Below are 54,154 nucleotides of genomic sequence, written 5' to 3'. Positions count from 1 at the left end.
CAAGCTGCTCAGCAGATGTTGGCCTTTGTCTCCTCCTCTTCAGCCAGAGCATCAGCAAGGTCTCATCGCCAGCCCCGGTTCTGCTGGCATCTGTGAGCTTCTCTAGGTGGATGGTGACTTTCCAAACGCATGTGATCTTGCTGCTGGGTGTGAGCAGAAATGCAGACCATAACGGAAGGCTATGTACTGCGATGCCTGGGGAGAATGAGTGTGTAAAACAGAGAGAGCCTATTGGTCATAGGGCAACTGGTGAGAGGCCATGACAGGGCTGAGACTGAAAAGTGAGCAGTTAGAAACCTGTCCGGCTCTATTGTCATAGAAAGCTTGCAGATTAACATGTTAGCTGAGTGGATCCAGACCTCACCCAGGCCTCTAATGACCTATGAAAGAAAGCTGACCCCTGTTTCCAGGCCTGTCGCTTGCATTGCTGCTAAGAGGAACCATGTCTGAGGAGTGGTCCAGGGGCCCACATCCCCAGGGGATACTCAGAAAGATAACAAAGCCATGCCACCAGCCCAGCTGGGGCTTGGCCACCAGGCCTAGCGGTTTAGAAATGGCCAGGGTTGGTTAGGGCAGAGATAAGGGGGACCCCTTGAGGGTGTGTGTGGGTCATCCGTCTGGAGTACAGCTGAGATTTGGGGTGAGTTTTTATTTCTTTATCTTTGTTGTCTTAGGTAATCTATACCACTACTGAATCTCAGCTGTTTCCCTTCCCTGTAGGGTGGAGGAGGGGGGCTTTTGTGGTTTCCCACCCACATTTGGTGTCTATCTCTCTGAATCCCAGCCTCAGCCAAGACGACGGAAACCCACTGAGCCCCAGACACAGCTGAGATTTCATCTCTGTGCCACCCACTCTTCTCCTCCAAGCCGTCACTTGCCCCTTTGTCTAGAGGATGGGGTTGAGAGGCAGAACCAAGGCTCTGGAGGAGCAGGGGCAGTGCTGAGGTTCTCAAAGTAACACCAGGTGTAAAGGGAACACCACCGATCAGGCCTCAAGTGCAACAGCTGGTCCATTCATCGTATCTTTGGAGAAATACGAAGTTGGCCCATCTCAGGAAAAGGCCCACCTGCAAGAGGCAGAAACTTCCCAGAGGCTGGATCGAAACTATGGGACAGGCTGGGATGGGGTGGGTGACAGCCTGGGCAGTGCCCAGAGCATCTGAGAGCCTCATTTGGAGACATGGCTTTCCTGCGAGACCCTGCCACATCACTTCAGTATCTCCCAAATGCTCTCAGATACCCAGATGTGTCCCTTCTGGGCCTACCTGCCAGAGCAAGGCTGTCCTGGGGAAAATGGAGCTCAGCAAAGCCAGGCTGTGACTGTGGCACCTCAGGGCTTGGATAGGGCATCCCAGGGCACTGAGGTGCTGCTGCAGCTCGCACGTATTCTGGTTTGCATTTTGTTTCTCCAGCATGCTATCATGCAGAAACACCAGCTTGTTTTTAAGCAGTTGGTTTATGTCACTGCAAATACCAGCCAGTAATAGCATACCCAGAGGGGGTCAGGCTTCCAAAGCACACTTGAACTCGCTGCAGGGTGGCAAGGAGAAGTGGGGCTGTGGTTATGAGGTGACAGAGCCGCAGGCCTGGCCCCACATGGACCTGTTCTCGATGCAAGGGGAGTTCAGAGCTGATGCAGCAGTACGGTGAGCAGCCCTCCTCTGCGCTGCAGGTGCCTCTGGGACTGGGGGTCACAGCATGCGCCAACGTGTTTGTATCGCTTTCATCCAAGCATCTCAAAGCACTTTGCAAGCATTAATTAAACATCAGAATCCAGGAGGGATGAATAATATTAGTCAGCCTTTCTTCTGAATATAATATTTCTCATAAATATTTAACTTTTTTTTTTTTTTTTTTTTTTTTTTTTTTTTTTTAATCCATGTTAGCCTGGTTCTCACCTCACTGGGACAGTTGCTGTACTGCACCCACGGGGGAACTGGGGCCTATCCAGCATCACACATGGACCCAGTGGTTGAGCAGGATGTAGACACCCAGCACCACACACTGCTCCCCCACAGACAGATCTGTGACTCTCATTTTCCACATTTTCTCCTTTGCAGAGACACCCCCCACCCACCCCATGCTGTCTCCCTTTGTTCTAATCCCAACTCTAGCAGTATTTTTTCCAGGCTGGGGTTGGTGAGTAACAGATCCTCGTTGACCTCAGTGGAGAGAGAAGGCCTCCAGGTTATGCTAGGTGGAGGTCCCTGTCTGTAGGCATGTGAAATCTCTCCAAGAAGGTGCAAAAATAGGAAAAGGGGAAATAGGAAAGACAAGAAACCTCCAGAGGTGGTCATTGATACAAGCCAAATTACCTGCATGTTAGTGAGGGCTGGGAGTGTGCCTAGTAACTCTGTCAGGTAGTATATCAGATACCCAGATATACCAGAAAATTGATGATCTCTCAGTGAGTGGAGAGAGGGAAGGACACAGTGTGAAAATCGTACCTTCAAACACCTGAATGTCACAGTCTTCAAAGACCGGCATCCTTCTCTTTGCAACAGAATAGCTGACACCTGTTGAGTTGAAAAGCTCCTTGTTGAGTTGAAAAGCTCCTTGAGGGGCTTTTCTGCCACCAGACATGGGGAGCTAAAACACCCCAGCCATCTGGCAAGAAGGCCTGGTAGTTTGCCCCAACACAGCTATAGGAATGGAGGAAGGCTCCTGGGCTGTGTTGTGGGGAGATCCCTGTCTGCAGGCACTTGGGGACTCTCCGAGGAAGCTTAAGCTTGGAAGAGAGGATTCTCTAAACAGGTAGTATGGAAGTTAATTTGCTGATTGCAGTGGAAAATCAGGAGATCTCCAGAGGTATTCTTCACAAGCAAGAGGTCGCCAGTATTTTAGTGAGAGAATTATCAAATGTGTGTGTCACCAAAAATGAGGGGGACTAAAGCGAGCCTAGACAAAAACAAGCTGGTGTTAAAGACATGCCAGAAACACCACCAGCAAGAAGGAGGTGAGGGTGGGAGATTTTAAGGACGTGCATGGGGCTGCTCTTGCTTACTGTGTTCATGAATGAATTTGGGAAGAGGAAGAGGAGAGCAGCTGGTGACAGCAGCTGATCGGATGGATGCACAGCTGGAGGCATCTCATCAGTTTGGGGGGATCTGGAACCCTGCACTGAGAGCACCCTGAATTCAACAGCGTAAGCAATACGCTCATGCTTTTGAGGAGTAACTGCGAGAATTTTTGCTTTAACTTTCTTAGCCGAAACCAGATGGATGGAGGGACCTGGGTGAATGAACCGGTCACTGGGCAGCTGGGCCACCGACGGTCACGGCACAAAAGGAGCCGTACAGTGCAAGTCCCGTACAGAGGGGAGGGAAGAGGTGGGAGGCAGGGGAAGAAATCCCCACCGTCTTTGGACACTAGATGTCAGCATAAACTCGGCCGAGGAGAGAAGGTGCGGGCTGGGCACGGAGCAGCGCAGCCCGCCTCGGCGCGGCGCTCCCGTGGGATGCACACCCCAGGGATGCACGAGGGATGGAGGGGTCTCTGTGTTGGTCAGGAAACCTGGGCTGTCTTCTGTGGAAAAAAGGTAGGTGCTATCTTGTGACAAGAGAGGAAGACACGCAGTGTTCATAAAAGAAGAGGAGCATGAAAAAAAAAAAAAAATCAATTATAATGAGAAATAACAAGGGCTTCCAAAAGCAACCCTTGTGCATCCCCTGTCGTTTTTCATAGACACCCCTGTGTCCTATGTTCTCCTACCAAGACCCATGAAAACCCATCCCTTTAGGTGGGAGTGATGACCATTTCAGAGCACATTGTACAGCAGCTTTTGAAAACTGAAGAATGACTTGCACCAAACTTACATGTCATCAAAACAGAAATCTAGGGGTAGAAATTCTGCAACGAAATAGCATTAACAACCATGTGACAACCATCCCAGATGCCTTGGATATCAGTGTGTGGCACAAGAAACAAGCTGAGGTAGTTACAACAGCACTCCTGTAGGTAGATTGGTTTGAAGGAACCTTGGAGGGTAGCATGAATGACCCCAGATGTCTTGGCTTTATTCACCACTTCACTGAAGTGCTGATGAAATTCAAGCAAAGCAGCAATACGTGGTTTTCTTTTGCAGAATTGCTGCTGATATTGCTTCTACCCATTTGCCAGGCAGATATAAAACTCGGTGTACTTTAGTGTCATGGACCATTTGAGATCTGATTCTAATGTTTTATTGTTTTTAAAAGTCTATGCAGAATATAGCAAGATGAAAATGGACTTGTTCATAGAATTGTTGAACGGTTTGGGTTGGAAGGGACCTTAAAGACCATCTAGTTCCAGCCCCCCTGCCATGGGCAGGGACATCTCCCACTATACTAGGTTGCTCAAAGCCCCATCCAGCCTGGCCTTGCCCACCTCCAGGGATGGGGCATCCACAGCTTCTCTGGGCAACCTGTCCTCACCACCCCCATATTAAATTCCTTCCTAATATCTCATTTAAATCTCATCTCTTCTTGTTTAAAACCATTACTCCTTGTCATATAATTACACTCCCTGACAAAGAGTTCCTCTCCTTTCCTGTAGGCCCTCCATAGGTACTGGAAGGCCACTTTAAGGTCTCCCTGGAGCCTTCTCTTCTCCAGGCTGAACAACCCCAACTCCCTCAGCCTGTCTTCCTAGGAGAGGTGCTCCAGCCCTTTGATCATCCTTGTGGCCCTCCTTTGGACTCATTTTAATACATCCATATCCTTCTTGTGTGGGGGCCCCAGAGCTGAACACAGTACTCCTGGTGTGGTCTCACGAGCACAGAACAGGGAGTATCACCTCCCTCACCCTGCTGGCCATGCTCCTTTTCATGCAGCCCAGGATACAGTTGGCTTTCTGGGCTTCAAGAGCACATTGCCAGCTCATGTTAAGCTTCTCATCAACCAACAATCCCAGGTCCTTCTCCTCAGGGCTGCTTTAATCCATTCTCCACTCAGCCTGTGTTTGTGCTTGGGATCACCTCAGCCCAGGTGCAGGACTTTTCACTTGGCCTTGCTGAACTTCATGAAGTTTGTGCAGGACCACCTCTCTCAAGGTGGACTTGTTGTTTCCAGTTATTTTTGCTCTGCTTGTAATTTCTAGTTATTTCTTTGTCAGATTGTACTATTTGCCAGCAATTTTTTAGCCTGCTACTTGAAATATCTCAAAAACAATGGATGTAGAACATCTGGACCTATTTTTTTGTTGTTGTTGTTTGCTTGGTTGTTTTGTTTTTGTTTGGTTTGGTTTGGTTTGTCTGTTTTGTTGTTGTTGTTGTTTCTAACAGTGCTGGTCTTTCTTTTCAGAAAAGCTCAGAGAAGATTATTTTGGGATTAATGACCCATTCTTTTTGGAGGAGTCAGATGCAAATTAATCAGAGCACTGGAACAGGCTGCCCAGAGAGATTGTGGAGTCTCCTTCTCTGGAGATATTCAAGACCTGCCTGGATGCTTTCCTGCTCAACCTACTTACTGTAGTACTTTTAGCAGAGGGCTTGGATTTGATGATCTCCAGAAGCCCCTTCGAATTTCAGATTATGTGATTCTGTTATTTGTAAGCATACTACTTTATTTGCCTTCCTTAGTTTTTCCGCTCTGCCACAAGGAAATCCAGTGGATTTCCTGTGTTTTTCTGAAGATTTCTACCTCTGGTACTGTGAAAATACTTTTCTGTACACCTGTAGCTATATTCTTGTGGAAAGCCATCATTTTTCTTTCCATATTACATTTGCTTTATTTGCTGCTCATGCATTTTGACTCCGCTTGGGGCAGATTTCTAGATGTGTTTGCTTTCCTCTATAGACTTGATCCTTCTGCTTCATTTGTACCAATTTGCCTTGTGCCATCTTGATTCCCTCAGCATTCAGACATATTTTCCTACTTCCTAGTGTTTCACTGATCTTTTTTACTGCAGCATTTGGCAGGGAGAGTTTCCAGTGGCCACAGAGTTATTTCTGCCTTGGTGTCAGCTGGCTTTTGGGTATTTTTCCTTGGTCTGTCAAACACAGCAGCTCAATGGCCACACTTGTCACTTCTGTTGGTACCTGTATTTTGTCAGTAATGCTTAAGGTTGCAACATCTGTGAAGCTTCAGGTGTCATTGTTGGCACCCCAGAGCTGGTGGAATTTATATTTGGCATAAATACAACCATGTCTGAGGCCTTGTAGCTTTTGCAGATGGTGTTACCTTAACCCACACAGACTATACATCTCAGCCACCATAGTCCTGCTCTCTACTATAAAGTCTTTGCAAGATGGGTATTATAATCATTATAGTGATTATAACGATTATTATGACTACTGCATGCTCAGGTCTTGGAGTGTAACCACGTATGACTGTGTATGTACACATAATTACACATAACTGTACGTAATTGTGTATCTGGTCACACTGGCTCCAGGCATCAGTTCTCGGCGAAGATTCATGAGGCAAGAGTAACTGAGTTGTTGTAGATAATCCAGTGCTTGGCTTGAGTTTTGCATCTTTGAAGAGTTCTCACCTGTGGAGCCACAGGGCTAACCAGGGCCATGGACTGACCTTGCAGGGGTGCAGGTAAGAAAGCCCTGCTCTGCTCCTGATGCCAGCTCAGCGGTGGGAAGCAAGGAGTAACCAAACCCAGCTGTCAAAGGCAGCAAGGGGGCCAGCAGTTCCTGACTTAAGGTGTGATTTACTAGTGTTAAGGAGGTAAGCAGGAAAGGGCTAAGTGTATAGATGACGTGAAGCTATTTAAATTCATCAGAAGGCAAGAGAATGACAAAAGCTTTGGAGACACTTCAGAAAACTGTTCTCATCAGTAACATGAAGGCAAATGAAATTCAGCATCACTGCTCCCAAAGTCATGTAGCTGGAGGGAAAATATAAACTATGTTTTGGCTTACTTTTACCTTCCTGTGGAAGGCGAGGCACACAGCAAGAAGGCCTCCTCAGTTGCCTGCTTAAATACCAAAAAGATGGCCTGGTAGTGAAGTCCTCTATTCAAATCAAGAAAATAATCCTTTCCTAAACAGAGAGCTTAATTTCTGTACCAATGCCTCCTTGCTTGAGCAACCACATACGGGTAACCCATATGGGAGAAGATATTTGTGTAACTTTTTGCTAGTGAGCCTTTCCTCTAGGTTAGCATTCATCCAATGGCTGTTCGAGAGCAATATTCCAGTCTTCCGTGGCCGTTCAGACTAGAGGCGAGGAAAATCCTCTAATCAGATGAAACCTAAACATATTGAGGGACATGGGAGATGGGATCTGGTGGACTCATGTTAGTAAGTGCATCCTGAGCCTGAGGAGAATGACAGAGAGCCCTAACATCAATGAGGAAAAAGTGAGTACTGAGAGAAGGAATAAATGAATGAATGAACAGGGAGAGTCAGACAGGAAAACCAGAACAAAACAAAGCACTGAAGCACAGCAAAAAGGAGAGGCTGAGTCTTCGATCCTTTCTTCTCCGGTAGCATATAATTTCCCCTTCCCCACCATTAAAATGTCAGAAATTAACAGTCAACTTCAGTTAAGCCAAACTGAAAGAGAAAGAGAAGGCAGCAAAGTCCTTAGAAGCTGCTTCACACAGACGGAGGTTCGCCCCACACCGTCAGTACGCATCCTCCACAAGCACACACAGGGCCCAGAGAGTTTTTTGACCGACGTTTATTTTATGTTCCCGAATGAGTTTCTAATAAAATAAAATGCTCAAAATGTGCAACGAGTACAGTCCTCTGTGGGGTCCCCTCTACCGCTGAATGAATGCTGGAGCAGGGCAGGCAGGGGAGAGGGAGAAGGAAGTGGGCATGGGGAGAAAACACCAGCTGGCTGCCAGGGATCTGGGCTCCGGCCACCTCCTGTGTGTGAGCGTCCCAGCTGTGAAATGCTGTGGGAGAGGGCATGAAGGAGGAGCAAAGGCTGGGAGAGAGAAGTGAAACTGAAGCAGATGATAGCTACTGGCTCGAATACTTCCCACAGCTCCAAAGCGTCTGTGCTGCCGGCCCCGTTACTGCAGCAGTGACTCTCATCTTGCCTTGGTATGCAGCTTCCAGCCCCTCTGAAGGTGCAAAGCTCCCGTGGCCTCCTGCAATGTTCATGCCATCCCTAGACCCTCCTCAGAGGTCTGCGTGGTGCTCATCTCTCTGCAGCGTGGCACACAGAGTTTCATCTTCCCATGCAGACCAGACCTGGTGTCCCTGCTCCCATCAGCACTCAGTTTGCTGGATTGTCTCTTTCTGGCTCTCCTCCACATCCTTCTTATTTGGCACAGTGACTGCAACTATCCCTTCCAGCGCTGGGTAGGAAGCGGGAAGGCGTGACTGGAAGAGAAGAAAGGGACAATATTAGGTGTTGGAGGGACACAGATTGGCACAAGGCTGGGCTTCCCCCTGCCATGGAAAACACAGTCCTACTGCTGTCACCCACGAGGCTCCCATTCACACCTTGAGTCAGGGAAGAGCCCCATTCCTGCTCTGAAAATATGCAGCTTCTTCTGGGGAAGACTGGCTCAATCCTATCATCTCTGTGGTGTCATAGGCATACGGAATAGCAAAGGCAGGACATCTAAGAATGATCTGGGCAATGGTCTGGCTGTTGTCAGGTTCAACATTAAGCCTGATTTTACAGTACCTTTTCCGAGAGAATAATTAGAGGCATGAAGGTCTGTGCAAAATGAGGTAAGAACCAATTTAAGACAGACCCTCTTTCACATCTTGCTTTAACAAGAGACTTTTTAGACATGGGAAAGCAAGTGGATCTACAAGACCCACTTGTTCCTGGTGGTGATAAAGTATATGGTGCCACACAGACAATTAATACAACTGGAAAATGAGATTAGAAGAATGGCATTGTAGGTGCTATCTCATCTAAGAGGAAGGAACTGGGATTTTGCTGGTAAGTTTCTACCAGGCTTTATAGAAATGGTAAGTATGGGTCTTCAAAGCTTGGTTGTGGCAGCAATCATTAATGGCACAGAGAGTGTGAAAGCACTGATAATGAATTCTGTAGATGATACAAAGATGAGGAGCCTCATTTGGAAGAAGGAAGATGAAAATTTTACTGAAACCCAGATATTCTAGGAGAATGCAACAGTGAGATGAATGATGGTGAATGAAATGAAACAGTACCAACTGCGTGTTGGTAGGCTCAGGAGCTCAGAACAGGAATGCCTGCTGTGTTGGCAAAAGCTGATGAAGGCATATCTGCAAGCCACCGCCGTACAACCAGTGCAAGAAGAGCAAATGTAGCCTTAGAGGATGCCAGCAAAGACAGGGAGAAAAAGAGAGAAGAGCTTTTTGGTTTTTTTTCCTCAACCTTATCTGCATTCTCACAAAGGATGAGCCAAGTAGGGAGTATGTGCAGAGAAGTGCCTGAGGGCTATCAGTGGATGGAGGACCTGTGCTGCAACAGAGAAGGCTTGCTTACTTGTCAAAGAAAGGCCATCAGGGCATGTACCAATGCTCTGAGGCAGTGAATACCCTGGCTGGATTAGAGCTGTTAAAGCTAACTGAGCTGGACACCCAGGTATCCTATTTTCTGCTGGCTGAGGATTTAAATTTACACTGTAAAAAGGTTCCTGTCCAAGGTTTTAGGCCAGAAAGAGGGGTTTTGATCATCTTGTCCCACCTTGCACAGTCTAAAGAGTCACCCAGGGACCTGCAGAAACTGGATTTCTCCCTCAGACTCCCCTTTAACATCAGTGCTGATTAAGAATGGGTGACAAAGAACCAGTCACGAGTCGCGCTGGCACTGCTCGTGGTGTTTTTTCAAAGCCCATCTTGCTTCTGTTCTGATGCCGCATGCTTCAGCTTCCAGCCACAGGGATTTGCTGGAAATCTGCGTCACTGCTGTTATGTCCCTCCTCTAGCTCAGGGCAGGCTCGAGTCACCCAGCCTCCTCACTGGGGCGAGCGCCCCCACTTGAGATCGCTCCGAGCCCTGGGCTTCCCTCAGCACTGGAAGGGGATTTTCACAGTGGGCCCTTTCCAAGAAGCTAGGTGAAAGGCAGCTACACCACAGCTGCTCACGAGAGGTGTTCCTCATCAGCAAAGGGAAACACAGATGTGAGAATTTGCCATGTAATTCATTTGCAGAGAAACGGTATGAAAAATGCAGAGAAACTGCATGATTTGTTTGCACATTTTTTTTTTTTCAGTCATGTGCAGGGAAGGTATCAGTTCTGGACTGGTCAATAAAGGCAGGGCAGTTTTCTGAAGAGGAGAACTGGAACAAGCTGAACAAATGAAGGGCAGTAAGTTGCCGGAAGCGCACAGCTGAGACGAAGTGCTGAGCCAGCAACAACAGACCTGCGTCGAATCAGCGTCTGGGTACCAGCAGGCATTTGTATGGGACAGGAGACTGCTGCATCAAAGCATCCAGACAAAGAACAAGATAGAGGACACCTACAAAAGCCTGGAAATTAGCCCTTCTTTGTTACAGTGTGGCTTCATCTCTGCAAGAGTAAACAAGGAGCTTTTTGAGGCTGGGCTCCTACCACTCCTCAGAGGTACCTAACCCGCACCACACGAACCCTGGGATTAGCCAGATCTGGTGATGCTCAGGATACAACCACACATCCATGCATGCTCAGCAGGCTGCCCGAGTCCCATTCCTTCTACATTTCCCAATTGATCCTCCTGCTGTCTTGTCCTTAAGACGCTCCATCGCTGGCTCTAGAGTACCCAGGGGAAGGTCAACCAAGGGGTGATATACAGAAAAAGTAACAGAAATGGGATGATGAACACTTACCCTTTTCTGTAGGGCCAGAGCCAGAATACAGACCATAAGCAGGAAGAAGAGGGTGACTGTGAGCCCAAAAGTAACTTGCCCACTGAAGATGGTGGGAGGGCTGGAGACCTGGGCACCTATGAGGAGGAAGCACAGTTAGGAAGGAGGGAAAGGTTGATTTTTCACCGGAGCAAGACTAGGACTGCACAAAGAGAGGCAAAATGGAAAAGGATGCAAGGAAATGGAAGGAGCAGCAGGAGGAACTGAGAGATAGATAGGATGACACTAAGATGGGATATAAGCAGCCAAAGGGGAGAAGGATGGGGTGAGACAGAGAGAAGAAATGACAAGGCAGTTGAACAGGGTGAGAAGAAGGGATTGGTTACAGATGTGCAGGAGGTGGTACCTGTGATCTGCAGCCCATATTCCACTGCTCCCAGTCTGCCTTCTGGGCCATACACACTGCATTCCCAGATGCCCACATCTTTTTGTGACACCTGGGGTATGTCCAAGGTGGGGCCAGTTTGGGATCTGTGTTCCTTCAGGTTGTGGGAGGTGAACGTAACCCCCTTCTTGTTAGTAGGGGCTGAGCTGAGGAGCTCCCACTGGAAACGTTCATGCCCCTGGAGGTGTGTGACACCGCACATGACCAGCAAGTGAGACCCCTCAGAAATTGGTCCAGGGATACTTGGGGTAACTGCAGAAAAGGAAAAAGCTACTGTCAGGAAAGGCAGCAGGCAGGTCCACTTCTCTTCCTCATTCCTCCTATTACAACCCTCCTTCATTACCTCTTCTAATTTATTTTCTTTTTCTTCCTCAGTCTTCGAGAAGAATAATGGAGTTACCCAGGAAAAAAACAAAACAAAACAAAACAAACAAACAAACAAAAAACAAACAAACAAAACAACAACAACAAAAAAACCACACCTGCTTTCAGCAGAGTGCAGTGCAATGCAATGCCCTTCTTAGCCACCCTGGGGCTGGAACCCACGAGCAGGAACAACCCACACTCAGAGCACTGATGCACAGGAAGACTTATCAGAGAAGGACCCCAGAGAGATGATGCACACCCCTGTCTCTCTTCTCACCTCTAACCACTGCCAAGGTCACATCCCTCCTCATTGTCTTGCTGCCAACAGGGACTGCACAACTGTACCGCCCTGCATCGTCTGGCCCCACTGCAGGGAGATGAAGGGGGAAGCTTCTGCTGCTCTGGTTCTGGGAGATGACCCAGTCTTGTAAGTGTCCTCCTGCGAGGTGGCTCCAGTGAGCTGCCATCACATTGATCCCAAAAGCACTGGGCAGGTAGCTCAGGGTGCATGGCAGATCGGCTGCAGAGCCAGCTGCAGCATAAACCACAGGGTTGGCAGGGCCATCGAAACCTGAGTGAGAAAGAACACAATGCTGAAATGCTCTTTCCAGTGGTGGTTGGAAAGAGCTCCACCTATGAAACGAGGGCAGGATGAGAGCTGGCAAGCTGAAGCTGCTGGTGTTGGCCAGTGGCCACACCAGAGGAAGCAACCTGGGGATGCTGGAGTTGCAACGTCGAGGCTAAGCTTACCTAGAATTTGCAGGTCGTGTGTGGCAGAGACGACCACATTATCGGAGTATCTGAGCTGGCAGTGCCAGGACCCTGAGTCACTCATGGAGGGCTGGAGGATGGAGAGGGCCCCATGCAAGGAGTAGAAATTCTTGGTGGTGGGGACTGGGCGCCCGTTGTGGAACCAGCGTGTCTCCACCAGGCGGGCCCAGTGGCTGGAGTTGCAGCTCATCAGGAGAGGCTCACCTTCCACCACAGGGCCGGGTGGACTGAGGGTTACTTCAGCAAAGAGAAAGGAGGAGGTGGAAACTGATCAGAAGAGGGCCACCAAGCCTTCTTTGGTGCCCCTCCTGTCCTAGCTTTGTCCCTCTCTCCAGAGCCAAGAGCAGACAGCAGGACGCTGTGTGCTTTAGGGGGGCTGCTGCCCGTATTTTAACCCCCTCCCTTACAGCCTCCCTGGTACTAAAACCAAGGTTCTCCGTGGTTTCCATCTTCTCCTACCTGTAACGATCCCCAGCTCCACCTGGCAGCTCTGGACCTCCGTGCTGTACGCCACCTGTGCCTCGTAGAGGCCGGCGTCCCCACTCCTGACGGGGTCGATCCGCAGCGAGAAGTTGCCGCTGCGTAAGGCAGAGTCCTGGACCGAAACCCGGGGCCTCATGGGCAGCGCCGTCTTCCTGAGGCCAGTGTACTCCACCTCCAGCACCACGTGTGGCTCCTGGTGGGCGCTGCAAGAGGGACCAGAGGGTCGAAGGCCAGCTGAGGGGATGTGGAGGCAGCGCAAGGGGGCTCAGAGGGGCTCCCACCCTCCCCAGTCCCCACGATGAGTTTTTACCTTCCCCCGTGGCGCTTCCACAGCACCGATGTCCAGTCAGACGGCTGTTTCCAGATCCTCCCCTGCTTCCTGGGGCTCAGGTAGCAAGGCAGCACGGCCGAGCTCCCCTCTCTGGCCCACACCTTCTGCTCCCCGGCCGCTGCTCCTGGGAGGATGTTGCCAGCTGTAACGAGACAGGAGGTCTGAGCAAAGGGTGGCAGGCACGGAGCAGGGGGTGATATCCAACCATCGACGGTGGGCGTAGAAATAAATAAATAAATATATAAATATAAAATATAAATAATACAGGTGTGTCAGGGACAAACATCCAGACTGAGCTCACCCAGCTACTCTGCCCTCCCTTCTACCTTCAGCCCCTCTTACCACTGAAAACCAGCAGGGTGAAGGTGAGGAGCAGCACCAGGGACACCAGCCTCATGATGGCCCCCAGGAGAGGCGAGAGGCAACGTCTTCCCCCTCGGATCCGTGCTCGATGGGGTCCGAAGCTTTAAGGGGTCAGCAAAAAACGAGGCATGGACAAATGGCGAGGTGCTGGCGTGGGCGGATGAACCGAGTGGGGGGCAGCTGGGCTTGCTTGCTCTTGTGATCTCCGTCTCTTTCTGATCAAGGTATTTCCCTAAATGCCCTTATATTGCGAGTGGGCAGCTAACTTCCTCGTATCACTAAGAAGATGCGTCACGACTAAGAAACCAGTGCAAGTCTGAGGCACGTGAAGGCAGAGATAAAGCCAGTGAGAAAGGGGAGGGAGGGACCAGAGACACTGCTCTAAGCATCTTTTAGTGGAAATTCTTTTGGTCGCTGTTGTTTTTCTTACAAGTTTTGCTTCTACACAGACAGTGGAAAAAGTGTAGAAGGCACTTCCCAGCAAGTGCCCTTCATGTTTTTCTTTTATCTCTTACCTTTTTTGGTTTGATCTTTCCGCCTCTCACAGCTTCTCTCTAATTGTTTCAGGGCTTTTCAGAACATGTTGGTCTTTTCTTTTTTTTTTTGTCTTTTTTTTTTTTTTTTTTTAGTGGTTTCCTCCCTTCTCTGCTCTCTTTCATCCCACAGATGTGCTGATTTCTTGGCTTTTTCTTGTTGGTCAGTTTGCAGGCAGCATCAGGGAAGGGTCTATGGTGATTTACATGCCACTCATCAGCCCAGAGCCTAGGGGGCTGATGGAGCTGAGGTGGTCTGAGAAGACAGGGTAGGGTCATCCACATGTAAGTGACCATGGTGGGAGCATGCAGGAGAAGTCAACACCACCAAGGAGGGGCTGCATGCTGTGACACTGCGAGGGGTGGGAGGAGGAGATCCTTCTCCTCCAGTGGATTTGGGGAAAACCCACCTGAACCTGTGCAGTGAGGGGGCTTGTTCTAGCTCCCACCTAGCTCACAACCGGGCTTTGCACAGGCTAGTATGTTTCCACTCCTATGCCTCATCTCGGGGCCCCTTTTGCCTGAGAACCCCCATTGTTGTGGCTCACACTTTCCAGCAACCCACTGGCTCTGACTCTTTCAGGCTTAATCAACCTTTTGTGACAGGTGTCAGACACCCAAGCCCCTCAGCTGCTCATCCCCGAGGGCTGGGCTGGGGCTTTTCCAGGGGGTGAGGGAAGGGAGGTGACTCAGTGTGGCCGCTTTGCTGCTGAAGGATCCTTGCTCACTCTCTAGCTTCCCTCAGCTGGGTGGAGGATAAAAGAGACCAAACCATGTGCCTCACTTCAGCAGCTCCCTGTTGTGGTGACGGCTCTTTGTTATCACACGCGGCTCTTTGGTCTTCTGAGGAATGGGGTCAGTGTATGGCAACCTGGCACAACCACACCATTCGTGATGTTCCCTGGGGGGGGGGAAACTTCTCAGCACCCTTTCGTGCCCTCTGTGTCACACAGCCCATGGGGTCGCACAAGAGAGGAAGGGAGGAGAGAAGATGGGGGAGAAATTGAGGCGGTTGGCGGGAGGGGTGTTTTTTCCTCCTGCTTATGAAAAAACAGTTTGTGGTGCCCAGTCCAAGCAGAAAACATCAACTTCTCTTTCCTCTGAATCAGCAGTGTGAGGATGGTGTGAGTGTGTGGGTGAAGACGAAAGAGAGCAGGGAGATGGAAGCATGGTGGGGCGACACGTACGGCTCCGCAGCACGCTGCCACTTGCTGCCCTTCCCCTGCCGCTGCCCTGGGGACACACAGCTCCCTGCAAGCTGCTCCTAGAAGCAGCTTCCTGCTACAATTCCCACCAGTTCCCCAAACCATCCTTAGCTGAAGCCATGCCTGTGCTCGAGGAAAGGCTTCTTTCTCGTAGGAACCAGCAAAGGAGAGAGACAACATGCTCTTGCTGCTGTCGCTTCCCAAGAGAGGCGGTCACGGGGGGCTGGTGGGGAGCCCCAGGCATTGTCCGAATCCGTCTGGCACCAAGGGGTGTTTGGGGCTGAGGGATTGTTATGCTGAGCGAGCATGTTGTGAAATGAAGGTTTTGGAGGCACTTTTTTACTCAGCAGCAGGCTATCTTTAGCAGACACCTGTGACGTCTTCGCCTAACGACACACTTTAAATGCTGACTGCCTTGACTGGCATTTTCGTCATCTCCCAGAACAGGACCCCGCTGCAGAAACAACAGTGGAGAGAGCAAGATCAGCACGGGGACACCTTCTCACGGGTGTCCTCCAGCCTGACTGGCAAAGTGGCTGATAGAAAGGGTGTGAGACTCGGGCAGAGCTGTGGGAGGCAAGGGGCAGGCTACGACTGGCGTAACCCAAAGCTGGGGCACAGAAGCCCAGCTCACTAAATCCTCCTTCTTCTATCTTAGACGTTAAATGACTTCAGCCAGGTTCCAGATTTACCGGCAGTGACCTCACTCAGAGCCTTTACATATCTCTTTTCTCGTCTTGCTTGGCATGCTGCATGGTTGCAAACTCCCCATGTGAAGAAGAAGAGAAATAGAAAACACTATTCTGCAGTATCATTGAGTTAATCTTGCTGAAGGAATTTTCCGTTGCATTTCCAGATTTCTGTGATATCATGTTTTTCTCTGAGTGATTCCACTTTCATGTTTTGGTCCTTGTAGCGCCAACTCTAAGGCTGGTTGCAATTTTCTGCTTTGCGTTGACTTTTTAAGGTGGTTTATGGTTTACCTGCAGACTTTAATTGACCTAAGAAGCTGTGCTGTGACTTGAAGATTGCGATATCAGCTGCACGACTTGAGATCAGCTGGTCTGAGTGTTCACCAAAAAGGAGCTCATTTAACGTGTCCTGATTGCTGTTTACCCAGAGCTAACAGCAACAGCTAGCAGCTAGCACCTTGTATCTGGTCAGCATTAATTGTGGAGAAATGTGGAAATCTGTGGTTTTTCAAAAGCACTCCAGATCCCTCCTAGAAGAGAGATGGGATGCTGCTGGATCCCCTTTGGACATTCACAGCTACCTATAGAGATGGTGATGGGTATCGGCACCTTGGCCAATGCCTAGTTAAAGGATATCTATAATGCCACAGGATGTGGTTTTGTAACCCAGAGGGTAATGCTGACAGTGGAGCTGGGTGATGGAATAGCAGCGATGGTGCCATGGGTGCCAAAAGAGAGAGAGGCTGATCCAGATATGCCAGGCACAGATCCCCAAAGTTGCTGTTGCTTTCAACTGACCATGCAGTGACTGTGCTCCTCAAAGCAACGCTGCTACAGAAGGATGTGCCTTCTGCTCACGGGGCTCAAATCCTCTCTCTGTCTTACTCCAGGCAGTAGTGTGGGTCTCTCTGACACAGAAGAGGCACCTTGAAAATGTTTCAGATGCTGAGGGATGGACATTGCATGGGTCACAGGGGGCATCTGGCTATAGACTTAGTCACACGTGTCCCGAGGAACTGTGAAAAAGCAGATTTGGTCCATGTGCTGTGTTTCGACAGAGCATCATGCCAGGAGAACATGAGTTTGTAGTTTATGGTACACTGGAGCTCTGAAAGCTACAGGCAAATTCCACTTATTAATAAAAAACAAGCTTTTTTTTTTTTTTTTTTTTTTTTTTTTCATTAGTAGGAAAGCTAGGAATGAGATAGAAAAAGATGGGTAACTAAAGGAACATGCGATGCTATGAAAAATTATTTGCAGAAGAATGCAGCCCCTGGGAAGGTTCACGTGGATGATGGCTCAGCAGAGAAGGGGAGCAGAGCAGTGCTTCAGAATACTGATAAAGAGAATAAAGTTTTTCTGCTTTGATGATCTCCAACCACTTTGCTTTGAACAATGCGAGGGAGGGAGATGGTGCATTTTTAAACTGAGAGGGTTAATTGTAAATCAAAATGGATTTTTTTTTTAATGTTTTAGTTTTCAATTCTCTGATGTTTATCAGTGTTGACAAAATGGAGGCAGCAGGAAAGAGATGAAAGGAAAGATGGGTTCACCCCTTTCTGCGACGCTGCATTTACACTGGATTAACATGGTTGTGTGATAGACTGAAATTCGGAGTGTGGTGGCAGCTGAGCTGGTTTTTCAATTTCTTCTCCATTTGACACCTCATGGCTGGTAGCAGCCTGCATCATTTGATAAGATTGCCTCAACTGCCCCACTAAATAAAAATGCAAAATCAAATAAGCCCACCTGTTAGTCACAGAATCACAGAAGGATTCATACGGAAGGGACCTCAATGGGTCTCCACTCCAACCTTCTGCTCCCAGCAGGCTAACTCCAAAACAAGATCAGGTTGCTCGGGGCATTGCCCAGGCAAATCCTGAACATCTCCAAGCACAGAGATTCTCCAGCATCTCTGAAAGCCTGTTCCATTGCTGAAACACACTTACAAGAGAGGCTTTTCCTTGTGAAGTCTGAAGTTCTTTTTTTGTTGGAGATAGAACTGGCTCTTAGTTATCTTCAAAGGAGGCTGCGACAAAAAAAGGGCTGTAGTTAAATATCTATGTAAAGGGGCTTCAAAATTCACAACAAGGGGTGGGACTTCCCATGTCACAATGAGGTCTGGGAGAGATCTAAGTTCTCCAGATGTAGCTCCAACAAACTAAATTCATAAAAATAAAGGATTTTCTATCAGGAGTTAGTCAATGGCATTTAGCAATTTACCAATTAAGGTAACATGGGAAAAACATGTTTTTAAGCTCATTTTTTGGGGGGTGGTGTAGCTTATCATTTTTCCTCATTCTAGGAATTTTTTCTTTGTGGATGTCAGTTCCTGTTCTCCAGGATGTGAATGACCCATGCTGAGCACCATTCACTCTGCTGGCTTCTCTGTCCAGCTTTTCTCAGAAAGCCACAAGAGACCAAAGGACCCTCCCTGGCTGTACAGTGTGTGTGAGAGTATAAGACAAAGTGGCTAATGTTTTTGTGTCCTGTGTAGATACTTTAGAGCCGTTGCTGATGAAATGAAAGTGGCCCTGAAGTTCAGACTCTCTGTGCTTCCAGTGCTAGGCTGCCACATGGTTTGATCAACATCCAAATGATTTCTGATGTCCATGCTGCCAAAATGTGGTTAGGAGGGCTTCACAGCTCTGCAGGTGTGACTGTCTCTCCTGGAATGGTGTACACTTCATGTTTGGCAAGGTTAATGGGAAGCAACTACCTCGTAGGACCCCTGGTAAAATCGCACTTGGCATTAAAACGTAAGGTTACATGTTGGGGAACAAAGTATGGGGATCACACTTCCAGAACAAGATGCTGAATCCTGGGAAGCAAAGACTCCAGGGAGGAAGGCACTTGACGACATGGTGTATAAAATGGGATCTCCAAGAACGAACAGATTGTGTTACCTCTGTTTACAGCACAAGCTACTGGAATGTGTCCATAATTCAAAAAGGATGTGGAAAAATGGAAAAGGATTTAGCAGAGTGATACGAAAATAAAACCTGACTTGGGGACTAGAAATCTTGCTTTCAGATGTACAAGGCTTGAGGAGTTTGATGGATTTTGCCTAATCCAAAAGAACTACTGGTGAGCTCAGGCAAGTTTAGTGCAAACAAGCAGAAATCCATTTTACAAATCATATAGATGGTAGAAATATTTCCAGAGGTGCCATAAAGGCCAGGAGTATAAATGAGTTCAAACAGAGACTAGGTAATTTGCGGAGGATCAATTCTTCACTGGCTTTTGAATATAATGGCCTGGGTATGACTGCCAGCTCAGGATATCTTTAACTCTGGTTTACAGGAAGCTCCTATATGTGTCTTGTCTCTCATTGCCTCTTCTTCAGGACTGTACATCAGGATTGTACATTATAGCAGAGCACCAGACCAGAGAGACCACGGGTCTGATCCAATACAACCATCTTCATGCTCTTACATTTGCGATCTACCATCCATATTTTCTCCCCATGAATGAGAAGATGTAAAATACCGGCAGGTTCTCTGCTCTGGTAGATGAACACTAGGACAACCAGTGGCTTGAAGTTAAAAACAAAATCTGGCTGGAAATGAGGTTCATGTTTTTCACAGCAAGGCTCTGACATGGGAATAACTCTTGTGGTGGCCTCTTCACCACCTGCAGACTGATAACATGAAAAATGATTGAAGCATCCTCTTGCTCAGCCCTAGGATATGGGACTCCCTGCTGAAACACGGAAGCCAAGCAAGGTGATCACCATCATGAGCATAAAACACTATCTATTCATATTTCTCCAGGCTTCTCCCTTATTCACAGCCCTGACTGGAGGTCCTCTCTGGTGGTGCATGCAGGCCCTTTTTAAGCCTAAAAAAAAAAAGCCAGCTGGTCTTGCTCCACAAGAAAACACCAAGCACTGGGCTTGGAATCTGCAGAGGAGCGTGATTGCTGAGCTGAGGCACATAACCCAGGGGGAGAAGGAAGGGTGAGGGATCATGGACTCAAATGAACTGAGGTAGTGGTATGTGGGTGTGGGGACTTTCCCCCCGAGTTTAGAAGGGAGATGCTGTTTTTTCCCTAGCTACAGGTAGTCACAGGGCTCACTTGTTCCAGACCTGAAGAAGCTTTAGGAGTTTCTTTCTTTCTTTCTTTCTTTCTTTCTTTCTTTCTTTCTTTCTTTCTTTCTTTCTTTCTTTCTTTCTTTCTTTCTTTCTTTCTTTTTTAATTGCTATTACTGCAGTTTTCTTCTGTCTGTTCCTTACTAATTTAAGATAAATGCACTCTGAAAGACTGGTATACCCAAGGGTTCTCTGTGCCCACTGTAAGAGCAGATCAATTTGTGCAGAGGGGGAAATATGGACAACATTGTCCAGTCAAGAGGCAAGGGAAAGCTCAGTATCTTTAACAGGAAAGGGTGCTACAGTCAAAATAGCTGTGAAGTCTGAAGTTCTTTTATTTACACTGGCACAAGAATTAGGGAGGGGAAAAAAAAAAAAAAAAGTGAAAAAAAAAATAGCGCACCAAGACTAACAGCATTTCCTGCCCTGGTTTGTGAAAAACAAATGTTTGGGTGGGTGTACAAATATGACCTAGAAACCTCCCCATGTGCTTGAAGGTGGGAATCCAATCTAAGACACTCTCTTCCAAGTTTGCCTTCCCATCCCAACACCACTGGGAATGACTGCCCCTGCTTTACATACTCACCCAAGCATGCAGTGAGTGTACTCTAAGACTCTAAGACTCTACACAGGGGATCCAATGTGGGAGGGAATGCTCCTGGGTAAGAGTCTAATACCAGTTACAGATGAGGAGACTGCAAGTGACTTGAATGTATACATGTCTTTCGGGTGGAGGGACTTTTGGACTTGCGTGGGTCCCTCCCTGGCTGCAGAAGAAGAGGTGTGAGTCCTGGGATTAGTAGAGCCTTCCCACAAGTCTTTTAAGGCTCCTGAACTTGTGCAAGAGGCTCACAGGAGCTGTTCTGTTCAGCCTTATCTTCCAGACAACCTTCCTCTGACAGCAAAAAACGAAACAGATGAAAGAAGGGTATAGTTACACTGCGCCTGATGCACCTGATAGTATGGTACAACCCCAAAGAGATTGTTTTTTGAGACAGGACACACTGAATGAAACGTCCCTTTTCTGACCCAGAATTGTTCTCATTCCAAACAAAAAGCTTAGTAAGAGCTGTGCTGGGCCAGGAGAAAGCTCTTGGAGCAGATGTTAGGAAAGTAACACACTGTCTCATTTAATAGAAGTAGATCCGAGTGAGGATGAGTCTCCTTCCAGATTCCCTAGACCTTCCTTGGGCTCTCTAGGCAAAGGACTGTTCCTCCTGGAAGCCCGAGAGCAGCCTCTGTGCATCCAAATCACTCTGTGGACAACTGGCCAAGACAAATCTGATGTTAATTGACCACACGGGAACTTCTCAGTTACTCAAGTTTGACTTAGGCATGATCAGAGTCGTTCTTGGTTCCTCCAGCAAGTGAAACTTAGCTGGCCGTTCATAATTTTTTGTACTAAACATCCCAAATTCGTTGCCACCAGGGGGCACCTTAGGCAGGAAAGATGTAGCCGCGTGCTTACAGGACTCCAATTCGCCTCCCACTAATGAATCCCTTTGAGAGGCTTAAGAAAAACAGCGTAAGGTGTACCCTCCAAGCTGAGTACGTCTCAGTTTAAGCTCCATGTGGCTGAGCTGCCTGTTGTCTTGGAATGGCGCTCTGTTACAAGGAGCATGGATCCTGAAAGAAGAGTTGGAGGCGTAGCCTTTGTGTGCCAGATAAAGCAGGAAGAGCTGAGCACTGAAGACTCCCCTGCCACAAATGGGAGACGGTAGGTCAGGGTTTGTTCTGGAAACCCTTTAAAACAGAAAAACCGAGATGGAGTGGGATCCTCTCCCAGCAAGAAACTGCAGTCAACACCGTTAGCAGTGCCGTACAACAACACTTATTTCTGCAGCTATGAAAGGGGATCTGCAGAAGACCCTGAACTATTTCTTATGAGCAAAACCTCAGGGGTCATTTGAATTACAAGGCTAGATCTCACAAATTTCTCCAGTGAATCTTCTGTGAAATTTGCCTTATGGAGAACCGGCAAATTCCAGCTCAAATTTTAGTCCGTATCTACCAAGCTGGTATCTCAGCAGATTGGGAGGTTTGTTGGAGCCACATCCTACAGCCTCAGATGGTTTTGAGACTTTGGGTATGACATAGGAAAAAAAAATGAAATGACATTTTAGAAACTGTCCTTCACAAAGGAAAACAGCAAATAGCTGTAAGTTGCTGTATATGTTTTCTGGTGTGCTTATGGATGAGCCTAACAGAGTGCTGCCTAAATTCATGATCTGGGGTGCTGACCAGCAGACACCCTTTTGTGAAATCATTTGGATGTGCAGTAACAGAAAAGCTGCTGAAAGATGTTTCAGGTAAGGGTCTTTGAAGATTTTCATAACAAATCATATACCGTCGTTGTGTTTAGTTTCAAAGTCTGATCATTGTGTTTGCCTTTGTACTGAGGCAGTGCCTAAGCTTCCAGAAAAAAAAAAAAAAAAAAAAAAAGTTTCTGATATTTTCCTACACTTTTGGTACCTGAAAAAATGGATGAATTGCTGGAAGTTGCTGGAAGACCTTGGAAGTCTAAGCCATGACTCTACCTGAGCTGACAAAGAGTTATTAGGAGACAATCACAGAGCTCTGGAAACTGACTATTTCTTGATACATGTTATAGCCTTTTCTGGTTTTAGGATCTCCAATCTGGGATATATGAAGCCTCAGCAACGTTTGGCAACAAGATTCTTCATTGCAGGACGTGTGACCTAACACCCTTCTGACATTATGACACCACTTCATGGATTAAGCAACTAAATAGAGAAGAAAGCCTCCCAAACCTCATTAGGACATTGGAAATGTTGGACTGGACTTTTTGAGGAAAAAAACTAAGGTGCACGGTAGATAATGTGAACCATAAATGTCATTACAAAGAAGTTTGGAGGTCTGTAGATTGTGCAGCTCCTACGGCCTCCCCGTGACAAAAAAGATCAGCCCCATGCTTATTTCTGCAGCTATGTAAAGGGATCCACAACAGACCCTGAAGTATCACCTACAGCTCATATGTGGTTTGCGTGCTCGTCTGTCATCTTTAATGGGTGATGTGCAGCAAGTCACCTAAGCATCTGCTGTAGCCTGCCTGCAGCGGTACACCTGACGAGGCCGACAAGGCGAAGCTTATCTGCTCTGATATCGCAGCTCACCGAGGCTCAGCTAAGGAACGACTGTTGTGCATAGAGACTTCCAGCTGGGATGCAGGGCCTGTTCTTCCTGAACAGCCTGAGATGGGAATGCATCCTCTTCCCTGCATGATTGCAAATGCCTCCCACAAGAGCAAAACTATACTTGGTGACACCAAGCTTGGCCTATAATCCATACCGTGTGGCTAGGACCTTTGCATACTGACACCCTGGGTCTTCCCTCACCCCTGCGATTGTCCCTGTTTTGCTATGACAGTGAAAGCTCACCAGGAAACAAACCCCGGACTCATTCACTGGTAGGCAGCGCTCCAGCCCTGTCCATCTGTGACATGTCCCCAGTCTGAGCCCACACACGTAAACACAGACTCCTTCCCTGAGGAAACACACAGCCATGAGCATGTCTGTCTTTGACTCCATTCTAGAAATAAGGGAGAGAGGTGGGAGGGAAAAGTACATGGGCTTCTTAAGGATCTGGGAAGGCAAGTTCTTTTAGTTTCCCATATGGCGTATGGGAATGGGCTGAGTGATGAGACTCCTAAGCAGAGGGCCTAAAAATGCCCTTAGCCCAGAGAAGTGGTGGGAAGAGAAGTAATTTTATTTACTTATTTATTTTTAAAGCTAATACAACGGTGTGGTTACGGGCTTTCCTAAAGCAAGGAAGGTTTTTTTTTTCCTCCCAGACCAGCAGTGGCTGGAGGACTTCATGTCTGAAGCAGAGTTCACCATTCTGTCTGTGTGATGGTTTTGATTACGCCGGTCTCGTTTCATTTATTGACTCCTCCACAGCTCCCTCGAAGCAAGCAGTCCTGAAGGAGAGCTATGGAGAAGGAGGTCTCTGGTTTCTGCTGTCCTGGTGGGAGTAGAGCTGCTGGAAGCCGGGGGCAGCTCCCACTGGAAGGGACCGTGAACACCACACATCTCCTTGAGAGCTGTGACGACACCGTGATCAGGGCAAGAAAGCTGAGAAATTTGCCTCCTGGCAGCAAAACCTCTCTCAGACAAAACCACTGAGGGCTTTGACTGAAAGCTGAGGTCCGGACTACAGCTGGTGAGGCCTGACCAAACGGCAAGTCCAGCCCGTGCACATTCCTGTGCAGACAGCCTCCTGCGTTTCATCCCGGCATGCGCCGACTTCTGGTGTGACCTTTGGACAGCGCCGAGGGAGCCCTGTCCCCAGCTGATGAGGCTGGCAGATGGTCGCAGGAATTACATGAAATGAGTGGAGGATTAGCACAGGGCTGAGAGAGGTGAGCAAGGCTCCTGCATAGTGCCGCCGCTTCTGAGCAGGCACCGGTGAAGGCGGACTTTGTTCTTGCCTTGTTGACTTCATTGATTTCCCCCTTGGAAATAAAATTAGGCTCAACAGTAGAAGACTTCTTTGCGGGTCTAAGGAAAGGGAAGAAACTGTAATATCCCATTGTTATCTGCTATCTGTAGCCCTCAGCTCAGGTCAGCAATGATGTCCCACGGGACACGGAGGTGACCAAATGTGAAAGCAGATATTCTCCTAACTACTTCCATATCTGTAGCTCTATCTAATAACTATCCATAGGCAGTGACAAAGGTGTTTATTAAAACCGAATAAAGTGGAAGAACCAGTAGAAGCTGTGGAGTTGAGGACTCCATAGAGACGTGCAGAAACCGGCTGGCAGCCCTTCATGCCGGCAGCCCTCTGTCCTGCAGCATTTCCCTCGGAGGAAATGGGGAACGGCTGCTCACAGGGCTAGTGCTCACACAGCTAGTGCTGCCCTGACTTGCAGCTGCTGCCTCACTCCCTTCTGGACGATCAGACGGATAGAGCCAGGAGTACTGGTGGTGTACCTACACGGAAAGCTGAGAACTCTCCACGCTTTCTCATCTGCAAGTGCATTCTTCACTACTCATAGTATGGCACTGCTGCAGTGGTGGGGAAGATAAATGAAAACTGGAATAGGCCTCTGCAGAAACCGGATTATCCTCTAGTAATTTATCTTTGGTACCAAACATTAAAAGGTGATCGGTCAGCAAAAATTTGGGGGGAATCCTGAGGACTTACTCCAATGTATTAAAGTATTCCAAAAATATTTTGAAATGATCAGGGACTGGAATCCATCAATTTTTAAAATGGAGCAATAGTAGGAATATAAAATTGCACAAGTGCAGTTAGACGATACGTGCAGGTTGAATCAGCACATTCATCATCATGCCCAAGGCGAGCGGGAGCAGGGAGAGGCGTTGCAGGTCAGTCTGATGCAAGAGCTACCTGCTTTTGAAATGCTGCTCACCGGGGAGATGGCCCAAATGGCTGTGGCTGCAGCTGCCAGGGGAGCTTTGTGGAAGCAGGACGGAGCTGTGGTGAGCACGGCCTTTGGACAGGAGCACCAGGGCTGAGACAGATCCAGACGCAGTAGAGCAGCAAGTGGGGGCAGTGGGAGCAGTGCTCCTCCACCCCGGGGTGCTGCCAGATCCCACCAGGCAGGCACGCACCTCCCTGAGACTTTCACACGTGTGAAGGGGCTTGGCAGTAGCTGTGCCATTTGCACCATGCTTGTGTCCCTCTGCACCCTGAGCCATCCTGCAGCCAAACACGGCCGTTTGGATAAAACAACGATCGAGGCTTTGCATCTCCGGAGACTAGCAACTGTTTGTGCTGCCAACATCTCATCTGTTGCCGCTGTTGGACATGCACAAAGCCGCGGATGCTCAGACAAAAGTTGGTATTATTTACAGCTCCCAGTCCCGGCTGCTCATTGTGTGATTGCCAAAACAGTTTAAAAAGGAAGAAGCACTAACGGCAACTCTAAAGGTCTCCCAAGATAAAAGACAAATATTTGACAGATCTCTCCCAGGCAGCTGGTGGGACAAAGCAGCGAAGCTCTTGCCTCTCTAAACACTTTCCTTTCATTCTGTGACTGATGCTGCATGGGTCATGCTTGATGCCAGCCAGGGCAGGGATGCTGAAGAGGAGCACTTGCCTGTGTGCAGCAGCCACAGCTTAGGTTCCCTTTCAGAAACTCCGTTGTCTGGTGAGGAAGCCTGATTTCGGTTTCAAGAGCTTCACAATAGCCCTGGAGCTTTACATGTGTGGCATGTCCTCGCTCAAGCACCTGGCAGATGGAGCAGCATAAGAGGGAGGAAGCAGAACCCATGCACGCTGGTCTCCAGCATGCGGGGGCCATTCGAAGAATTATCACAGGTCTTTCAACTGGCATAGGGCTCTCCTCACCACCAGCTCCTGTCCAAACCATCATTTTTCTGCCAACCAACTTCCAGGGATTGGATCAGAACACAACCCAAGACATACAGACACAACCACCCACACGAGCTGTTTGAAATATTTTTAAACGCTTTTATTTACAGTGCTAGTTGAAAACAATATATATATTTATATCTATCATCCTCGTGATGTCTGTGCCATAGAAAATGCTGTGGCTATATTGCCTTTAATTTACAAAAAATGGTCACAAGAGAATCTAAAGGGAAAAAATGGAAATCAAAGTTTGGTCCCCAATTTACGTATCTCTTGATCTGTTTTAAAAAAGCCTCCAAATTAAAAAAATATGCAGTTATGATGAAATTCATATATAAAAACAACCCTTATCTTCTGAAAAATTCACGAGGGCCAGCTTGCTGTCTGTCATGTAAACTTGAAAAAAAGAAAACCTAAGATAAATCCCATCTCTGCGTATGGTTTAATAGAACCGTTATTTGCTTGTAATACTTTGTCTCTCAGGGTTCAGTGGGAAAGCAGATGAGAGGAGGCCTAGGACTGGAAAATGCACCATGAGATCTGTGCCTGCAGCCTCCTGGACTCAGGGAGAGTATCTGACAGCAGGTCCCGGGAGCAGAAGCTGCCAAGAATCTCACTCATACTAGTGAAAAAAAGGGAGGGCGAGTGAACAGGAATGATAGGTGCTTGCCACGTGAAAAGCCTGGCATATGGGCCTGGTAAGGTTATGCACTGGGTCACAATGGGAAACAATGAGATTCTTGAGGGAAGAGGTTTGTTTCTGAGTGGGGCACAGCTGGAAGGACGTGGGGGATTAGAGTAACTCCAGGTGGGGAATGTTGTGGACGGGCTGGGATCTTCGGGTGGGAAGGAAACTGCTGTCTTCCCTGTTTGAGAGCATTTGTAACCTTTCCTCATCTGAGATTGTGTGAAGCCAGAGGCTAATGGACAGTGCAAGCACAGGCTGGAATGGAGGAGGAGAGATGGACGGAACAGAGGAGATGGAAGGGGAGGAGGACTCAAGCTGAAGACCCGTTCTCTGTCTTCTGTCTCTTTGGATCCACTTCATCCTGTGCATCACAAAGAGAAGGAAAAAAGAAGGAGTTACTGCCAGTTATACCAAGACACATAATTTCTCCACAGAACTCTTACTGCTGTTCTTTTCTCTGTATGGAAATCTCTGCCTGGCCCACACTAAACCCGCTCCTCTTTAAAACATCTTTGAGTGCCTAACAACTGTTCTGTTGGTGGCCACAGTTAAGACGTGGACAGCTCCATTTGCAGGAATACCTGCACATTCCTTCTTACAGACCCCGAGATCCACCCCTACAAAACCATCTTCTGGCCGGAAGCCCAAGAATCACAGGTCTTTGAGGGGTCTTCATCCAGTACCTTAACTGGACCTTGACCCTACAACAAGCCCACCAAGTTCTGTTGTCCCCCCACATCAGATTTGTTGACCCATCTGCTGCTGAAGCAGCAATGAGACCCGAGGCTGATTCGAGACGCTCAGCAACAGCATCCACGTGGATTTCGTCAGCACACAGCTGGCAACCTCGAACTTCTCAATGCCATTACTCTCACGCGATCACTCACCTCTTCCTCCTCTGCAGATCGTTTTTCTGCATGCCCATCCTGCTCTTGCCCATTCTCGTCTCCTTCTAAGCACAAAGAAGAGAGGAATCACGGGTTAGCTGAAGTAGCATTTAAGGCAATGTAATCTCAGTCAGAGGGCGCAGAGGAGGAATTTCCCTTTGCGATCTTTCACTCCCCACAGCCTGATTACCCGCCCACATATTCTCCCTGTATTATTTATACGTACCGTCATCCTCATCGCCACCTTCCTCTTCATCCACATCCTCAGGATTCTCTTCCTCATCCTCTTCAGCTCCGTTTTCCTCATCCTGAATTAAGCAAATTGGTCAGAGCAGGAATTGGCATCAGGACAACATTTCCACGAGCTCCTTGCTGCAAGCGTCATCTCCACACCTCCAGCCACTTCAGGCTCCGGTCTCAGGCATGCATCAAGTAGGTGACCTCTGCACTGTTATTCAGACAACATCCTTCCCACCGTCCCAGTTGCCCCATGCAGCCAGAACTCTCCTCCCACCCTACCTCCTTTACAAAACCAGTCCCCCCAGTCCCTCCCCACCAGTATGAAGCTGTGACGCCCACCAGCTCGCATCCTGACAGGCTGCTGCTGTCCCAAACCAGCAACCCAAGCATCCCCCTGGCGTGCTTGTAATACATCCGTTATCACACTGATTTGGACCTTCACCAGTCTGTGCTTTTCCTTGCTGGTCCTCCCTCCAGCCGTATGTTCCTTACAGACCTCAGGATGCCCGAGTGGGCGCAGCACCACGTCCCCTGTCACCTCCTCCCGACTCCTGCTTGTCTCTGCTCTCCCCTTTGATCCTTTTCCAGCTCACGGGGCCGTGCTGACGACGCTAAGTCCTTCAAGGCTCATTCTCCACAATTACCCACCAGCTGGCTCTTCATTCACCCCCCCTTCCTTCACGCGTTCCTCCTGCATCGCCCACGCTCCCTGCGCGTTCCAAGCCCGCAGCGACCCGGGGCTCCCGGCGCCGTGCCCTCACCTCCACCACCTCCTTCTTCTTCTCCTTGTGCACCGCCTTCTCCTCCACCTTCTCCTTCTTCTCCTTCATCTCCTGCACACCAACCGAGACAAAACCATCCTGGCGCGCTCAGCACCGACCCACAAAGCCGGGAGGGGGGGTGGTGGTGTTGCATTTTGGGCGGGTTTGGGCTTTGTGGCGTGCTCGTGGGACGCGGGACACGCGTGGCAGCACCCCGTGTGTGTGTGTGTGTGCACGGGGGGGGGGGTGCTGCGGGCGCTCTTTCACCCAGATTCCCGCCACCTCCCCCCCCCCCCCCCCGATTCCCGCCCGCGCCAAGCAGCGCGCGCAGCCTCCCGCGCGCGCGGGCCCTCGCGCCCCCCGCCCCGCCCCGCCCCAGCCCCCCCATTGGCGGAGGCCCTCGCGCGCCCCCCTGCCGGCCGCCCGCGCGCGCGCAGTGGGGGGGGGTTGGGGGGGGGGTTCCGGAGCGCGGGGCGGGCGAGCCGCAGTCCTCGCCCGGCGCGGGCCGGGGGAGGACGCGGGGCAGGGGGGGTGCGCGCTCGGCGCGGCCTCACCTTGGCGCTCAGCTCCGCCGGCGCCTCCTCGACGCGTTTCTCCGACATGCTGGCGCTGAGGCGGGGAGGGAGGGAGGGAAGGAAGGAAGGGGGCTAAGGGGTGGGGGTGCGCGGTAAGGAGCGGCGAGTCCCGGCGGCTCCCGGCTCCGAGTCGCGTCCCGGCTGCGCCTCCCCGCCCCGCCGGCCAAAGTACTCAAAGGGTCTGCCGCGAGCGGGGGGGAGCCCGGCGGCGGAGGGGATTTATACAGCGCCGGCTGACGGGGAAAGGAGGGACCTGGCGAAGGGAGGGGAGAGGGGACGGCCGGGAGGCGGAGGAGGGACGGAGGGCGGAGGCCCGGCGGAGCGGGGCCGCCAGAACAATGCGCGGCGGGCCCCCTCCCCGGGCACCCCCCTTCCCCTTCCCCTTCCCCTCCGCTCCCCCTCCCTCCCGCGGAGCCCTCGCCGCCCGGCCCCTCCCCGCCCGCAGGTGCCCCGGAGGTGCCAGGGCGGGGCGGGAGCGGCGCTGGCGCCGTGCCCGGGGGGAGCCGCGAGGCCGCGCGCGCGCTGCCGCCTGGCCCCGCCCCCTCCCTCTACGCGCGCGTGCCGCGCTCCCGCCTGGAATTTTCCACTCGCGCCCCCCCCTCCCCTCATGGTCCCTCCCAACGGCCGGGGCCCCGCGCGGGAACGGCCGGGGTGGTGGGGGGGGGGGCGGGCTGTTTTTCCCGCTTGCCCATATAAGGAGGGGCGGCGGGGCGGGAGCCCCCATTGGGCTATTCAAATGAGCCGTCTGCCTGGCAACAGGGCTCCCATTGGCTGACGGGCGGCCCTGTGGTGGTGGGGGGGCGGTTGGCGCAGCGAGCTGAGGGGGTTGCGGGGCGGCGGCGCTGGGAGGGAGGCCGGCCCCGGGGCCGTGTGGCGGAGCCGCCCGCTGGGAGCCGCTCGGCCGGCCGGGGCTGCCCCCTGCTGCCCGGCCCCGGTACCGCGCCCCGCCGGCTGCCAGCTCGCAGCCGCCCGGCCCCCGAGGGGCGGTGTGAGGAGGGTGAGGGGGAAGAGGTGTGAGGAAGAGGAGGCTGAGGAGGTGTGGGGAGAGGCTGAAGAGGTCCCCGCCTCGTTGTCTCCTCCGCAGCCACCCCTCCGAGCCACACACAGCGCGTACTGCCCCCAAAGAACCCGTAACATAACCCAGACGCACACATTAACACAGAACAAACAGCAAAAACAACAAAAACACGTTAATTACTTTCTCTCCTACTTCATAAACCCACCTAGCCAGCTTCTTGGGTCTAGCTATCCGCATCCAAGCCCTGATGTTCAGTTCAAGCACCCTCTCTCATCCCTCCTTCCCGCCACAACAACAAAAATTAACAATTTCTGGAGCTACACCCCAAAATCGACGAGGTGGCTGGAGGTGCTGGGCTGCCGGGTGTGAGGAGCAGCGTGACCCGTGGCTCCGCTGCTCTTTGCGCCAGCCCGGATTTTCTGCCCTTATCTTTGCAGAGCTGCACCACCGCACGGCCCTTAGCGGGACGTTCCCGTGCTGTGCCGTGTACCAAATTCAGCTCAGACACCCGCTCACGTTTTTCACCCGTCCAGTTTTTCCCTGTATCAATTACATTTGCGCACTCACATCCCGTGTAAACCCCTCCTCATGCCTTGCAACACGCCTGCTTCTGCTTCAGCTCCTGCTGGTGGGGCTCTCCAGGCTGCTGGCATGTGGTTGCTTCACTCAGCTCCTGAGGGCATCCCCTCACAGCCTCACCTACCTGTGCCTTCTCTTCTCCCATCACATTTATACTGCTCCACATCTCATCTGCTGGATCGTTTCACAGCTTTTCTCTGCTCCTCTCTCCCGCCTGAATTTTTCGTTGTTGCGTACGCAGCGATACTCAGCATGCGGCGTGCAGATGCACGACCCAATCTGTGCTTCAAGTTGCTCTGCAACCTCAGCAGAGTATATTCATTCCACCCTTTTTGGAGTCTTACACCCTTAGACAAGATGAAGGAGGTACAGAAGTTACACGATACATAGTTGTTTGGGAATATCGACAGTATGCATGTCTGCAGCCCGGAGAACAATATGAATGTAATTTTCTCTGTACAATAAATTAAAATTTTTATGGTGTGTGCTGTTTGTGCTTTGTGTTTACATAGGTGTGTGCATCTCTACACACACACATTTGTGTGCAGTGGTGGTGTTTTCTCTGTCTTCACATGCACTTACTTTTGTGAGTTTATAGTATGTATATATGTATAGTATGTATGTAATAAAAATATGGTATTTTTCTACAGATGTGTTCTAGGCTCGCATGTATGTCTTCATACGTGGCCACGTGGCTGTTTATTTCTGTGGGCTTTCATCTGCAATAAGTATTTTTCTGCTTCTAGCTTATGCAGGGTGCATGCTCCTAAAGTAAATATTTATACATTTTGTTTTAATAGTTCTTCCTAGTCCTGTCACTGTATCGTTTCACTGGGGGAGGGGAGTTTAGCGTTTATGCTGAAGGCTGAAGGAACTCCGAGCAAGCCCAAAACACACCAGATATTTTAAGAGTTTTATTCTGTGAACTAACTCATAAGTGTCATATACGAACATAACTCATAAACCCCCTCCAAACTGTGTGCTGAACAACAGAGCAGAAGGCCATGTATTTGCATTTGCTTTCCTTATATTTACATAAATTCAGACGCAGGGCTTGTACCCTTTCACGTAAAGTGAAACCAGCAAAATCTCAGTGTGAGGAGGGGATGTGCACTTTTATGTGTTTTATACGCACTGCTCATCTTTCTGTCCTGTTCCCATTAAAAATCAGGGAGATTAATACTTCTGTTCATCTTCCACGATGCTGTATCCAGAAGCCAGGAGGACACTTCCAAGAATTCAACCCCTGGACGAGCTTTGCATTGGGAAATGGCTTCCTGAGAGGCGATGTCAATGGGCGCTGCTGCGGGCTGGGAAGCAGCGCGTGTAACACAGCGAGAGGAAACCCGAGGAGTAAAGGGGAGTGATTAAGGATGCGACCCAGCCTGCGAGAAGACTGGCAAGGGGAGGGAGGTTTCGAATCGCTGTTTTTGTGAACCTAACGTAGCACAGATGGAGGTCGTGGTGCTCACTCAGGGTGACAGACGCACTCTCAATACGAGCACAATATTCCGAAAGCATCCCAAATCTGAGCTGTCACACTTGGGGATCAGTTCAGAGCCGTCCTTCACTCGGGACACCCTCCATCAGAATTAGGGGTTGGGTGAGGGTTTCCTAAAGGGCATGGACGAGGGGAACCAAGGAGGAGATGGCCGTGCGTGGCTCTGCGTTTGTACAACGAGGATTTCTCTGTCTTATAGGGGCTCTGGGATTTATTGAGAAGCTGTCTTCTTGGCCCGAACGACCTGTAAGAAGCGGGTAAAAAGGCAGGCTTTATTTACCTGCGCCGCGTGACGCTCGGTTTGCTTTCGGAGCGCTTTGCCGGGTGGCTGCCCCTTTGGCTGGGGTGTTCGGGGGGGGGGAAGCAAGGCAGCCAGGCAAGGCAGGGAGGACGTGGGGTCGGGGGCAGCGGCGTGGCTCAGCACTGCCAGTTTGCCCTTGGCTCACCTCCTGCCTGCTGCCCGAGCTCCTTCCTCCTCCCCTTGCCCCCCATCCTCCTCCTCCTCCCTCCAGCAGGACCTGGGCGGCTCAAAAAAAAGGACGGAAACAGAGGGACGGGGCTGGCCGCTGTTATTCACGGCCGAGGACGGAAACGGGGAGCGTGACAGAAGCGAGACGGGAGGCCTGCTTTTCGTGCCCCTCCTCTCCCCTCGGTGCGTGGCGGTTATACCCCAGCGCTTGGAGCGCGTTAGATGTGGTGCGGTGTGTGCTGTGCAGAAACATTGCGTGCAAAAAAATGCAGATTCTGCATTTCTCAGAAATGAAAACAAAAAAAGAAAAAAAAAAGGGGGGGGGTTTGCATTTCCAGTTCATCTGTGCAGGGTTTTGCTCAGTGCTACCCATACACGTTTGCAAGCTCCCTCAGGGTGTGCTGGAGGGGCAATACCGCTGGTAACGCGCTCTTTGCCAACACGGGTTACCCTGACACCATTAATCGCAAGGACAGCTAGAGGAGTGCCCCGTAGGGCTCAGCCTCAGCCCCCAATTTTGGGATCTGACCCCAAACCGGGAGGCGCAGCCCTCAGCACCCCCCCTTCCCCCCCTGCCCTGCCATTCCGCTGCCCGCCGCTAGGGGGCGCTGCCGCCGCTGGGGGCCGCCGCTTCCCGCCCTCCCCCCGTCCCCCCCCCCCCCTCACGGCCCTGCGCATGCGCGCGGGGCGAGCCGGCGGCCGCGGGCGGGGCTGCGGGTGGACATGGCAGCCGGGCCGTGAGCCGCCCCCTCCTCCCCTCCGCCTCCTCCTCCTCCTCCTCCTCCTCCTCACGGGCAGGGGAAGGGGCACGGGGCCGGCCCCGGTCTGCTCCGGGCTCCGGGGGGCGGCCGCGGCGGGGTGAAGCCGCCTGTGAGGAGCGCCGGCCTGCTGCTGCTGCCCCCCCCCCCCCCCCTCCCCTCCCCTCAGTTCCCCTCAGCTCACCTCAGCTCAGCGCCCGGCGGCGGGCTCGGGCAGCATGTTCCGGCTGATGAGGGATGGGGAGCCCGAGGACCCCCTCTTCGCCATGTGAGTCGTGCTGGGGGGCTCGGGCAGGCTTGGGGGGGTCTGCTGCGGCACTGCGGGGGCTCCGGGGGGCAGCGCAGGAGGCGTCGTGAGGGAAAGTAGGCCAGCGTGCCTCGTAGCTGGCTGGGGAGGAGAGGGGTAGGGTGCTTAACACATCTCCTGGCTTCAGGGCTCCTTCCTAGGAAGGTTCCAGTTCAAACGGGGGACGTCGGCTCTCCTGCTTGTTAGGCGCTGCTCTGCGGAAGGTGAAGAAGGCTCGTAAAGGAGTTGTCACGCTGCACGAAACTAAATAAGCAGGAAATTAGTGGCTCTGAAATATAAATCTTGAAATCCGCCAAAAGTGCCAAGCGCTGTTCGTGTGTTCCCTCTCACTTCAGTATTTTTGTCTGTCCGCAGACTGGTTGCTCTTGATAAAACTCGCTAGTTCTTACCGAAGCAGAGATAAGGATAAGACTGTACCGCAGTAAGAGTTTGTTTTCATCAAATATGGAGGAATTTGTGCAGGAGGAAAAAAGTCAGTTTTTTCTTTACAAAAGTGATGATAATCACCAACTTTATCAGCTGTAAACAAATTAGCAGGAGGGGAGACCTTGATGTCTCAGTTAGTCACAGAATGAGTGTGTGTGCTTATTGATGTGGCGGGGATGAGTCTGGCTTTTATTATGCAAAGCATTTCCAGTAGAGACAGAAAAGTATTGGTTTGTGCTGGGTGCTTTTGTGATCTCAGGAAGCTCTGTGCCGCTCAGGTTATTCATGCTGAGGAAGGATAAATGCAGACTGTAAAATGGGCAGGGAAATGCTATGGTATTTCTCAGCCTCTTTGCTGTGGCTGCTGTCTTTTGTGACAGTTTGTGCCTGCTCTTTCTCTCTCCTTGCTTCTCCAGCATGTGTCAGTGTATACAGCCATCAAAGTGGAGGCTACAGAAGAAAGAAAGGAAAAGCATTTAGGGACCCTAATTATTGTTTTCTTTCATTCTGACTCTGAGACTTTGACCTGCAAAAGCTTTGTGATCTCGGCCTTGCCATCACAGGAAAATAGCAGGTGGAGATGGTTTGGGGCAGGGGAATATCAGTGTCAGGCCATACAGGTTTCGGTCCTTGTATTTGAATGTGTTTGTGCACAGGTATGTGAAAGGATAAAAAAAAAAATACAATTGGAATGGCTTTAGCCATGCTTAGCCCAAAAGGAGCAGAACACTAACCTGCTGCTGAACAGACATCAGTTAGCACATGAGAAACAAGAAAAGAATGAGATCCAGAATTGTTTTTTTCCAGCCACAGGGATTACCACTCGTAATTTTCATTTTAAAAAGTACAGTCACAGTTACATAAGAGAAACTCTGTCAGAACAGGTCTATTATGCAGGGCTTTGTCTTCTGTCATCCCTTCCTCACCGCTGTTCTCCCAACCTTCTCAAAAGGGACCCTTTTGCTATCCACCGGCAGCACATGAACCGCATGTTTTCTGGAAGTTTTGGGTTCGGCCCGCTGCTCGGCATCACCGATGGGACCACTCCTGGGGCGCGCCAGGCCGGCCGCAGGATGCAGGTAAAAGAGGGGCTGAGTGCGGGGGCTCAGACACTGACAAGGCAGTGTCTTGGGTTGGGCATGCCCCTTGCCTTCTTGTGTTAGATGGAAGGATGGGAAGGCATACGTGTTACTTCTAAAGGCCATAAATCAATAAAACTGGGAGTAATTTAGAAGCATTACTTCCATCTGATTTGTTAGCAGTGATACGATTTGAACCATTGTGAGTCTGTGGGACACTTCCTTAACTTACTTGTTGGGTCTGGGTGTGGGTGATCTGAGGAGGGTGTAGTATTTGTGTGTTGCGAGGTCATCCTCTATTCTGTTTTTCTGTTGTCCTGACAGGCAGGAGCTATCTCACCCTTTGGGATGCTGGGCATGGTAAGTACTCGTTTTTTCTGTGTCAAGTTTGAAGCTTCACGAATAGTGGCTTCATGCAGAGATACATTAGCACTCTGTTCAGCTAGTAGCTAAAATGTGACCAAGACTGTGTGTATCTCGTATGTAGTAGATGGTGAGGACGAACAGTGAGGGTGGGATGGTTTGAGGAGACCAGGATGAGCTCTGTTTGTCTTCAGATTTGTAGTAAATGGAATACAGAAGAGGGTATTGAAGTGAAACTGAATGTAGCTGGCTTTTCTTGGACCGCTTGCAATGAATTGCTGTGTGACTTTAGGCCTTTTGGTTGTTCCCCTCTAATGTTTTAACCCAGCCTGTGAGCTGTTTTAGAGGGGAGAATCTGTTTATATGGATGGGCTGGATCTGAACCTTGAGCGGGGAAGAGCTCTAAAGCTGTTATAGCACAACAGTTAGTAGGAATTGGGAGAGTTAATACCCAGGAAGAGCAGAAAGTCTCTTAATAACCTCATACGTCTAAAAAGAAGCAACAGACACATTTAGAGGTCACGGAGGAGCTATGACAATGTAAGGAAAAGACTTGGCCTTCGTTAGGCTGAGGTGATTATTAAACCTCCTTTGCCAATGGTGTCGGACGGAAGAGCCAACAGAGTCATTGAGGGGAACAGGACTGGAGTGAGAAGGGTGTTCTCACGTACGTACAGCATGCTGATCTGTCATCTGCTGAAATAATACGGTGGAAATAGGTTATTACAGATCCAGCAACTTCAGCTGCCTTGTGGGATTGCCTCAGCGAGAGAGGCTAGCGTCCCAAAGTTGTTCTAGCTCGGAGAAGGATTAATAATACAAATAGATAGACTTCAAAGGATTATAACGTTGCATGTGAGTGCTGGTCTGCTGAAAGCGAGAACAAGAATGTACTCGAGGAAGCAAAAAATAAAAACAAAAAATCAGCACATTTAAACTGACACAGTAATTCTGTTTACGTATTGCACAATTAACCTGTGAGACCTGCTGGCCCGGTACGTTACTGCAGCCTGTAGGTTTACGAGATTAAAAAACGAGGTGTTTATTGGGGAAAATAAGAAAAGCTATTATGTTAGGAAGAATATAATCTCTGGAAACTCCCATGTGGTTTAAATTAATTGCTGATAGTGATGAGGCAAAAACATCCCTGAGGATGACTGTCTCATGGCTAAGTCCACTGTTAGTGCACATCCTGAGATTTCGTCTCTTAACTTTGTTGAGTGCCTGGATTCACAAACCCCAGTTCTTCAGGAGTCAGGATGGTCTCAGTTAGGACAGAATTAATTTTCTTCCTAGTAGCTGGTGGAATGCTGTGTTTTGGCTTAGGATGAGAAGAGTGCTGATAACACCCCGATGTTTTAATTGTTGCAGAGCAGTGCTTACACCAAGCCAAGGACGTTTCAGCTTCTCGCTCTGTCCTGCCAACAGGCAGGCTGGGGGTGCAGCAGGAGCTGGGAGGGGACAGACCCAGGGCAGCTGACCCAAACTGGCCAAAGGGGGTCACGCTAAACAATATATAGGGGTGGCTAGCCGGGGCAAGGAGGGTTGGACTGCTCGGGGTTAGGCTGGGCATCGGTCAGTGGGTGGTGAGCAATTGCATTGTGCATCACTTGTTTTGTACACGTTATTAGTAGTAGTACTATTATCATCATTAATGTTGTTATTATTTTATTTTTTTTCTGTTTTAATAAACTGTCTTTATCTCAACTCACAGGCTTCACTTTCCCGTTTCTCTCCCCCATCCCAGAGAGGGAGGGGGGAGGGTGAGCGAACGGCTGTGTGGTGTTTAGCCGCCGGCTGGGTGAAACCACAACGAGGAGTCAGACTCCCACTAAAAGAACACCCTTTGTCCTCTCTGGGGATCTGGAGAACTAGAACATCTGGGCAATGCACCCTGAGAGACCGGAGAGAACAGCAACTATAAATCCTCTTTTTTTTTCTGAACTACTGATAGAAAGGGAAAATTACAAATTTACTTATTTATCTTCTTGGACATCAGTTTTATGGCCTTTGCAGACAGCTTATTGTAGTTCTTTTCTCCTGTATCCGTCCAAGCTAACTGTTCCTGTGCTCTCTTCTTTTTTCTCAGGCAGGTGGCTTTATGGATATGTTTGGCATGATGAATGACATGATTGGGAACATGGTAAGAACCCTCAATGAATCCCTCTGTATGAAGGGGGGAGTACTGGAGGTGCTCCTACCGTCCTCTCTTGTCTCCCACCTTATTGTGCTGCTTTTGTGTTGGCTGCTCTCAAGCTGCTAGGGTGGCAGAGGCTTTCTCTCTTGTGTGCTGGCCAGGGTGAAATGACAGAGCTTTTTCTTGGGGCATACCTGCTGTGAGTGCAGCAAGGAGAAATAGGGGAGGAAGGAAGTGTGTGGGTAGGCTTGTTCAGAAAGAAACAAGAAGAGCTGCTCTCCAGAAAGACGGACCCACGAGAACTACGCTCACAGAATCCCAGAATGGTTGGGGTTGGAAGGGACCTCTGCAGGTCATCTGGGCCGCCCCCCAGTTCAAGCAGGGACACCTGGAGCAGGTTGTCCAGGACCATCTCCAGGTGGTTTTTGAACATTTCCAAGGAGGGAGACCACGCAACCTCTGTGGGCAGCCTCTCCGTTGGAGCGCTCAGTCACCCACACAGTACAGAAGTGCTTCCTGATGTTTAAACAGAACCTCCCGTGTTCCAGTGCGTGCCCACTGCCTCTTGTCCTGGCGCTGGGCACCACTGAGAAGAGCCTGGCTCCATCTTCGTTGCATCGCTGGAAGAGCTGGACAGTCTTCCTTTTGTAATTCCCTCTTGCTTAATTGTACAGAGAGAGACGTAACCGCAATCTCTTCCTCCCTCCCTTTTCTGCTTTACGCCACTGCTCATTTCCCCTTGCAGGAACATATGACAAACGGTGCTAACTGCCAGACGTTTACCTCCTCAACTGTCATCTCCTATTCCAACCTGGGTGACGGGCCCAAAGTCTATCAGGAGACCTCAGAGATGCGTTCGGCACCTGGCGGGGTAAGAGAGAGGCTGCAGTGTGTCTTCCCAGCACGAGGCTGCTGGCTTTGCTGACAGCGAATAGATCTCGTTTGGTGCCTCGGTGTTGGCCACCCACAGCAGTTCTGTTTTGCAGGCGGCTGTGGTTGGAGGAACGCATTGTGAGTCACTGAACCATGCTGAGGGCCACTGGGAAGGGATGGTGGGGAGGGAATCCTTTTGTGTTTTTTTTTCCTCATTATTATGTTGCATCTGACATACGGGGAATGGTGGCAGTGCAACGTGCCTGAAGTTCTGTAGGCAAGAATCGGAGCGCCTTCTGGGGCTGGGAGAGTGAATTAAAACGTTGATCCTGCACGCACATCTGCCCTCAGATCCGTGAGACGAGGCGGACTGTAAGGGACTCAGACAGTGGCTTGGAACAAATGTCTATCGGGCACCACATCAGGGAGAGAGCCCACATCATGCAGCGGTCCCGGAACCACCGCACAGGCGACCAGGAAGAAAGGCAGGACTACATCAACATGGACGAGAGTGAGCGCTGGCCACGTCCTCCTCCCCAGCAAACCCAGAAACCACTTCCTCCCTTTTTCCCCAGCTGAGCCTGTTCTCCTTTCCTTCCCTAGGTGATGCGGCTGCGTTTGACGACGAGTGGCGGCGAGAGACCTCCCGTTTTCGGCCACAGCGGGGCCTGGAGTACCGACGCCACGAGGGCACCGCTGGCCGCCGGGCCGAAGGGACTCGCCTCGCCATCCAGGGCCCTGAGGATTCTCCCTCCAGACAGTCCCGTCGGTATGACTGGTGAACCCAGAGCAGACCTTGTGGGGGGTGCAGCGTGCTCACCCCCAAATCTATCCACACACTATTGTAAGTCTTAACAAGGCTTGACTTCTCTTTTCCATCTTCCACTGCACGGTTGCTTCTTAGCCATATGGGCTTTCTTTTCGTTGCCCCAGTCCTGTAGTATTTCGAAGCGTTGGAATCAGGTGTGTTTTCCCAGATACTGTGAAGAGCAGGGGAAGGTGGGAGTTTTGAGAAAATCATGTTCTGAGCGGAAAAGTGGAAACTGTCGAAGTTAGTTTTGTCATCAAGAAATGAAGATGCTGTCAGCCATAAGTGGTGGTTGAAGTGGTATGAGATCATGCAGGACCACAATCCACAGAGTGTTTATATTGTCATTGTGTAGAACTCCGAGAATGTTTACTGTCAAAACAGGTTGAAATACAAATAAGTGCTAAACTCTGTTGTCCTGTGTCTTGAGGGTTCGCTAGCACGTGATCTAGTGCTTGAAAATCAGTGAATTGTTTTTTGTTCTTTTTTTTTTTGATCTTTAACCATCACCCTTAAGATTGCCTTTATCTGTCTTCTGTGCTGCTTTCTAATCACCACTTACTCTTTTTATGTTCTCTCTTTGTTTCCCTTCCTCCCAGGTACAGACAGTGAAACTCTGAAGCCCCTTCAAAGCTCCACTTGGACCCTCCTCAAATTTAGTATTAACCTCCTTCCCACTTAAGAATTGAAACAAAGCAACTAATCTTCTGCGTTGCTCTTTTTTGCCCCATTTGGGTGCTGCCGTGGGTCACGGAGAATCTCACTGATGTGCAAGGAACGTGTTAATTGCCCATTCCCTTTCTGCTCTCCCTTGGTTCTTTTCTGCCAGTAGTGGTGGGCACGAGGAGCTGCCACCTTGCCTCTTCCGTCCTTTCCACTCTTCCTCTGCTGGGTTGGGCTGGTTCTGGAGTTTGTGTTTAGTCCCCTGTGAAAGAAAGATGAGGGAATCCTGCTAGACCCCTGTGTTAGTCCCCTCACTGGGACAAAGGCTTCTCTTCCCCTCCTGGTCCTTGGTGCGGCTCTGGAGAAGCAGAAGGATGTGTGTTTTAGAGAGGTGAGGAGCAGAACAAAAGCTGGATTACCTGTGGGCCCCCCGACCTTTCTTCGATTGGCTCCCCCACTTTTTTAATTTGTGGAACTTGTAACTAGATGTTTACTGAATAAAGAAACAAACTAAAGAATTCTCGGATGGTTTTTTTACTTCCTGCTAATCTAATTGTTCCTGATGTGGAATTAGGTAACCTCTTTCATATCCTTAGGAAGCAGCTGAGTAGAAATTCAGTGTCTAAGGCTTTTTTTCCTATAAAACCTTCTCGCATCGTTAAAGTGAGATAATGCTCAGTGACAACATGGAAATTGTAAGGGACCCAACCACCCGCCACTTGCAAAAAGACACTCTAATTGCTGTAGCTTCACTGCATGTTCAGGGGGAACTGTGGCTGCTTTTTCTTGCTGCCTGGTCATCTGTGCAGCCCTAAACGAGGCCTCTAGGGTTCCTGGATAGCTGGGGAGTATTTCCATGATTTGCTCATTATTTCTCTGCAACCCAGGCTGACAACGTTTGACATTTCTACCAGTGATCTCTTAACTTCGGTATTAGGTGAAGCTTGAAAAGCATTGGGAATACAGGACCAAGAAAAGATCTCCTGGGCTTCTGGGCCAATTTCTTGCTCTGGCGTGTCCTGTTATGTAAACTATTTCATAAATTAATTTGGAACAGAACAGAGCAAATTAATGCTTGACTTGTGCTTGAGAATGGTGTGCTGGGGTTTTACCATGTCTTACCGTGTTGTACCCTAACAGAGGGACAGACACCTCGTGGAGTACTGATTGCTTTGCCCAAAAAATTGGATGCAGAATCTGGTGTGTTAAAGGTTGGGGCAGAGTTTATGCATGTTCCGCCCTCCAAAGAAGCACAGGGAAGAGCCTTATCTGATGGCAGGCTCTGTCCCCACTTCTATCCCCCATAGTAAACCCCAGCAGGAGTCCTGCACTTCAGGTGGTGGCTCAGCAAGGCCTCCACCTCTGGGGTGCGTTTGGAGAAGGCCTCGTGAGTACAGAGGGGAAGAATCACTTAACAGGGTGTTAAACCCTGGCTTCAGGCAGATTGCTTTCAAAGGGGGAACAGTACACCTCTGACTCTCAGTCCCAGGAGGCAGTTTTTCACCTCAGGCTTTGGGGTCTGCTGAAATGTTTTCACCTGCTCTGGGCTGACATTGATCCGGGCCTGGCAGCGCCTTTCGATCGGTGGCTTGAGGGACTGCAGAAAAGAGGAAAGAATGCGAAGGAAAGGAGAAAGGGCAGATCTGTACCTCAGTGGGAATAGATTTACTGCCTTCACCGGCTTCTGCTGAGTGAGTGCGAGTTGTGCTTGGGGCTTGTGCTTTCACCAGAACCCTGGCTTGATGAAAATTCACTTACCGATTACAGATGTAGGCTATTAATCAAAAGGAAGAGAGTGCAGAGAATTGCATGGAGGCAAAAAAAGAAAAAGGTGTGTGTGTGTGCACAACCTTTCATTTACTCCTGTTCCTGCCTTTAGACAAGATGTGAGAAGCCTGAAGTTGTTTTAAGAAAGCAGGTGAAGTCTGCGTGCAGAGAAGGTGCGCTGCTGTAATTGGAGTGCCTGAAAACAAGAACGCAAACACACGATCAGAAAGCCCCCTTCTGATTAAACCACTACAACTTTGGCATTTAGACTGCACCTAAGTGTTTTTTGTTTTTTTTTTTTTTTTTAAACACATTAACTACAGTTTCAAGTGAAAAGAGTTTCCTGTTTCAAAGTAATCGATGGTTGTATCAGGGCATGCTGAAGGCCTGGGATGTCCTTTTGTGGCTCCTGAAATTGTAAAAGGTCAGTGTTATCAGCTGAATGTTCATAAGTCCATGTGGCCTGATGAGATTCGCCCCAGAGTACTGAACTGTGTGTGTTATAACTGGACCCCCCCCCAACAGTTTACCTAAGGTCTTGGGAGTCTGGGAAAGCACAGGGTGGCTGGGGGTGAGCCAGCGTGATATCACTGTACAAGACATACATGAGAGGAAATGACAGCCCTATCAGTTTAACCTCAGTCCCTGGAAAAAGTATGGAGAAGATCACCTCCCATTGAATCAGGTTGCCCAAAGCCCCATCCAGCCTGGCCTTGAGCACCTCCAGGGATGGGGCATCCACGGCTGCTCTGGGCAACCAGTGCCTCACCACCCCCATAGTAAAGAATTTCTTCCTAGTATCTCATCTAAATCTCACCTCTTTGAGTTTAAAACCATTCCCCCTTGTCCCATCACTACACCCCCTGACAAAGAGTCCCTCCCCAGCTTTCCTGCAGGCCCCCTTTAGGTACTGGAAGGCTTCTCTAAAATCTCTCCTCAGCCTCCTCTTCTCCAGGCTGAACAACTCCGACTCCCTCAGCCTGTTTTCTTCCACTACGTTCAGCATAAGAAAGGTGAGAATGGATGTTCCCTATATGAAAGTCAAACGTTTAAGTTGCAAGGGGCATACTTCCAAGCCATTTTTATCCGTCCGAAGGAGACAAAATCAGTTCTCAGTCTTTATCTGGTATCTATCACCTTCAGATGAGGCTTGTTGGAGCACCAAAGCCAGGCAATTTGGCGATGCTTCTGGTTCTGGCTAAGGAGCAAGTAGAGCACCTGGAGCTGAGATAGAGGAGCCTGCCAGGACTACTAAAATAAAACATAAGTTTTGAAGTTTTCCATATATAAACATCTATCATGAAAATGGGAGCTATTAGAGCTGCTGGGAAGCTTCTCCTTGAATAGTTCTGTCGGTAGCCCTGAGGCTCTGCACCTTTCACTGCACTTTTTAAAGCCATAAAGTATTGGGGAAGTAAGATGAACACGGGAAAATTAACCTTGTGCCCATATTTATAAACAGTAAACGAGGTGATATCCTAGCTGTAAATCAGTTAAACTGGCATTAAGTTAAGAGAGTGAAAACGCAATTGGTTTAAAAATTAAGAAGGATGTATCGATGTTCCCATGCTGGCTTCCCCTCAGTTGCTCCTAACAGCTGTCATCTTTTCTGATGCAGTCGTGGGCTGGGCTAACAAAGGCACTACAGGAACCTAAAGTCACACCAGCACATGACATCTAACTTGGCCATGCAGGCCTATTCTCTGATTTTTGTTTTTATTTTTATTTTTAACAACAAAAGGGTCTATAATATAAATTCTAGCTTACTGGGAGATTTCAAGTAACTAGGAGTCCCCAGAATACTGAAGCATTTCTAACAGGATGCTGTTCTGAAACGAATGCTCATTAGCAGTTTGATTAATGATCTGAAAGAAGAAATTAAACCACTGCTGATGAAGCTTTTGCGGGACACAAGGAAAGAGGGAGGTAATAAATTCTGGGAAGCGATGAGATACGCAGTGCAGCCCGTACCCACTGGCACAGGGTTTGTTTGTCACTGGTGAGTGGTTGTGGCTGCACTGACAGCAGAAAGGCATTCATCTCGGAGCATAAAAGTGTTCGAGATGGAAGACTTTTTGGAAACTCTGAAGGGACTCTAAAAAGAATTAGAGGGCTGGGAGACAACCCTGTAAATTAATTTTAAATGCATAATTATTCAGTTGTACAAACGGGGTGGACTTGGACGCATTAGTCTGGCATCATCAAGAACAGAGGAGAAATTTCTTCCCTATACCACAGCAGTGAAACCATTGCTTGAAGTGTTTTGTCTGAGATTCCTGCTCTGAGAAAGACACCAAAGATTCGAAGGAGTCCAGAAGGGAGGAGCAAGGATGACTCGAAGCCTGGAAGCGATGAGAGACACCACAGAATTAAACGAACTGGAAGTCCAGCTTGAGCCTGGGCTGGCATTACTTTATGGGAAGGAAGTTTCTGACAGTAGAGGGCTCTTTAACCCAGCAGAAAACCTGCAGCTCCCTGATGAGGAGGCTGGAAATGAGGTGCAGGCTTTCACTGGGGAGAGCGATCATTAGAAGACACCTGGACTGTCCAGATCTTGCTACACCAAAACCTGGATGGGGATGCCTCAGACAGAAGTTGGGGAGCAGACGCAGGAACTGGGGTAGGTAGTTTTCGGGAAGCCTCATGGGAAGCCAAACAACGTGATTATATTGTTCCCATCAGGCTTTAAAAATCCATGAATCAGAGAAGAAAAGCAGGCCGGCGCAGTACTAGACTGCAGGGAAGGGTGGGAAAGGGAGGAAGAAAACTGGTGACCTGACAAACTGGTGTCCTCTCTTCAAAGCAGAGAGGACAAAAGAGAGTTGCAGGAAACAGAGCTGTCTGTAGGCATGATGCTCTGTTTTGGGAAATAAATGCACATTGTGAGCCTGGAGTGCGAAATCCCCCAAACAAATAGCTGTCCCACAGCACAGGCTGGAGTATGGGAGAACAACAAGATTTAAAACAGAGCTCAGTATGCAGTCTAGCTTAAAAGCACTGGTGTGATTTTGCCATGTTTATCTATTTTCCAAAACATTCTGAAAAAATAACTTATTTTTCACCCCTGATTTAAATGTAACTTTTTTTTTTTTTTTTCCTCCTGGCGATTTTTTTTTTTAAAGACATCATTTCACACGATATCCCCATGAGGAAACTCTGCTCAGATGATTATTACTTCCACTGTTTCCTTGCATCTGGCAGTTTTGGCTGGCTGGGTTTATAAATCCTGAGGGCACTTAATACAAGCCGACGGGGGTGAAGGGAGATACACAGGGACAATCATGGGATCAACACTGCCTATCTCCACCTGCTGCTGCCGTAAGCTGGAAGCAGAGATACCAGCCTCATGATATCCATCCCCTGTTATTGGCAGTGGAAAGGAAAAAACAAAAAAACAAAAACCAGCAGACACATTGCCAGACTGCGTCAGTGTCACACAGGAAGAAGTAGGTGGTCTTAAAGGTGTCAATAACAGCAAAAGGGACTAAAGTTAGTAGAGCAAAGGAAAAGGCACATACAAACTGAAGTCAAGACTGACTTAGCTGTAAACTCTTAGCTTTAAATTGGAGCCTCTTTGATTGTAAGCAGCGAAAAAAGAAAGACTTGGGATCACCAGTAAATCATATAACAACTGTGAGCACTTACTGCAGCATCAGGAAAAAGACGAATGCAATCCTGAAGGCATTTATAGTAGCTACAGGTATGTATTGCTGCTGCTGTGCAAGATGTTGATAAGACTTGATCAGTGGATGAGAACTGTGCTTGTTTCTAGCCAAGAAAGCTTAATTTGAAGTGCAGGTAAGAGCTTGTAGGATACGACCTATGAAGAGCTCCTAATATATGAGGAGACAGGTTAGGCAAAGTGGAGTCTATACACAAGGGAGAGAGATACCAGGGAGGAAAAACAGTTTAATCTAAAGCCACATTGGCACGGGAACAAGAGAATATAAACTAGCTGTGAATACATTTAAGCTGGAAATTAGACAAACTTCCTAACCACGGCGGCAGGCAGGTTCTGGGGCAGCCTTCCAAGAGGACTACCGGGGACAATAAAATTAACCAGCTTTTGGTTGGCGCTGGAGAAGCTCACACAAGGGGCTACGATGCAGTACCAGCAGCAGGAAGAGATCACACCCGGTCACTGGGAGTCTCCATCCCCATCCTGCCCCTTCCAAAGGGATGGTTCATCTTTCTGCCTGCACCCTTGAAGCCATTGCTAAATGCCTCAGAGGTCAGGGCAAGGAATCCCGCAAGGAGACAGGGCAAGGGCTTCCCATAATTATATTGTCTTGATATGAAGGGGAAGGGGCTTCGCTTCTGCTTTGGAGCAGCATTTAACACACACATAAACACTACAATAATTCTGGACATTCATGTTATCCATGTGAGGTTCACAGCTCGAGGATCCAGCTGGCATTTTGGTGCTAAGTGAATTGCTAACCAGCGATTTCTGGCAGCTACTTTGAGACGCACCGGCCCATCCCTTCTCCAAAAGACAAACACGAGTAACCTTTCCTATGTCTCATCTGGGGAACAGGGACAAGGACAGCCTCAGCAACCCCAGCAAACAGCCCGGAGCCCTTCTGGGAGCTGCTGAACAAAGAGCCCACCCCTGCTGCTGGAGCTCCTGGAGCTCAGGGCAGACAAAGGGCAGAGGCTGCTGTGTGTCCCAGAGCTGCTGCAGAGACTTCCCTGCAGCTGTGCTCCTAATAAAAACCCATGGTTGCTGCTCGCCCTAGGAGGTGGAGGTGTCTGGCAAAATCCTGACATCGCTCCCCACGCTCAGGTGTAAACTGGGAGGAGGAGGGACGGAGCAACTCAGCCCCTGGCCGAGTCGCTGCCCTCTCCCCTTGCCTGAACCCAGATGTGTGAGTCCTGCGTATAATGCACAAAGAGGGCCGCAGTGAATGACTGCTCAGCCGTGCCAGGGCTGGCAGGGCTCCTGCTCCCAGAGCTGGGACTAGCACATCTCGTCACGCCCTCCCCTCTACAGCCCACTGAACCTCTCATTCTTTCGCCCCTGCTTTGGCTGCCGTGTCTCCAGATACTTCTGCTCTGCTCGGGGCCTCGCTCTGCTTTGGGAGAAAGCAGGGTTAAAAACACAAAGAGAACATTTAAAATTAAAATGAAAACTTGCAATAATAATGCTCGGTACTTATCTCACTCTTGCCATCTTCAAAGTGATTTACAAATGTTAACTAATTAATTAATCTCCGCAGCCTCCCTGACTGAAATTCAAAGTCAAGGCTGAAGCGAACAGGAAAGCAAGCAGCGTGGTTTTCAGGTGAAGGGCAAAGCGAAACCCCTGCTCCTGCCTGATTTTTGCCATCAGGCAAGGCAATTTGCAGCGACGTTTTCCTCTCAGTTATTTTTCAGACGTACAAAAGGTCTAAAGTAATTTTATCTGTCACTGCCTGCTTCCTTTTTCTTAATCTCCCCCGTTAGCCCCTCGGTCCATGACCAGCCCTTCCCAGGGAGCAGGAGATTTGGATGCCCACAGACATCACTGCCTTTCGCCGACGTGTGGAAATGCGGAGAGCACGGTGACCTTCCCCACCGAGAAAAACAGCTGAAGGTGACGCGATGCAGAGGGAGGAAGGCTCAAAATAATTCCAACAAAAGCCGAAGGTGTAGTCGCAACCCCTCGCTGCGCTTTATGGAAAGCAGGACTCATCAAGTGAACTCACTACTTCTGCCAATTAGTCAGCCCAAATCGGAGAGCCGGGACCAAGCTCTGCGCTCCTGCAGGCAGATTCACGCTTCCTGCCTGGGCAAAGTTCAGGGCCTTCTGTTGTCCCATTAATATATTTTTTTTGGTGGTTTGCTCACGCACAGAAACGCCGGGTCAGGGAATGCAACGTTAGTGTTGGCACACAGCGAGAGGCAGAGCTGAGTGGGGGCAGCAGTCACAGTGTCAGCGTACATCAGCTGCCACAGAGCCACCACGCAGCGTGGCGCCCGCAGCTGCCTGACTGCTCCAAGGCAGTTTCAAGGATGCATCCTCCAAAGAACCCGACGGCTTCTTCAGGGCACCTCACAGCAGCCAATTTCACCTCCTTTTTTTTTTTTTTTTTTTTTTTTTTTTTTTTAACCTCTAAGGATCCCCGAAAAGCACCTCCTTCAAATGCTCTGGATGCAAAGCAGTTACACAAGAAACTCTTTAAATAAGAATTACGTTTCATCCCTGCATTACAGATGTGTTCATAGAATCACAGAATGGTTTGTGTTGGAAGGGACCTTGAAGCCCATCCAGTTCCAGCCCCCTGCCATGGGCAGGGACACCTCCCACCAGCCCAGGTTGCCCAAAGCCCCATCCAGCCTGGCCTTGAGCACTGCCAGGGCTGTCATGGTTTATACAGGAATATCCAAAATCAGTATATGAGGCAAAGAGACACCATCACAGGAACACAAGTCGGTATAGATATGTCCATAGATCTATATTTTTATTGTTTTATATATATTTATAATATATTTATATATTTTTAAAAGAATCCCTTCAAAAACTACCCTCCCACCTAGCAAAACAAAGTTTAAACAACCAAAGATGGCAGCTTCATCCTGGAACAAAGTGTCCCAGGGGTCTCATAGAGCCAAAATGATTGCTGAGCACCAGTGCACTCGTTCCAAGCTTCTGTGATGCCCTACGGATGCAAAGGTGACTGACGGACTTTTATGGCTCTTTAAATTTACCTGTCAGAAGACAGGGAGAGAGAAAGAAACACATGATCGTGATGATGGGAGCCTGAGGGGCAGGGGAAACAGCAACGCATTCAACTGGAAGCTTAGTGTGTGAAATGCTATGATGAAGAAGAGGGAAGCACTGCCTGGAAAAGAAGTGAAGGAGATAGGAAAGAGAACAAACATGCAGAAGAATTAGTTGGCAAGATGGATCTCAGAGATGAGCTCAGAAGCATCACACTTGGGACCCTCGCTACCCCTCCATCCCCCAAGTCTCTTCCTCCTACCCTCCCAGCTGTGAAGGGCGATCCAACTAGTTTGACTTAGACCAAATCTTCGCGCTGCCCCGGAGCCTGTGGAGAGAGGGAAAAAAAGAAATCAAACTGAACACTAAATTTCGTGCTTGACTTCCTCTGCGAAATGTGCAGAGAAGAGCAGCTGACATTCTTTGTGAGAGAAGAGAACACAAGGAAGGCTTGTGAACTCGGCTTCAGTTAAGGAGCTGCAGAGACTCCCCTCCAAATCAGCAGGAGGCAGAAGTCTGCTGGGACCATCCCACCTCCAGGGAACACAGACCCCTGCAGCCCCTGACCTTACTGCTTTGTAACAGCACTCCCCTGAATGCGCACAGACAGTGGCAGTATTTGTTTGCCACCACTCCTCACCCTTTGGCTTTGGAAGTTTTCTTGCTGGCCTGGCGCTGGTTGGTGCCAGGGGCTGGCTCCCTGAGCTCTGTTAGGTGCTGTTCCGGGTCTTGGGACGTAGCTGCTGCGGCAGCTGCTGTTGTCACTTTAATTGTCTTCTTCAGATTTGCTACCTGAAACAACAATAAAGCAAGAACCGAGGAATTTCCCCATTTTTATGTTTTAAGAGCTGCAAACACAGGTCCAAGTGCTAACAGCTGCCCAGACCTTGGCACTGCAGAGGAGTGTTTAGCTGATTTAGGGTTCTTCAGGCACAACCACGCAGGGGGTTGCAACCTTACTTAAGCAAAGACTGTGACAATGACCAAATACTGGTTCCAGTTGTTTTTAAGTGAGGGGTACTAGCAGCTCCCTCCTCAGCCCACTCACCTCGCTCTCTATCTGCTGCTTGAGTGCCAGCTGTTGCTCTTTGTGTTGGTTGGCTCGGCTAACCTGTTCTTCGATGCCAGACAAGACAACTTCACAGCCCTGGCACCTGCAGAGAAGAGGTAAAGCTGAACAGGACGGGTAATTTATATTGCACAGAAAAAAAAAAAACAAGAAAAAAAAAAACATGAAGGATGACAAATTTAACTCTACAGATACCAAACAGCCTTGAAGGTGAGGGCTACACCAGGCAGGAAAGGCACAGGAGCAGCAGTCCAATGTAATAATTTAGTGCCATTATTATCTGGGAGGGAGGGGGGGGCAAATAACAAAGTCACACTAAGTTGAACGCTACAGATGGATACTCAGAAAGCCTCCTGCTGCCAGCCAGGACTGGTTGCAAAGGTTGCTGCAGTTATCTCACTCCTCCAGCATGGAGGAATTTGGAAAATTGTTTTCCACTGTGCAAAGGGAAAGGGGGTAGAGGAGGCCACCTCACTACACTACCCCCCAACAACACACCGGGGACCTGGTGAAGCCCCTGACCACTCCTGCGACTTTTTTTTTTTTTAGGTGTTAGTACGGGGGGCTTCCTCCTCACCACTCCTGCAATGTGCGGGTGATGGTGCTTAGCTCCTCCCTCCGGATGTCCCTCCCAATGCTGTAATCCACCTCCAGGCGCTGGTTCCGCTGATCCAAGCTCCCTCGCAGCACATCTGCGTACACAGCCTCAATCACAAGGTCCTCCAGCTGCCGCACGTTCTTCAGCTGCAGCTGCTCCAGCAGCACCGAGTAGGGGATGCACTGCGGGAAGACGGCAGCGCCTAGCACGAGGCCAACCCCAGAGGGAGGAGGGCTCGGGGTAACAGAGGGGCATTACCTTGATCTTGGCGGCCAGGGTGACGACTGACAGGTGCCTCAGTTTATTCTTCTGGGCCTCTGTCAAGGGAGGGAGGTTTGCTGCTTCAGCTGTCACAAAGGGAAGAGCAGATATTAGAATTTATGCCCCAATCTCCATTCCCCAGTGGTGTGACTGAAGTATATGCACCATGTGTGTTTCTCACAGCCTCTGCGCAACCCCCAGCGCAGCACCTTGCCTCGGGGACCCCCAAAACCACCTCACAGCCCCAAAACCTTATATTACGGCATCCTCCCCACCGCAGCGTGCTCCCCAGCCTCCCCCCTCCCTCCAGCACAGGCAGAGGCAGGGCTCACCCAGGTAATCGGCGTAGGTGCCGTAGGCGAAGATGGTCAGGAGGCGAAAGACGGGCGAGAACTCGCTGTCGGCCAGCTGCGGGACAGAGGGCTCGGGTCAGGGCACGGCGCCGGGCTGCGGGCGCTGCGTGGTGGGGTCGGTGCCGGTGCCGGTGCCGGGTCCGGGCTCACCTCCCGCACGGCCGGCATGTCCAGCAGCTCCCCGAAGACGTAGATGCCCGGCGCCTCCAGCACCTGGTGGATCAGGCTGGCCAGGGCGGCGCCGCGGGCGGCCTTGGCGAGCAGCAGGAACTGCTCCTGGCTCTGCCCCGTCACCTTCCCCTCGGCCGCCATGGCACCGCCACCGCCACCGCCACCGGCAGCCGCGGCGCTGGGCACGGCCCCGCCGCGATCGCTCCCCACAACGCAGGCCCCGGCCCCGCCGCCCTCACCAGCGGCCCCTTCCGGGTGTGGCGCCTCCTCCTCCTCCTTCTCCTCCTCCTCCTCCTCCTCCTCCTCCTCGTCCTGCGCCCCCTGCGGGTCCTCTCCGCACCTGAGGCATAGCGACGGGGCTCTGCCTCGTCCCTCGGTCAAAGGAATGGGTTTTGGGGTTAAACTCCGGGCTCCCGGAGTCATTATGTCCCAAGTTTCCATCTCGCCTTGCTAAAAACAGCCCGCGAGTGCCCGTCTTTGTGGTTACAGGGAAGTTTTGAAATTTGAGGTCTTGGTGTAGCCTCACAAAGCTTGCCCACGAGGTGAGCGGGCTGAGGAGGGAGCTGCTAGTGCCCCTCACTGAAAAACGACTGGAAGCCAAGGGTGCGGGTGGATGTCAGCCTTCACTGCGTTTCAAACTTTTCAAATAAAAAAAAAATCTCATAATACCATGAGGTTGTGCGTTATTATTTATGAGTGTTTGGGATTTCTGCTCCTCTAGCATCACCCTTCTCTTCCCCCCGGAAAGAAAGCCCCGCTCTCTCCTTGCTGCAGACCCACCTTCTCCCCTCTCCCCTCTGCCCCACTTTAAGGCCCGCAGCGCCGTACTGTGTCATTTTGGGTTGTTTCTCTCTTCACCACTGCAGAATCCAAATAACTTGCCGACACGCTGATGGTATTTTTTCTCCAGCCCTTCTCCAAACATATCCAGGGTCGTGTCTTCTGAGAGGATTTTTCACACCTCTGTGCAGACTCCACAAGCTCCTAGGCAAAAGCCTTGTAAGGACGAGGGAGTGAATCTCTTTGGGCAGCGACATGACTCGGGAGGGTTTTAACCCCATAACTTGTACTAGGTTAGTGCACACAGGGTCGTAAGACCTATACCTGGTTACACACAGGGCAGCGCAACACCAGGTGCCTACAGAGGAATATAAGAGGAGGAAAACTGCATGGTAGCTCTGCTGTCTGTTTGCTCTCACAGCCTGCAGGGCTTTGCAGAGCAGGAACTCCCTTCCAGACAGGCTTCCAGTCATGACTCAAAGACTCCAGAAGCGAGAGGACCTCTCGCTTCACGTGGTAGGCTGTTTCTGTGATTATTAGTCACTCTTTGGTGGCTGTCTCTTGTCATTCTCTTCCAGAATACCTGGTATACTTTTCCTCGGGGAAGAAATCATACTGCAGTCAGGTCGTGTCTCTTTTTGCCTTTTGATAAATTAAACAGGTTGACCTCTTTAAATTACTGAGATCCCCAGCCTTCAAATCGTGTCTGATTCAAAGTTATTTTTAAAACACAGACCACAAAGCAGTGAATAGTTTCCCAGCATGGGGTCCACCCAAGTCACAAAGAGAGGTCTCCTCACTTCTGCTGCTTAGTCCTGTCATTGCATGGTCAGGCACCAGGTCAGATCCATTGCTGTGGCCTGTCCCACTGGGATTTTCTGCCTGATATGACCCCTAAATCCTTTTCAGATCACCTCTTTTGGGGATTGAAAGATGCTCCCTGCTGACATGGGCATATCTGCCTTGTGGACATCTTTCCCTGTTCCCGTACAATTTGCTTTCAGTTGTCTTACAAGAAGTTTTCTGAGAATGACCACCTTACTGAACGCAGCAGATCATGCTGTGCTGGTCCTAACCTCATTATTTTTAACACCCTAACAATATTTGTGTCCTCAGAAAACTGTGTCAGAATAAACTGTATCCATTCACCAAGCGCTGAATAAAGTGTTGACTCATACCTGACCCAGGGCTCATTCCTGGGCATCCACAGAATAAACACCTCCATTCAGTGGTGGACTTCCCTTTGCATGTGGTAAAACGTGGTTAATCAGTTCACTTAATCTCCTGCTCTGTTAATATTGCGTAATGCTATTTTTTTTCTCACCAGAACGCTTTGGGATATTAATGCCTCCAGGAACCTAGATAGATCTAAGCCATCACCTTTTCCAAAAAAAACCCATAGTCACATCAAAGACTGACACGAACAAAACAAGTTTATGCAGCAAGATCAGTTTCCTCCAAATCAGACTGATTGGCATTAGCTGAGAATCTCATATCAGCTCCCCTCTTGCCTAGAAATGTTCAGGTCTTCTGTTTGCTCTTTACAAACACCGGCGCAGCGCTGCTCTTCTCCAGCCTTCTGGGAAGTCTCTGGTGTTCCAGAGCTTATTAGAACCGGTGGTTTTGTGAGCAACAGGACCGAGGAGCCTGGCTTCTGTTTGGATGTGTTGCCTATATTTTCTATACTTCCCACTGCCCTGCCTTCGACCAGGGTATCGTGATGATGCCCTTTCAGTCTGCCACAGCTGCGTGTCCTTTCCCCTTGCCTGCAGTCTGTGTCACTGGGCTACTCGTCCAGTGCTCTCTAACACACACAGCTTTCTCCATATTTTCTGCTTAATTTATTTTGGCCTGCTGGCTGGACTTCTCTGACCGGTGGGGCTTTGCCCAGCGGCGTGGCTACGGGCTCTCCTCCAGCACAGTCACTGACAGCATCTCTCCTCTGTCAGGCTGCCAGCTTCCATACAACTTACTGGAGCTTATTTACCTTTCAGACCCTGCTTCTTTT

General features: G+C 49.8%; 4 protein-coding genes across 6 annotated transcripts; 1 reads left to right on the top strand and 3 right to left on the bottom strand.

Annotated features, from left to right (window-relative positions):
* Positions 1–8,152: 8,152 nt before the first annotated feature.
* LAG3 (lymphocyte activating 3) lies at positions 8,153–13,465 on the bottom strand (the record flags this gene model as incomplete). Its single annotated transcript, XM_084291977.1, has 8 exons — positions 8,153–8,266; positions 10,694–10,809; positions 11,079–11,369; positions 11,761–12,054; positions 12,234–12,491; positions 12,714–12,940; positions 13,048–13,210; positions 13,411–13,465. The coding sequence occupies 8 exons, from the start codon at positions 13,463–13,465 to the stop codon at positions 8,153–8,155; spliced, it is 1,518 nt and encodes a 505-aa protein (XP_084148103.1).
* A 13,539-nt stretch (positions 13,466–27,004) lies between these two features.
* PTMS (parathymosin) lies at positions 27,005–29,828 on the bottom strand. The gene is made up of 5 exons (XM_084305833.1): positions 29,443–29,828; positions 28,889–28,960; positions 28,114–28,195; positions 27,888–27,952; positions 27,005–27,361 (listed from the first exon to the last, which is right to left on the bottom strand). Exons 1-5 carry the CDS (start codon positions 29,488–29,490, stop codon positions 27,311–27,313), a joined length of 318 nt encoding a protein of 105 aa, XP_084161959.1. The 5' UTR covers positions 29,491–29,828; the 3' UTR covers positions 27,005–27,310.
* A 3,899-nt stretch (positions 29,829–33,727) lies between these two features.
* Positions 33,728–40,949, top strand: MLF2 (myeloid leukemia factor 2). 2 transcript variants are annotated; one of them, XM_084296589.1, is made up of 8 exons: positions 33,728–34,056; positions 35,474–35,600; positions 35,925–35,960; positions 38,053–38,106; positions 38,846–38,971; positions 39,325–39,484; positions 39,577–39,742; positions 40,381–40,949. In XM_084296589.1, exons 1-8 carry the CDS (start codon positions 34,007–34,009, stop codon positions 40,391–40,393), a joined length of 732 nt encoding a protein of 243 aa, XP_084152715.1. In that variant the 5' UTR covers positions 33,728–34,006; the 3' UTR covers positions 40,394–40,949. The 2 variants fall into 2 exon arrangements, with proteins under 2 accessions (XP_084152715.1, XP_084152714.1); XM_084296588.1 differs by having other exon boundaries at positions 39,577–39,817.
* Positions 40,950–48,635: 7,686 nt separating this feature from the next.
* On the bottom strand, positions 48,636–51,620 carry COPS7A (COP9 signalosome subunit 7A). 2 transcript variants are annotated; one of them, XM_084296959.1, is made up of 8 exons: positions 51,346–51,620; positions 51,175–51,250; positions 50,840–50,928; positions 50,561–50,763; positions 49,963–50,068; positions 49,555–49,706; positions 49,177–49,242; positions 48,636–49,035 (listed from the first exon to the last, which is right to left on the bottom strand). In XM_084296959.1, the coding sequence occupies exons 1-7, from the start codon at positions 51,505–51,507 to the stop codon at positions 49,203–49,205; spliced, it is 828 nt and encodes a 275-aa protein (XP_084153085.1). In that variant the 5' UTR covers positions 51,508–51,620; the 3' UTR covers positions 48,636–49,035; positions 49,177–49,202. The 2 variants fall into 2 exon arrangements, with proteins under 2 accessions (XP_084153085.1, XP_084153084.1); XM_084296958.1 differs by having other exon boundaries at positions 48,636–49,242.
* Positions 51,621–54,154: the final 2,534 nt, after the last annotated feature.

The sequence above is a fragment of the Netta rufina genome (assembly GCF_964035555.1).
Source record: "Netta rufina genome assembly, chromosome: 1".
Classification (NCBI taxonomy): Eukaryota; Metazoa; Chordata; class Aves; order Anseriformes; family Anatidae; genus Netta; species Netta rufina.
This window is presented reverse-complemented; position numbering and strand designations above follow the sequence as displayed.

Bases quoted from the DNA above. Each gene is read 5' to 3' on its own strand.
- PTMS (XM_084305833.1), bottom strand. From the start codon at position 29,490: ATGTCGGAGAAACGCGTCGAGGAGGCGCCGGCGGAGCTGAGCGCCAAG. The intron at 28,961-29,442 runs GTGAGGCCGCGC...GTTGGTGTGCAG, and splicing joins CGGCGGAGCTGAGCGCCAAG to GAGATGAAGGAGAAGAAGGA. The intron at 27,953-28,113 runs GTACGTATAAAT...CTTTGTGCTTAG, and splicing joins AGGTGGCGATGAGGATGACG to AAGGAGACGAGAATGGGCAA.
- MLF2 (XM_084296589.1), top strand. From the start codon at position 34,007: ATGTTCCGGCTGATGAGGGATGGGGAGCCCGAGGACCCCCTCTTCGCC. The intron at 38,107-38,845 runs GTAAGAACCCTC...TTCCCCTTGCAG, and splicing joins ATGACATGATTGGGAACATG to GAACATATGACAAACGGTGC. The intron at 39,485-39,576 runs GTGAGCGCTGGC...TTCCTTCCCTAG, and splicing joins CTACATCAACATGGACGAGA to GTGATGCGGCTGCGTTTGAC.
- COPS7A (XM_084296958.1), bottom strand. From the start codon at position 51,507: ATGGCGGCCGAGGGGAAGGTGACGGGGCAGAGCCAGGAGCAGTTCCTG. The intron at 51,251-51,345 runs GTGAGCCCGGAC...TCTGTCCCGCAG, and splicing joins ACATGCCGGCCGTGCGGGAG to CTGGCCGACAGCGAGTTCTC. The intron at 49,707-49,962 runs GTGAGTGGGCTG...TTGTTGTTTCAG, and splicing joins AGCAGCAGATAGAGAGCGAG to GTAGCAAATCTGAAGAAGAC.